The 72089-nt window shown below is 41.6% G+C and overlaps 2 protein-coding genes and 1 long non-coding RNA gene across 3 annotated transcripts; all 3 read left to right on the plus strand.

Annotated features, from left to right (window-relative positions):
• The first annotated feature begins 5498 nt into the window (after nucleotides 1–5498).
• Nucleotides 5499–7872, plus strand: LOC121641724. Its single transcript, XR_006010781.1, has 3 exons — nucleotides 5499–5509; nucleotides 6865–6869; nucleotides 7258–7872. It is a non-coding gene; the product is annotated as an uncharacterized LOC121641724 (long non-coding RNA).
• An 8591-nt stretch (nucleotides 7873–16463) lies between these two features.
• On the plus strand, nucleotides 16464–37258 carry LOC121641326 (gastrula zinc finger protein XlCGF8.2DB-like). The gene is made up of 3 exons (XM_041987397.1): nucleotides 16464–16706; nucleotides 19539–19591; nucleotides 36607–37258. Exons 1-3 carry the CDS (start codon nucleotides 16464–16466, stop codon nucleotides 37256–37258), a joined length of 948 nt encoding a protein of 315 aa, XP_041843331.1.
• Nucleotides 37259–60314: 23056 nt separating this feature from the next.
• Nucleotides 60315–64175, plus strand: LOC121641328 (zinc finger protein 235-like). Its single transcript, XM_041987408.1, has 3 exons — nucleotides 60315–60321; nucleotides 60790–61080; nucleotides 63250–64175. Exons 1-3 carry the CDS (start codon nucleotides 60315–60317, stop codon nucleotides 64155–64157), a joined length of 1206 nt encoding a protein of 401 aa, XP_041843342.1. The 3' UTR covers nucleotides 64158–64175.
• The last annotated feature ends 7914 nt before the right edge of the window (nucleotides 64176–72089 follow it).

The raw sequence follows: 72089 nt of genomic DNA on the forward strand, positions 1-72089 counted from the left end.
TTCAGACCATCATCTCTGTAAAAAGGAAAAGAACCGCGGTTTGGACCAGAAGAAACCACTGCCTCCATGCATTAAAGAAGAACAGGATGATTCCTGCATTAGTCAAGATCTTCATCAGCCTGTACTGAAGCAGGAATACAATATTGTTATGGTGACATATGAAGGAAGTGACCACAGTGAACCTGAGTGTCAAGACCAGGAAGAACACAGCAGAAGTCCCAGTAGTGGTGCAGACATTTCCCCCATGTCAGAGAGTCGATGCATCACTGATACGAGTGAAAAGTCTCTAAAGTGTGGCTTTTGTGGAAAAGTTTATAAGTCTAAGTCTAAACTAAAGGCACATTATAGAGTCCACACAGGTGAAAAACCATATTCTTGCAAAACATGTGGGAAAAGATTTTCCAGCTCCTCTGCTTTGTATAATCACATAAACACGCACACAGGTGAGAGGCCGTACTTCTGTAAAACCTGTGGGAAAGCTTTCAGAGTGAATGAAAAATTACTGATCCACATGAGAACCCACACGGGTGAGAGGCCATACTCTTGTAAAACATGCGGGAAAAGTTTCACACAAAATGGAAATTTGACCGTTCACATGAGAACCCACACAGGCGAGAGGCCATATCCTTGTGAAACATGTGGAAAACGTTTCAGTAATAATGGCGATTTGCTGCGTCACATATCGACCCACACTGGTGAGAGGCCGTATTCTTGCAAAACATGCGGGAAACGTTTCACTCAAAATGGTAGTTTGACTGCTCACATGAGAACCCACACAGGTGAGAGGCCGTACCTTTGTGAAACATGTGGGAAACGTTTCTGTCACAACAGGGACTTACTGATCCATATAACCACTCAACACGGATAAGAAGCTCTAGTCCTGAAATATCTGTGGAAAAAAATATCATGTCACCAAGACATACAAAAAAGAATAAATCTATGAGATCAGAATTGAAGCTTTGCAAAGCGTTTTTAGTTTTTCCTGCAACAGGGTACATTTATGATATCTCAGAGTTTATAGATGGTCATCTATTATTGATACTTGAGAAGAAAGGGATCAAATGCAGTTAGTATTAATATCAATTTCACAAAAATATCTTTTATCAGCAATCTGTGTCTCAAACCGCACACTTACATGAGTGCACTGGAAGGTAGTGTGTAGTGCTGATCCAAACTGAGCACTAACGTTTTAAACTTAACAGTAATGATGTACCAGCTCTTGACGGTGATTCTTAATTTACAGAATGAATTTACAACTCTTGATTTTACTTTGTTTACTCCTTACTTAACCCCACCTGTAAACTTTGTCGCATCCAGCACAGGATCCTCCTCGGGCTGCACATGAATTAGAACTTATGCTTATTTATTTTAAGGTATATGATCCTCCTACATGCTGCATAATAGCAGCGCCGCTCCGTTAATATACTTTTGTTTTAGGACAATCCGTCCAAGTTCTTCCAAAATCACGTTAACATACGTGTTTGCATGTCATCATACTTTTATGCTATTAAATGCCTTAATAGCCTTAATGCCTTAATAGAAGAATCGTGGCCTCCACTGTATTAATCTATCTCAGTAGATAACAATAGAAACCATCAGCACACGTTCATGTGTCTTTAAAAGGTCTCCGCCATACCTGTTAGTATAAAGTACAATTTAAAACACTAATAAAACAGCTTTTAAATAAACAAAGATATCTTAACTGAATTAAAGTACTTTACATAATACATGTGTTTTATTGGTGTTTACACTGATACGTTCACGTCTGCAACAGGAAACCGATTCTACTAGAAACCATCATTTAAAATATGAAATGCAGTAATGAAGACGCTAAAACAGGGATGCAGAAAACATTTTATTTAAACTTTTTATTAAAACATTTCTCTCTTGCCGTCTCCACAGCAGCGTCCTAATCCGCAGGTGGTAAATGCCTCAGTGCCACTGCTGGCTCGGTAGTTTGATGCCACAGTGACCTACGGTGAGCACACAATGGCAGGTTATATAAAAGCAAACATTATTATATATATGTACTTTATGGGTACTTTGCAGACTCTTATTTAAAGTGATGTACAATCAGCTACGGCTTAGTCAGCGTTACCATGGAAACGGGCCAGTTCTCTAAACCAGCTGTGTTTCCTAATCAGTTTTCAGATCAAGGACCATTTCGTTTACGCCAGAGACCCCGCAGTGCTTAATCTGGAGCTTCAACAATCATGAATAAACATACAAACATATTGAATTTCCCTTTGGGATTAATAAAGTATTTTTCATTCATTCATTTCATTTCATACAGAACCTATAGCATTAATCATTTTTAACACTTATAGCCCATCTACATCCGCGAAATCGGCTATAAAACTGCTAACATTTACGTTGCTAACTCTACTGCAGCCTCCAACAAATGATCAGATCCATAACTGTCATCAGGGATAGAAGAGATAAGAAGCATGCTGCAGTTTATATTAGAATTATGATCAAAGAACTTCATACTTACAACAGTAGAAAATACCCTCCGCCTGCATCGGTACCGCTGAGTCGGTGGCTGCCAGCTTTGAAAAGCTGGTTGAAAGTCCCTCCCCTTCCGCTACATCAGCAAGATGGCGTCCGTTTAGTGCGTGTAGTGTCCATCGTTTCGCACTAGATTTTTGGCCGAGTTTAGGGCAGCATCCGGGTACTTTCAGTGCACTGAGTTTTTCCTGAGATTTCTGTGTCAGCGCACTAAGCACTTAAATGTAGTGTTGGAAGTATAGAAGTGCGCAGACTGGGACACACCCTGTGCGTTTTAACATCAGCTCTGTTTTTCAGCTTTGTTTACATGGGGAAATGCAGTTTACCGAACAAGCTAGAAGGTATTTTCCCCACCTGCTCCTTGACACACTAGCAAACTAGACTGAATGAGAGGGCTGAACTTTACTGGGTTTGGTCTGGGTTTAATGGACCAGACACAAATCTTACAGGAATGTCTACAGCTGGAAAGTAAACTGAGGATGCTGCACTGATAATGCTGCAAGTGCTGCTAGCTTTAAGTTGAGACAGAGATTAATGCAAAACTTTGCACAAACATAAAGTAATATGAGGGTCAAGAAGAGAAGAGAAGTAATCTGGGGCGTTAACAGCTGTTTAACTGTTACACCACTGACTACTGCCATTTTTTCCTATGTCAGTGTAAGAAAGTAAATATAACCTTAGGTGCTGCTTATCTGTTTATTTTGTACCTCTTAACCCTTGATACTTAATTCCTGTCACTTGCATGTGATTTAGTAAAATTATGAAGTGTATATTGCTTTAATTGTGGCTTAGTGTTGTGTACTGATCTCGTGTGTCAGCAGACTATGTTAATGCCAGTAGTTTGGTGCCTTTCCTTGTTGCTGTTGTAAATATAAGAACATTGATGATTAGATGATTTACTTTAGATGGCTGTGCTGGGATGCAGACTTTCTTTTCATAAAAGTAAAATTTAAGCTAAGCTGAATAGACTCAGCCAAGTTTAAGTAATCCTACTAAGTTTTCACTCTTAAGGCCAATTTCCACCGGGTCCGTGTGCGCCACGTTACGGCTGCACCACGGTTTCATTCAGACCGCCGCGACACGTCAGCTCACATCGGGAGCGTGTCATACGCAACGCAAGTGCAGTCCATGTAGCTGGATCTGCAAGATCACGCGTAATTTCTCAAGGTTCATGTGCTGTGCAATGCAAGTCCACTGAACTTTTAACACATCCTTGAACCTAACTGAATTGGTAGTATGTATTAAAAAGAACGTATTAATATGTTAATACATCAGGGTAGGTTTACTCTCTGGATTAGGGTAGGTTTACTGTCTGGGTTAGGGTAGGTTTACTCTCTGGGTTAGGGTAGGTTAACTCTCTGGATTAGGATAGGTTTTCTCTGGGTTAGGGTAGGTTACTCTCTGGGTTAGGGCAGGTTACTCTGGGTTAGGGTAGGTTTACTATCTAGGTTAGGGTAGGTTTACTCTCTGGATGAGGCCAGGTTTCTCTGGGTTAGGGTAGGTTTACTGTCTGGGTTAGGGTAGGTTTACTATCTGGATTAGGGTAGGTTTACTGTCTGGGTTAGGGTAGGTTTACTCTCTGGATTAGGGTAGGTTTACTATCTGGATTAGGGTAGGTTACTCTCTGGGTTAGGGCAGGTTTACTATCTGGATTAGGGTAGGTTTACTATCTGGATAAGGCTAGGTTTCTCTGGGTTAGGATAGGTTTACTATCTGGGTTAGGGCAGGTTACTCTGGGTTAGGACAGGTTTACTCTCTGGATTAGGGTAGGTTTACTATCTGGGTTAGGGCAGGTTACTCTGGGTTAGGACAGGTTTACTCTCTGGATTAGGGTAGGTTTACTATCTGGGTTAGGGCAGGTTTACTGTCTGGGTTAGGATAGGTTTACTATCTGGGTTAGGGTAGGTTTACTCTCTGGGTTAGTGTAGGTTACTCTGGGTTAGGGCAGGTTTACTGTCTGGGTTAGGATAGGTTTACTATCTGGGTTAGGGTAGGTTTACTGTCTGGGTTAGTGTAGGTTACTCTGGGTTAGTGTAGGTTACTCTGGGTTAGGGCAGGTTTACTGTCTGGGTTAGGGTAGGTTTACTCTCTGGATTAGGGTAGGTTTACTATCTGGGTTAGGGTAGGTTACTCTCTGGGTTAGGGTAGGTTACTCTCTGGGTTAGGGCAGGTTTACTATCTGGATTAGGGTAGGTTTACTATCTGGATAAGGCTAGGTTTCTCTGGGTTAGGATAGGTTTACTATCTGGGTTAGGACAGGTTACTCTGGGTTAGGACAGGTTTACTCTCTGGATTAGGGTAGGTTTACTATCTGGGTTAGGGCAGGTTACTCGGGGTTAGGGCAGGTTTACTGTCTGGGTTAGGATAGGTTTACTATCTGGGTTAGGGTAGGTTTACTCTCTGGGTTAGGGTAGGTTTACTCTCTGGGTTAGTGTAGGTTACTCTGGGTTAGGGCAGGTTTACTGTCTGGGTTAGGATAGGTTTACTATCTGGGTTAGGGTAGGTTTACTCTCTGGGTTAGTGTAGGTTACTCTGGGTTAGGGCAGGTTTACTGTCTGGGTTAGGATAGGTTTACTATCTGGGTTAGGGTAGGTTTACTGTCTGGGTTAGTGTAGGTTACTCTGGGTTAGTGTAGGTTACTCTGGGTTAGGGCAGGTTTACTGTCTGGGTTAGGATAGGTTTACTATCTGGGTTAGGGTAGGTTTACTCTCTGGGTTAGGGTAGGTTACTCTGGGTTAGGGCAGGTTTACTGTCTGGGTTAGAATAGGTTTACTGTCTGGGTTAGGGCAGGTTTACTGTCTGGGTTAGGATAGGTTTACTATCTGGGTTAGGGTAGGTTACTCTGGGTTAGGGTAGGTTTACTCTTGTGAACTTGTGAAACACTCCTTTTTTACATGTGTTTTTTAAAATCAGCTTTTTCAAGTGAACAGGTATCCGTAAAACATAATGTCTGAACTATGTGTGAACAACCACTGTTATAAGTTAAAACAAATATTACGTTGTGTTTACTGAATGAGTGTGCTAATAGAGGAAGATGCTGTGGTGGTCAAACAACTGGATGCAGGTATCTAGTGCAGCTGGAACTGATCTTGGCTGAAATTAGAAAGTCACAAAAAGGACAAGAGCTGTCATTTCATCTTTCAGATGTGTTAGACACTTCCTTATACATTCGTACTGGCCTGTAGCTCTTTTTTTCTTTTCAAAGTGCACCAGATTGATGCTTTTAAATATAAAATGTCCTAAATTTTCTTCTGGGTTGCATGCCCCAATTTCCCCCCTAGAGTGGTTGTATTCTTCTCACCTCTTTCAGCCCCAACCCGTTTTCATGTCTTTTTCCAGTCCGGCCTTATCTGAACTCAACGCGTATGTATGGAGATGCTTCTGACATGCGCCACGCCCGCTGTGAGCCAAACCACAATGGCCTACAACAGCCGCGGTTAATTTCGAAGGCAGCGGTGCACACAGACCCAGTTTTGGCCTTTAGCTGTCTCTAACTTTTAACTTTTAGCTCTCACTGTGACTCAACAAATCACTTTAAAGTAGCACTGTGTAGCACAATGACCTTAACAATACGTGTTTCTGACTCATTGTGTTGCCACTCTAACAATTACTAATAAATATAAAATAATATTATATTCTTGTGATCACCGTTGCCCAGCACCATCCCAAGGCTAAGAAACTGTACTTGACAACTTTTTGTTTTTCTTTTACGGGAAGCTGTATAACTTTACAGCAGCATTTAGCTTCACGGCACACGCCAGCAACTGGGTATTGTTGTGGAATTTTTAGTTATCAAAGATCACACACTAAGTGAGAATCGAACAAAGTATTATTTATTAAGAGCTGATCAGCAATGAGAGTCCCACAGTCAAAGGAGTTTGTCTGCGTGAGTCTGGGGAGATACAAGTGAGCTTAGTTAATATACCAGGCATGAGCTGATAACATCACAGTAGGAGGTCATTGTTTTAAATTCCTCACATAGCTGTTAACAAATGTTACGGAGTGAAGGGTGCAAAGGAGGAAGCTCACTAAACTCTCAGCATCTGTTGAGGGGATGAGAAAGGGGGGAAGGTGTGAGAAGGAGTTCTTATCTAAATACACAGACATACAAAGTGTAACCTACAAACTATAAGGGTATATGAATAAATTTTCCATTACAATCCACCCCTTTGATTAAAATGCAACATATTAATCACACATAAAGAGAAAATTTACTCAAAGAACTTCAAACCACCATATGGAGAAATACAAGAATCACTAGTAAGCCAGTCCCAGAGATCAGTAAGGCATCATGGATCACAGACAAGTTAGCAGATGTATCAGGGACAAAGGTACAACACTGATCTCCAATCAGAGCACAAGTGCCCCCTGTGTAGCTAATAAAATCAAGAGCCATCCTGTTTTATAGAGACATTATTCTCAAAGCCTAAACTTAATTTTGCAGCAAACTAAAGCCAGAATCCACTAAAGAGGTTAAATTTCCCAAAGAGATTGATAGATCTTTCACAGCCCAAACCAGTTCCCCAATCCCCCACCAGGGCAAAGTCATCATAAATTCTTTCATCTGTGGAGAGAAGATACCGCGTTTAACACGATGGGGGTGTTAAAAGGGGTCAGGAAAAGGCCGCAATGTTTAAACACAACAACTCTTAAGCCCCACTCTGTAGAAAGAGAACAGCCAGGGAATAATCACAAGAATTTAAGGTGAACGAGTCAGAGTGTTTGGGGGAAGGTGAGGATATACATGAGACTAGAGTGTCTTAAAGAGAATAGTGTATCTGTCCCGTTTCGCTAAAAAAACAGTTCTGGATAAAACACATGTGGAGTTTGTATTGCTGGAAATTCAGTGTTGTCATGATGCTGAAGAGTGTGGTCGTCTCGGTGGTGCTTCCTCAAAGAGGGTGCTTCTGTCCCCTGCAGTCATCTGGCGGGTTGGGACGAAGCTAGGGCGCGTTGTGTTGGGCGAGGCCCGGTTGGATCCAGGCATCAGAGGAGGAAGGCGACAAGGATGAAGAGGATGACGCACGACCATCCCCTCACGGCAGCCTGGGTGTACTTCATGTTGTCACGTGGAGAATGGACTATCTCGCACGGGGCTGACCTCAGGGATTATTCTGCCCTGTGGTTGAGAGGTCAGCTGGAGCTCGGGTTGGTGTACCTTGGAACCTCCTACAGTGGGATGTGTGAATCCACGTGGACCTTTCAGCGACCTTCACTGCTGTATGAGTGACCAACAGGACCTGGAATGGACCCAGCCACCTTTCAAAACGCCAGTGCTTTCTTCTCGTCTCCCAGACCAAGATCCAGTCTCCCGGAACCAAGGAGTGGAGCAGATCTGATGCTGGCGTGGCAGGCCTTCCTTACCCACACTGTGTACCTGTGAAAGAACTTTCTGTTCAAAAGGAATCAGAGATGTTATTTAGAATATCACCTCCCTTTTGTCACATGGTCCACCCCATGTGACAACCTAGCAAACCATGGGAAGAAATGACAAGGAAGAATGATAAGAAAGGCAGGGTTGTCCATCAGTAGCGCGCACAATACCTGCAGAACCAGGGGTGCATGGTGGAATAGTCAATTTATCAAAAACTGATATACATCCCATCTGTGTAAATATGTCACATTATCCTAGATAAGAGTGAAATTGTACACAAAACATTAAAATTCTTGTATGCTTGAATCCTGAAGTTGCCTGTTCCGGCATCCCCCTGTAAAAACAATCCTCATCAGCATAAGCACATGTGTACATGGTGATATATTCCACTCCACCTGTAAAGGTTTATCCCAAAATGTCATGAGGGTCAAAGTCATTTTTTATTTTAAAATGCACATACACATATTTTACAAAAAGAGATGTAGAGTAGATGTCTCCTCCTCCTGTAAACAGATTATCAGTCCTGCTTTTCATGACAATAAATGTGTGTAGCTGTTAATGGCAGCAGAATTAACAGCGTTATAAAACAGCAATCATTCTTCTGTGGAAACAATCCTGGATAAGAACCTGCTGGAAGAAAAGTTCATTCAATATCAGTCCATCAGTGGTTTGTCGTCAGGTCAGAGTCAGAAAACTTTGTCAAAGTCACGTCAGTTGTTCTGCGCAGAAAGGCCAAATCAGAGCAGGTCAATTTTCCTGCATTCATGAGGATCCTTAAAGTTAATTTTGAAATTGTTTGGAAAACATTAATTGTTTTGGAGATTTTTATTATTAATGCTTTCAACTCCAAGATGATATGGACCTAAACCCAATTGGAATTTCTGTGAATAATGTGTCCATCATCAGCCAAATTTGCTCGAGCAGCACTTTCTTCTTTTAGTCTTTTACAAAACCCTTTTTCCATTATTATTATTTGTATAAGAGAATCAGTTTAAAATATCCGTGGATATCAGACCAATATGAAACAAGTTTTAATTTTTCTTCTGGTATCTCAATGGTCATCTTATAGTGCATTTTCCTGTTTTAATGCAGAGCTAACAATGACCTGAAAGTAATTTTATCTGCCTCAACATTTGTTGTTTTAGTGTTTAAGGTTTTCTTTGTTCTACTAAAAGTAATTTGCATACAGTTACATCTGATGACAGTTAATAGAGGAGCTCCTTAACGTAATTTAATTCATACATCAGCATTTTCTTTAGGTCTTAGGAAATTCCCTCTAAGCAATTTATTTATTGATTCATCTGTTTTCAGACAGATTTCAGATTTTTAGTTTGCTTGACTGAAAAATAAATCTATAATGTTTTCAGTTTGTATCTTTAAAACTGTTTCAGATTTAATTCTTGTTTAATATAGATTACAGATACAGTACCAAGAGTACTAAAACCCTAACCTAAGCCATTTGTGAAAGATAAAAATTTAAAATAATCAGGACCCAGAGACACATGAACGGTTTTGGTGCAAATCACGCACACACTTAAGGTTTTCAGGAAATCAGGGGACTTGCAGTTTGCATCACCACAGAGAACCAAGCAGGGAAACTGCCATTCAGTATTACAGAAATGTACATAAGGATCAGTATGTTGGCATTTCCACCTCTGGCAGGAAGGTTTTACTCACTCTCACTACTTCAGCTGTAGTAATGAGAGAGATACCATCTTATCTGATCCTGGGTCAACGGTTAGAAGGGTAATGTAGAGAAAATATAACTTCATGTGTCACTGAGTAACAATTAGAATGCATCTGAAGGGATAAAATAAACAAAACATTATTTTTATCCCGTTTTACTCATTTCTTTCTTTTATAAAACAATGAGCCGATCAGTGTTGGATAACTGAGGAAAGGTTGTTGCCACCAGCTCACTAAACATGTTCTGTTCTTTCTAAATTGTGAAACCAAACAAGACAGGGTTAGGAGCTCATCATTTCATGTTATGTGATGTCAGTAGTAAGCAAGTACTTCGTTGCAGTGAGCGTGCGTGTATTTGTGTATGTAAAGGTGTCTCTAGTTCCAGCTGTGAACTAGTCTTTTGTGTGTGAAATGTCTAGACGTGAAGCTTCTTCTGTTTACTCTTTAACACTTTCTTTCCATAAACGATGTAGATCTGCTTAACTTCAATAAAGATTTTGAATGAAATCATTAATTATTTGTGGTAAGAAATCAGAACAATCTCACCATCATTGTTTGTTTTAACTGGTCACATGACTGCTTCCATCCCCGAGTCAGCTCTGCCGTGGATCAGTCAGACGGCAAACCGCCTTTTGATTTTTATGGCCAATGACCCTTCTCACCACATGGATGTTCTCTCTCTGGTCAGTAGAACCGGATGGTTTTCCAACCTCGGGCCCCCAGCACCCACCTCTCTGTTCGCCCCTCAGAGCCCAGTGGCCACGCCACCTCGGAGCTGGACTACAGAGCTCACAGTCAGTTTCTTGTCCCAGTTTAGTCTTCTTGTTCTCTGAACAAAACGCATGATCAGGAGCGTTGTGGAGGATGGTGTCCTACCATCCAAAAACAGATGTTTACACGTCCATCAAACATCTGGTTTCAGTCTCTTTGAAACTAGGATATTGTTGGATATCAGATGTCTTTGTTTCTTCTCTTGAATCTTGTAGAGCATCAGGTGGTGTTGGTAGATATGGGCATCCGTATCAGTTCATAGGACATGGTGGTGATAGAAAGTTTATATATATATATACACATACATATATATATATCAGTGGGTCTCTGCTGACTTTTATCCCGGTGGAAGAACTGAGTCGGGTCAGGTATGCAGCCTGTGAGCTTCAGGAGAGGGTGTCTCCGACGGAGACGGAGGAAAGGGGAAAAGAAGAAAAAGAAAATAGGGTCAATATTTATCCTACAAAGATTATGCATGTGTCTGAGGAAAGTTGCAAGTGTTTTCTCTCAGAGATTTGACAAAGCTAAAAAATAAATCTTCAGTGTGTGTATCTAATTTCCTTTAAGGTAAAAATTGTTTATGTTTGACAAGTTTTAAAGAACACACAAATTAAGTAGAAAGAACACAATAAAATTAAAGCATTGTGATGAAGGTGTCCATAAGAAAGGACTGAAAGTCTTATAAAAATATTTTATAAATGCAAATACAAGTCAGCTGAGACTCAAAAACTATGGTTTTTCAAACAACCAGCTTTTACAACCCGAAGGTGTCCTTGTATGTATTAAGTATTCTGGAGCAGAGCAAAACATTTCCTCAGCCTGATCAGATCATTTTACATTATCTGGATCTTTTCCAGACGTAATTTTAGCATCTCCTTCTAATTTAGTTTTTACTGTAAAAAGTACCCATTTTATTTCTTCATGAGATTTCTCAATCCTACTTAAACTGTTAGACAGAGCTTCATTATTATCGGCAGCGTGTCCTCTCTCTCCGCTGCTTCGGAATGTGAGAGAATCTCCAACCACACACTTTAACACTTTAACTCTTTCGTTATCTTCTTTAGTTATTTTATGAGGTGCACCTATTTGACATTTTCATATATTTATTTTATTACTTATATATATCCTTAAATATTATTGTTTGGCCCTTTTATTTATTTATTTATTTTTCCCTTTGTTACATATTGGGGAGTCCCATTCACCCTCCTTCTCCTTACCAGCTGTGTTCCCTTATGCAACTAGGACGTCTCCAAGTTGGATTTTTCTCACTTCGAGTAGTCCACACTCAGGCACAAAAATTACTAAAAAGCCTCTTACTTCCACCACCGGACTTAACCTACCCTACCGCAGTAGAATAGTGACCTACCCTGCTTTCGCAGAATAGTGAAAACCTATCTTGTCTTCACAAGATAGTGGGATTCCTACCCTATTTTCATAAGATAGTGAGAGAAGGAGTGGTAAATGAGACTCCGATATGAAAACTTCTCACCGTGTGTGATTCTGGATGCTGCTCCACACGCAGACTTCGTTCTGGATATCAGTGGTGCCTGAACGGAGTCCCTCCACCATCCCCTGTCGGTTAAGGCTGACAAAGGGGCTGAAGTATCCTTCAGGATGCGCAATCACGGGTTCTGGTCCTCTGGTCAGTCACTCAAGATATCCTGTTCGTGACGCCAAGATTGTTGTGGAATTTTATTATCAAAGATCACACACTAAGTGAGAATCGAACAAAGTATTATTTATTAAGAGCTGATCAGCAATGAGAGTCCCACAGTCAAAGGAGTTTGTCTGCGTGAGTCTGGGGAGATACAAGTGAGCTTAGTTAATATACCAGGCATGAGCTGATAACATCACAGTAGGAGGTCATTGTTTTAAATTCCTCACATAGCTGTTAACAAATGTTACGGAGTGAAGGGTGCAAAGGAGGAAGCTCACTAAACTCTCAGCATCTGTTGAGGGGATGAGAAAGGGGGGAAGGTGTGAGAAGGAGTTCTTATCTAAATACACAGACATACAAAGTGTAACCTACAAACTATAAGGGTATATGAATAAATTTTCCATTACAGTATCAACACGCTGGCTGTTTTGGATGGCGGCTCATTCAGCAAATAAACACAAGCAGACATTATCAGAGGAAGAGAGAATTAGAAAAAGAGAAATGGATGGAGTAAGAAATCACAATGAAGTCTGACTTTTACTGTCCAGAGAGAAAACTGAGAAGAGACAGGATGCAAAATGGATGCTGAATTAGTTGTTGTTTCGGGGCGTCATAATTAGCTGGGTTTATATAACTTAAGTAAAGTTTATGTATGCAGCACTTTTCAGAGGTTAAAAGCCACAAAGTCCTTTACAGTTGTCAAAATTAAGAGCAAAGAATAAAAGCAAACAAAATATAGCATAAAACAAAAAGACCAAGCCCTTATCTAATTAAAAGCTACCCTATATTTAGCTGCTTTTAAAAAGTTTGGTTAGAATCTAAGGCAGTGTTTCACAGTCTGGGGGCCACAGGTTTAAAAACCCTTATAATGGGTCTGTGAAACCACCAACAGTCAGACCTCAGACAACTCCGGGATTAACTAAACCTGTCAGCCAGGTCAGCTGCACAGGATGGATTTCCATGGCAACGTTTTGTGAAACCAGATGCGGTTCAGCCAGGGTGATCCATTCCCTGGGTTTTCTGAAACGGCCTCCTGGTATTTGTCGTCTCCACATCCGTGTTCTTTCTTCAACACAGAAACAAACTTTTTGTTTTTAACCACCTCATTTTGGGTTATTTTGCACTTTGTACTTGACATTTTGTTCATATCCAGATTTTTTTTTCACGTCTTTGTTACATGAGAATTTTTCTTTTGCACCAAATAATATATGGAGGATGTACAATATGTTATGTTTTGAACTCTAAGATAATTACTTTTGTGAAATTTGTTTGATTTATAAACGACTTTCCATCACAAGCAGATTGATTTAGTGGTTATTGTATCTTTGTGAACCATTGTATGTGATTGTAATGTCATTAACCATCAGTGCCTGATGTTTTTATGATTGTTTTGTATCCTCTGTCGGGATGATGCTTTGCAAGGTAATCATGTATCATCTGCTGGAAGTTGATGTGTGATTTATACAGTTTGACATTTCATATTTAATACTAAAATTTGCAGCCGTGGAAAGTAATTGAGTTTATTTACTGTTGTACTCTGAAGTCTGAATGTTTAATGCTGAGGTTGCGTTTACATGGTAAACTTTTCAAATGAACAGGTCAGTTTGTTCATTTGGTTGATAATTAAAATAATTTCAGCACTATTCTCAGTATTATCCTGCTGGTGGAGCTGTCGGACCAAAGAAGAAGAAGAACTATGAAGGCAGAAGCTGGTTATGGAGCTGGATAATCCAGATGTAATATTATAACTTTTAGGATCGTAATCAGAGCTGAGAGTTACAGTCGTGTGCATGTACTGCATTAGAATTTAGGTTTTATCTCTCAGGACACATTGGGATTTACTACCAGGTCTTAAAATGAAGTAAAATCAAACCTCAGATGAACAACATGACAGATCTCATTATTTAATGAACTGAAATGTGTCCCTAACTTGTCATGTGTGCTGTCGTCTTGGTTTGATGATGAATGTGAACAGTAAGATGAAGAGAACTGTACAATGATAAATTTTTAGTAATGCTTGTCAGTAACATCAGTGCAGCACTGCTCTGAAATGGCAAGCGGAGGTGAAAGAAGAGAAGCTGCAGGTGCAGTCGCCTTCATTTATCAGCCGGCGTAGGAATGATGGGGCCTTGATAAATCCATCATCATTTACATGTTACACCCTTAATTATTCCTGGCTTAGAAGCCACGTCCAGTGAGGTCAAACCATGAAGACGTTCTGCCAAAACAAACTTTTCAAAGGTGGAGATGGAAAGCCTCACTTGTGAGGTGGAAAAGAATAAAGAGGTGATTTTTGGCAGCCTAAAAACCAGAGTCTAAGGAAGAAAACACTACAAGAGGATCACGGAGGCTGTTAATAGCCTCGCCGTTGTTGATCCGACTCCGGCAGAGGTGTATATATATATATATATATATATATATATATATATATATATGCCCATGATTAACGTTTTATTAGTTTTTAATTAGGATAACAGTCCATACCTGGTAACTGAAAGTCAGAATTCTTTAGTTTGCGCACTTGAAAATATAAACATGCTAAGAGATCAATTAAACCTTAAAACTGTGAATAAAACCTTTTCAAACTGCTATACGTCTGTGTTTACCTGCATTAGCTTAGGATTGTTGTGGTCAAGGTTCTGTTATATGAAGCCACTTTTTACAGCCTCCAGAAGAGAAAACTGCAGCCTCTAGCATTTCCACCTGTCTAGTAAAGAACTGCACGTTTTAGTGCACAGCATGGGAAACGTTGGCCTGATAAAATACAGTAGTTGTACAACGTTAAGGTCTAGACTTCTTGTTAGAAAAGGCGGATCGGCTCCTGTCTCCTCCGTAGAGCCCCAGTGGAGGCTGAGCTGGGCTCGGTTCTCTGGACATCCTCCTCACCAGAAGCCTCAGTTAGCATGGTATGCAGGACTGCACAGGACAGAACTATGTTGCAGACTTTCTCTGGAGAGTACAGCAGCGTTCCCCGGCTGAGACATCCACCTGCCCTTCCGCAACCCGTGCAGCCTCCACCATGCACATGTGTGTAGTAGACAAAACAGGAGTTGAATTTATTTTGTTATTTTATTCTGTATGACATAATTCTTTTAGAGGGGTGTATTTGTTTTCCTGTTTGAGATGTTAGTCCTGTCATTTTCACATAGCACCGCTCACATCTCAGTCATGAAACATATTGACTTGAGAGCTGAACGGTTGCTTTCGGTTCTTGACTCAAGCTGTTTTTCCCCACTCGGGTGTAAAACGGGCACTGTTGAACCTGCTGCTGTGTGGCAGGGTTTGTCAGCAGGGTGATGAGATGCTCCCAGAGAGAGTATAGGTATGAATTTGTTTGCAAACACAGATCTCTGTTTGTATTTATCATTATGTCTATTTGTAGTGTTTAAGGATTTGTGGTTCTGTTAACTTTGAGTTAATTTAATTGTCATGTGCGGGCTTAGGCTGTTTATCATATTTATTTTCCAAAATAATTTTTAAGTGCGTTGGTGTGCACTCCTAGCAGTATCAGTAAACTGTTTTACTTTATTCTTTGTGGAAATTCTATTTTAACATGCTTTTTAGCAAATTAGTTAATTCTGTGTACTTAATATGTGGCAGCTTATGCTTATGTAAAGAATTTAATGTTGTGTTCTGTGGTGGTGTTTTATTTTGACAAATAAGAACGGAAGTCTGGTGGTTGTTGGTTCGGCTTTGACAATGCCGGAAAGAAAAATAAAGGCAACGTGTCGTGCCAGTTCAGCAGTACCCTTTGTGTCATTATTTTATATATCATATCAGTATAGGCACATAAACAAAACCCTCGGTCACATTGGGGGCAGCTCCCGCGTAGTTTAACTTTTTACAGTGTTCATTTAGCATGAGTTGGAGACGCTGGCAGCTTGCAGGAGTCTTCCTCGTATCTCATCTAGATGGACAGTATGAAGTAGCTGTGAGGACACTGGTTGGGAGCACCAGAAGTGACTATGAACATGAGCTGGCAAGGATTTTTCCCAGACAACTGACAAAAGCTGCTTTTCTCCTGTGGGATGGTCCACCAGCAGCTGTCCAGACAGACTGATGCCATAAAGGAGAAATTACAGGAAACATTTGGACAGCAACATTTTCTGGACTGTTTTGGAGCAAACCAGGTGAGCATTTGGAAGTCAATGCAGCAGAGATCAAGCAAGCTGGTTCAAGATGCTTTCAAGGCTTTGGGAATGTAGCTCAGAAAGAGGAAACATTTAGAAGACTTCTTGCAGGGTTTGACCAAGTCCTGGGAGCCAAATGTCATCAACAGGTTGCTTGTGATTTGGAAGCCCTGGTAATTGCAGGCCTTTGTGAGACAACCAGAGAGACACTCAAACTAAATTGTGTAATCCCTCCATTCCACCAGCCTCCAGCAGGGGGTGGTGCAACAGCAATGGTGGGCTTTTACGATTGTACAAAGTTGTGGAAAAGCTCACTGAGGACATGAGAGAAATGAGAATGGAAATGAGACGTGTGGTGGGAGACCATCAACCCTGCAGCGGGAAGTTCATTGTCAGTGCACCAGCAGGGAGGCAGGCTGCCAGTCACGTCATCCACAGGTTGAGCACAGAGGTCGTTCACCTGTCCATGGCTGGCATGAAAGAGGAGTGGGAAAAGTTCCTCCAGGGAGATGGGGTGACTGGTCACCTGCAAAGCAGCAAGCCTTTTCCCCCAACTGGCGGAGTCCCAGTCCAACAAGAGGTCCATTCTTTAAGGAGTCCCAGAGGCGGAGAGTAGTTCTCCTCCTGTTCCCAAAGAGGGAGAACTCATCTAGATAGTTGTTAAAAGGGATGTAGCTGATGCTGCGGGCCAAACACCAGCTAGAGACAACACACGGGCCCACAAGAAATATGTCATTTTACACCAAAACGATGCACTGATCTAGGACAAGACTAAGCCGTGCTGTACTACAATCAGCTGATCATCAACAGCCGTCATGATTTCTAAAACAACATGAGAGTAGAGGGAGGAAGCAGCTGCTGGACAAACCCGGAGGCGACCACAGATCCTCTAGAGCAGAGACGTTGGTGCAAAATGTGTATATATGTATATATATATATATATATATATATATGTATATATATATATATATATATATTTCATCTTTGCAAAACATTTAAACTTTTACCCCAATAAGAAATAAGAAATCCTCTTCTAACTTGTGTTGTATATATGATTTTATGTTTAACTTCTATGTTTTCTACTCTATTCTGTTCTTTTCTATTCTATTCTACAGTCATTTAGCAGATGTTTTCCTCAAAGCGACGTACATCTGAGAGTAAGACCAAGACAAGCAAGAATTCAACCAGGAGGGACGTCATCATTAAGTGATAGTCAGACTGCTGTGAGTCCAGTTGGGTCATGTAGTGCTAGAGGCAGTGCTTTTTTTCCCTCTTCCCCTCCCTACAATAGTCCTTTGTTTAATTACAAGATCACGATTTCTTTACACAACATCATCTTGGGTGTAAGTCCACGCAGCTTCTTCAATACTGAGCTGAACTAAAGAGCTGGACAAATCTTTTTAACTCATTCCGATGAGTAAAAGAGTTAAGCTAAGTGTGGAAATGCTCCTTAAACAACTGAGTCTTTAGCTTGCTTTTAAAAGTGGATAAGGACTCTGCGGATCGGACGGAGTTTGGTAAATGGTTCCACCACCGGGGAACAACAGAGGAGAAGAGTCTAGCTACTGATGTGGCGCCACCTTGTGGTGGGAGCACTAGGCGTCTTTCACTGGCAGAGCGTAACTGTGGAGAGGGAGTGTAGCTCTGGATTAAGGAGTGGAGGTAGACCGGAGCCGTTTGGGTTTTTGTTTTGTAAGCCAGAAGCAGAGCTTTGAATCTGATGCGCTGCAACTGGAATCCAGTGGAGAGCGATTAGCAGCGGAGTGACATGAGCTCTTTTGGGCTGGTTGAAGACCAGACGTGCTGCTGCGTTCTGGATCATCTGCAGAGGTTTAACTGAGCATGCAGGCAGGCCAGCCAGTAAGGAGTTGTAGTAGTCAATGCATGAAATGACCAGAGCCTGGACCAGGAGCTGGGTCGTGTGTTCAGTCAGGTAGGGTCTGATCCTCCTGATGTTGTAGAGAGAAAATCGGTAAGATCGAGCAACCGAGGCAACATGGTCCTTAAAGGTCAGCTGGTTGTCTACCATGACACCAAGATTCCTGGTAGAAGATGTAGACACAAGCGTGATGGAGTCAAGCTGCACGCTTATCTGTGGCTGTAAGGAAGGATTGGCTGGACAGACAATAAGCTCGGTCTTGGACAGATTTAGGTTAAAGTGGCGATCCTTCATCCATGTGGAGATATCAACAAGGCATGCTGATATTTGCATTGAGACGTTTGTTGCTATGTTTGATTACTGGAAATTCTATCAATACAGTACATCTATTGTATCTGTCTGACATATTTTGTGCAAATGTCCCCACCCGGACTCCTCTGGCTGTCTAGATGTGGTAATGGAACGCACCCAAACGACTGCTGGGCACTGCACAAGCTCGGAGCTCGGAGAGTAGAGCACGTGAGAGTTTTGCCGGTTCTGTGCTACGTCTGTGACTTCTGTTAAGCGTGCGTGAATGAAGATGTAAGTGTTGCTTTATTTACCTTTGAAGCTTATCCTTGTTCACACAAAACGCTACTACTAATATGTGTAGTTCCATTTAAATGGTTTGCAGTAATTGAGATCTCATATAGCTTTGGGTCTGGCCCTTTAGTAGCTCTCATGTTTGTTTTGGGGTAACACTGTGTACATCTACTGAGTTGCTACGTTGCTGTGAACCCCCTTTGTAATCATAAAACACAAATTTCCGTGGGTTTCTGTTTATAGTACTGGTTACCACCCATGTCATGGTTAACAGAGACCTCTGATGGACAATTTGAGTATTTATTTATCTTACTGTTCTGTATTGTGTTGTAGAAAAATTACCAAGAGTCTGAATGAGTAAAAGTAATTAGAAGATTTATTACAGGAGAAGTAGAAAATACAGACAAATACTTTCAAGTTGAGAGTGGTCATCCAGACTCGCTTGAAGTCGGGAGAGACTCTACCTTGCTGCATCATTAACATCAGTTTTATTCAACCTGGTTCCAGCTGAAGGTCAGTCTCTCAAACTGATAATAGGAGAAGGGAGATTGAAAGACGCCATTCTCGCCCAATCAGGCTGTTATTTTCTAAACAACTGTTTTCTATCAGCTGCCTCTCGGTCTCACCTTTCCCCCACATCAGGAGTCCGAGAGAGTGGTCAGCCTGACCTCAAATTCAATGACCCAGCAGGAGAATAATAACGTCAATGTTCTATATCAGAAGAAAAACACACATCATGAAATGTAATTGAGAATAATAAATGAATAAATGCATTTTATAAGTAAAAGAATGATTACACTTGTGGTTATTGTATGAGTAAATATGATTGATTACCATATGCATTAAAATTACTTCCACAATTGTCAGTTGTTGTTATCTCTTATATATTCATAGTTACCCAGAATAACTGCATTTTGAACTAACTGGAAATGGTATCATTTGTCCTTTCAGTTAACCACACACACCTGGACCCACACAAAGAGATCTGCACACGAATGCACCCGTTGGATTCAATAAACAATTGTTGACTAAGCTTCCTGGAAGGCTGCAGTTTTTCTGACCAAATACTTAGTCCAGCCTTTTACAAGCCAGCATCCCAACATAAAAATATTTCACATATATTGTATGTCAACACATAAATTTTATATTATATTTAGTCCATTTCAGGGTCATGGGCGGCTGAACTCTATACCTTCAGAATTTGTTCAGATCAGTCTATTAGAAACTTGCAAACTCATCTGTTCACCTTGTATTTTTGTGCATGTTTTTTATTGTAACTGCAGGGATTAAAACTATAAAGACATTAATTTGCTCTTGTTGCATCTTATTCAGTAAAATCTAAAAACTGGAGCTTTGCTGCTGTTTCATGGCCTTCAGTCAGTTCTGCTTTTATTTGATGAGTTGTGTGAAGCAATGCAGAGACTCACATGTCAAACTGAAAAATGTGACATGATGTGTTTTTCCTAGAAAATGACACCTTCTGATACATTTCTTAAGTTGGGCCAAACATTTGTCCAAAACGGTAAAATCTGATGGAAACGGGAAGAAATAAACACGGGAAAGAGGAGTTTACCAAGAGAAATAGGATCTAGTCGCCTAAAAATGTAATAACATGTCTTACTTTCCACTTTATCAGCTCCAAATGTTCAACTGTTTAACACAAATTTCTAACCAGCCAATCACACGGCAGCATGTAGCCATGGAGACGTGGTGAAAACGACTTGCTGAAGTTCAACCTGAGCATCAGAATGAGGAAGAAAGAGGATTTAAGAGACTTTGAACATGTCATGGTTGTTGGTCTGAGTATTTACTGGGATTTCCACCCACAACCATCTCCAGGGTTTCCAGAGATGGTCTGAAGAAGAGAAAATATCCAGAGCAGCAGTTGTCTGGACCAGGATGCAGCAGAAGACACACCGGGTGCCTCCTGCCAGCTAAGAACAGGAAACTGAGGCTACAATTCACACACACTCACCAACACTGGACAATAGAAGATGGAGAAACGTTGCTGGTCTGATGAGTCTCCATTTCAGCTCCACATTTAGATGCTCGGCTCAGAATCTGCTGGAAACATCATGAAAACGTGGATCCATCCTGCCTTGGATCAACGCTTCAGGCTGCTGCTGGTGTGATGGCGGGGGGAGATTTTCTTGGTCCACTTTGGGCCCCTTAGTACCAACGTGGCCTGGTTTAACCAGCACAGCCTACCTGAGTATTGTTGCTGACCATGTCCATCCCTTTATGACCACAGTGGAGCATCTTCTGATGCTACTTCCAGCAGGATAATGCACCATGTCACAAAGCTCAGATCATCTCCACCTGCTTTCTACAACATGACGATGAGTTCACTGGACTCCAACGGCCTCCACAGCCACCAGATCTCAGTCCAGTAGAGCAGCTTTGGGATGTGGTGGAACGGGAGATTCTCATCATGGATGCAGCCGACAAACCTGCAGCAACTGTGTGATGCTGTCATGTTAATATGGAAAGTGTAAATCACTTTGAATTGTCTTGTACATGAAATGTGCTATACAAATAAATTTGCCTTGCCTTATTTATTTTCCCATAAAATGTATGTGCACACAGCATGGTGACATCACCGGTGATTGTGGGTGGCACTGTGGGTGTGTTATTTTTATTAATGGGTATGCTCACCTGTGTCTGGTTTGGGGCCTGAAGCATGGAGGCAGGGTGAGCTTGGGGAGAAATTTTCTATTAACCGTCATCGTTGTCATTGTATATACAATTAACATCATCAAAATGCACTGTTTTATACCCTTGCACATCTGGAACATCATCAAACAAAGTAAGTGGCTGTTTCATGAGATTGTGACATGGATGTAAAGCAATAAAGCATCGTGACATGTGAAGTGGTTTAACGTGACGCGTTTTGGATATAAATTTTCAATTATTAGCCTGCTGCGGCGTGTGGTTAAGGTTAAAGTTGGTGCGCCACAATAATTCCCTTGTCCGATATATCCTCTTACATGCTGGGTGTGGTGTTTTCCGGTTGTTGCCATGGTTCTTCTTCATTTTTTATTACATCACGTTTGGTCACGTGAGATGTCCGCCTCGGAGGACTAGATTCTAGATCGGTTGCAGGACAGCATTGTTATGTGTGTGTTGTTCTGGGATGAGATTATCGGAGCCACCACACACAGTACGATCAACAGTGTAAAATGCAGGTTTTTTATCTTCACGTGTGAGGTCTCAAACAGATAAAAAAAATCTCATAAGATAAAAAAAAATCCATATGTGTGCACCAGGCCTTAGAAGACAAGCAAAGTCTTGAAAACACTTTTATTGAAGCCTGACTTCATTATAATGCAGGTACAGTAAAGTCACACATTCAGATAGCTATCAGAAATGTGTTTTTCTAATAAAAGTGTTCAAGACTTTGCTTGTGTTCTAAGATGTACATGCAGAAAAATGTACACTATCGCCCCCCTGTGGTCACAGATTCTGATGAATCAGCGATTTTGGTGAAACACCTATCGTTGTAAAAGTGTTTTGGTAAACTTGTAAAAGTGTTGCAGTCGATGTAAATGTGTATTGCAAAAATGTAAAAGTGTTTCACTCGATGTAATATTGTTTTGCACTTCCTGGCCACCGTACAAATGGCTAAAATGCATTAAATACCAAATTCAGCTCACATTCTTGGTTAAAACAATTATTTATATTTTATTAAAGATAAAGCAACTAAAAACTTATTAGAAACCGGATGTTTGTTCAGATGAAGAGGACGACACTTAGTTTCAGCATAGAAGGTTTTATTTTTTGTATAATCAAGGTGAATATTTGTTGTTTTTCTTTCCTTCTGCCACCACCAAAAGGCTGCTTTGCTTTGGATAATTAAAATTAAGGTACAGTAAAGTCACACATTCAGATAGCTATCAGAAATGTGTTTTTTAATAAAAATGTTTAAGACTTTGCTTGTGTTCTAAGATGTCCATGCAGAGAAATGTACACTATCGCCCCTCTGTTGTAACAGATTCGGATGAATCAGTGATTTTGGTGAAACACCTATCTTTGTAAAAGAGATTTGGTAAACTTGTAAAAGTGTTGCAGTCGATGTAATATTGTTTTGCACTTCCTGGCCACCGTACAAATGGCTGAAATGCATTAAATACCAAATTCAGCTCACATTCTTGGTTAAAACAATTATTTATATTTTATTAAAGATAAAGCAACTGAAAACTTATTAGAAACCGGATGTTTGTTCAGTGTGAAAACAGTTTCACGTCCAAGTTATTTAAGATTTTTAGACAGCAAGCAAACTAAAATGACATTAATCCAACATAAACGATGGGAATGCCTAAAAAGAGCCTTTACGAGACAAATGTAAACTGAATTATTGCTTGTGTAACTGGTTATTGCTCGGGTATTTTTGGTTCCTACCCACCCTTGTTTCAGGAGGGAAGATAGAAAACGACGGAATTATTCTCTGAGAAAGTTTCAGAGAGAGCGCGAGTCATTAAGCTGTTCCAGTCATAGATAACATAATAAAGATCTTTATAAGAACTCCGACGTATCTGGATACTACTGTTGGTTTCTGTCCTCTGCTGACTCTGTTGTAGATAAATTCTTTATCAAAAGGGCTGCTGATATTAAGAGTCTGCAGACAGAGGTCTTAATGATCTTCCTTTATTCGGCCGAACAGGGGGACACCCCTTCAGGATCAAAAGACCACGTTCATTCTTCTGTTACATCTTAAATAGCCTGCCTGTCACTATTCCTGTACAGGCTCACGGCATACAGGCAGCCTTTTAGGGGACTGCTGACTAGCTGACATCATTTCGATATCATGTTATAATATCAAGGCTATTAATATTCTGCTTACCAAGGACAGTACACCTGTTGTTTTCCATTACAACTCTGATGCATTAATACTTCCACAACTCCAGCTCGCTGGGGAGAAACGACGGGGAGGAAGAAGGATCGGACAAAGACTCGTTTATCGAGGGGACCCTCGTGGGGAAGGAAGGTGAGAATTTACATACATTGTTGTGTTTAATTTAATCGGTAAACGGTCATATTACCGGGAATTGTGTGGTTGTGATGTTTGGTGCTTAGTGAGGTTAAAGTTGTTGGTGCAACGAAGTTGTGGCTCTGTGGGGTTAATCAGGCCCGTCGTCACGTCGCCTTAAGAATAAAGACGAATTTATACTCGCGTGTATGGCAAGCTAAAAGGGGTAAACCAGTCTATTGGTGCTTCTCTAATCAAACGCCGTTAAAAACACCGTTTTATGTGGCCCAAACAACGTAAAATACACGAGGCTGAAGTTAGCTTCCGATTCTACTGAATTTAGAGCAATCTAGACCACATTAGACAGCTCTTCATAAAAACTACAGCAGTTAGACTTCAAACGTGGACTGAAACATCCTAAACAACATCTAGATAAATTAAAACATAGTTTATGAAACCTTTATTTTATTTGTGAAAATGGAAATAATTCTCGTTAAGAAGAAAAACTACAACACTTAGTCTTTAAATCTTTTCGTTGTAAGCCGTGTGTAGATCCCTTAAAATGCAATATTTTGTGTTTCAGCTTTTCTGATCTTTTGTGGATGAACCTGAAATTGTTAAAATTGTGGGGAAAGGGTCAATAATGGATGGCATAATCCATATAATGGTATATAACAATGGTGGTGTATAACAAAAATACATTCTTATGCCTTCAAACAGGAAAATTAAATGTAATCATGTAAATCATGCAAATTGTATAAACTTTATTTGTGTGAAGTTCGTATTGGATATGCTGAGGAACAGAAACGCGTAATGAACCCAGTTTGTACTGGATCACCAGTCAGACGAGGCCCAGCTCGCCACGTCCTCACCCGGGATTTCTGTCCTGGATTTGATCGGGAAATCCTCAAATTCTGCGATTTTTGTGTAGAGTCATACTGAAAATGCATTTTTAACACAGATCAGTGGAAAATATTAGTATTTATTTTATGTAGTTTTTCTTTTTTATCATGACGCCTCTCCTGACCGACGTCACTGCTGTCAGTTGTTGATTCACCGTCCTCATTTATTTCTGTCTCCTCTTGTTATAAATCTGTTTACATAAAGCAGCTGATTTGTCTCTGTATGTACTGGCCCTGTTCAGTTTATTAATAACCCAATAATCAATATGCATCACCTTTGTGATTATCGTGTGTGTGTGTGTGTGTGTGTGGGGCAATCTTACCAGCAAAGCGAACCTGCAGCAGGTGGAAATAAAGAACCAGAACATGTCTCAGAGTTGGAGGTATCTTTGAAGAAATGTTTGTTCTGTTGAACTGTAGCTACCAAGACAACGTCAGAGACCACTGCTACTGGTGGGGTCCTCCTCCTGAAAACCCGTGGGTCTGGTGGTCTGAATGTCCTTTGAATGAAGCGTGCGCCCTCTGCAGGGACATTAATAAAAGGCCAAGTCATGGTAACCAAAGAGGAACTCTGTCTTTCTCCGTCCATCTCTTTAGACCAGCTTTCTCTTTCTCTCTTTAGACGCCCTCGGCCTGTATGGACGGGGCTCAGCTGATCCCAGTTTTACTGTTAGCCAACCAGAGGCAGTGGAGGTCGGGGTTCCTGAACCTGGGTAGGGAGGTTAATAAGGTATTAATTATTTTTAATATATACCATGTTCTTTTTCATTTAATTTCATGTTCAGTACGTATATAGTTGTGTTTCTTTAGTTAAACTGGCACTGATAGATTTATTGATTATTCAAGACAAAGTAGTGATATGATAAGGGTTTTTTTTTAATATATTTTATTTTTTATTGTTTTCGTACATACAAACAACACCAGTATATATCAGTAAACAAACAGAAACAATCAGAACAGGCACAGACTGTTAAGAGAAACCATCAATAAATAACAGTGTGGACTAAGAATAACTTGGCATTTGTAGATTTTTACATAGGGTGAAGTGAATTTTTATTTTGGTATTGTTATGAACTGTATCCCTTTGTTAAGATTAGATAGTAGGTTTACTTATATCAGCCTCAGAGGATAGCTACATTTCCCGTTCCATTACCTACACAAACAAAAAACACATACAGTATCAACACCTACATCAGTGTGATATGCAACACACAGCTTGGTTTATAGTCGTATCATTGTATGTATATTTCATTTTCATTATGAGGGTGTGCAAGTCTTCCATTTCTTCCAGTAGTCATTGAATTTATCTATGTTCAGGTTCAGGGAGAAGGTTATTCTTTCCATGTTATATATCTCGTTTACAATTCCAGTCCACTGGGTTTTAGTTGGAAGATCTTTAGACAGCCAATGTCTTGTTATTGCCTTTTTGCTGGCGACCAACAATATGTTGATCAGGTATCTGTCACTAGATTTAGTACAGGATGAGGTGTCTCCAAGATATACTGTGTGAAAGTCATGTTTGATCTTGTAACCCATTACTGAGTTGATGTCCTCTACCACTCCTAACCAGTATGGTTTAATAGCTGGGCAGTCCCAAAATATGTGAAAATGATTTGCTAGTGTTTCTCCACATTCTCTCCAGCATCGTCCCTCCCTCAGCCTGGCTGTCTGGAGTTGTTTTACTTTTGGTGTAATGAAAAATCCAATTACATTTTTCCACATAAATTCCCTCCATAGACCTGAGCTTGTGGTATTTAGTAAAGTTTTCAATATCTTCATCCAGCCTTCTTCTGAAATTGTTATTTTGGCTTCTTTCTCCCATTTAGATTTAACATAAGTTGTGGAGTTCTTGTTATAGGACTGTAGGCATCGGTAAAATCTAGAGACCAGTTTTCTGTTAATATTTGACTTGTATGCATCTATCAGTATGTTAACTAGACCTGAGTAACCGGTTCCTATTTTTATTGCACAATTAAAGTGGGCTCTGACCTGAAGATACCTGAAGAAATCCTGTTTTTCTAGATCATATTTGTCTTTCAGTGTTTGAAAACTATTCAGTTCTTCTACACTAGAAATCAGACAATATGTAGTTATACCTCTAAAGGTCCAAAACTTAAACCGTTCATCAATCTGTGATGGTTTAAAATCACTATCATATGGTATCCATCTGAGCAGTTTGATTTGGTTTTCCAGTTTTACGACATTCTTCAAACCAGATGTTAAAGGATGTTTTTGTCAAGCTGTTTAAGTGCTCTTTTTGTTGTGAGTACATATTCTTATCTCCTATTAATGTCTGTAGGGGTATGTTTAACTGGGATATTTCTAAGTTCTTCCATTTGGCACTGTAATATGGGTCGCACCAATATATTAGGTATCTTAGTTGTGCTGCCTTGTAATAATTCTCCATATTTGGCAAGGAGAGCCCTCCTTCTTCTTTAGGTAGTTGTAAGGTTTTATATCTAACCCTGGGTTTTGGACCTTTCCAAATAAATCCTGAAAACATCCTCCTCCATTCTGTAAATTGTTGTATGGGTATTGCTGAGGGTATAGACTGAAAGAGAAAAAGAAGTCGTGGTAGGATATTCATCTTAATTATGTCTATACGATTATGTAGGTTAAATGGCAACAAAGTCCATCTACTTAAGTCCTCCTTTATTCCTTTGGTTACTGGCAGGTAATTTAGAGTGTAGATATTAGACAGATCTTTTGGAATTTTAACACCCAGGTATTTAATAGTGCTATTGTCCCATCTTAAGTTAGAAAGGTTTGTAATGTGGCATGAAGGTGTATAATTGTATGAAATGAGTTGTGTTTTATCAATGTTTAGTTTATAGCCAGAGTATTGACCAAACGTTGTCAGACGGGACAATAATTTATTTAGGCTGAAGTCAGGCTGGAAAAGAGTAATCAATATGTCATCCGCGTAAAGGCATATTTTATATTCTGTTCCTCTTATCCAAATTCCTTTTATATCATTATCCTCCCTCAGTGATTGGGCAAGCGGTTCAATAAATAAGGCAAACAAGGTTGGACTTAGTGGGCATCCTTGTCTACAACCCCTCTCTAGTGTTACTGAGTTAGATAGGCTGCCGTTTACTTTTATTTGGGCTGTTGGTGCATAATATAAGTTTTTTAGAACCTGAATTATAGAGCTATTAAAACCAAATCGTTGTAATACTAAGTATAAATATTCCCATCTGACAGAATCAAATGCTTTTTCTGCATCAAGACTAAGAACAATGGCTTCATCTTCAGTCCTGGACATGTAATCCATTACATGTAAGGTTCGCTTTATATTATCTTGTGTTTGTCTGTTTTTGAGAAACCCGCTTTGGTCTTCATCTATGAGTTCTGGGATTATGTTTTCCAATCTCTTTGCTAGTATAGATGTAAATAGTCTATAGTCTAAGTTTAGAATTGATATAGGTCTATAGGAACCGCATTCAGATTTATCTTTACCGGGCTTGGGAATTACAGAGATTATGGCTTGCCTCCAAGATATTGGAGTTTCACCACCTTTAAGTACATAGTTAAAGCATTCCAGTAGCAGAGGTGACACTGCATGCTTAAATTCTTTGTACCACTCTGCTGGGTAACCGTCTGTCCCTGGCATCTTATTTGTTTTTAATTTGGAAATTGCAGTATCCAGTTCTTGCTTTGTTATTTCGTGCATCAGCCTCTTGTTTTGTTCTGAACCAATGGACGGCAGGTCCAGTGAATTCAGAAAGTTCACAATGTCCAGGGTACCGGCACCATCTGGTTGTGTGTATAGAGTTTTATAATAATTCACAAAAGAGTTTTGTATTTCTTGTAATTTGTGACATGTTTCACCAGTTTGTGCATCTTTAATTTTGTGAATGGATCTTTCATCCTGTTGTTTCTTAATCCTCCAAGATAATAGTTTCTTAGCTTTGGGACCATTATCATAATATCTTTGTTTAATAAATTTAGCTTTCATTTCTTCATGGGCATCATATATCTCATTTATTCTTTGCTTAGTTGTTTGTATCTGGTATAAGAGATGAGGGTCATCAGATTCCTGATGTTTAGTTTCTAGGTTTTTAAGTTTGCCTATTAGTTCTTGTAATTTCTGAAGTTTTTCTTTTTTTTTGGTAGAGGACCACGCAATGATTTTGCCCCTAATTACTGCCTTCGCTGCATCCCATAGAGTACTTGGGGACACCTCATTGTTATCATTGTATTCCAGATACACACCCATTTCCTTTTCAATGTATTTTATACACAACGGGTCATTCAACAGGCTTGTATTAAGCCTCCAGGTTGTGTTTTTGATTTCGGTGTCCAGATAGAGAGAGAGGTACACTCCGGCATGGTCTGAGATGTCTTTTACCCCTATTTCACATCCTTTAATTCTATGTCTGTCTCGGTTAAACGTGAAAAAATAATCTATCCTTGAGTAAACCTTATGGGGATGAGAGTAAAATGTAAACTTTCTTTCTTTTGGGTGAAGCTCCCTCCAGATGTCCATCATACCTGATTCAAACAAAAGTTTTTTGACTGTAGTTGTCTCTGGGTTTATTCTTTTAGATGTATTGGTAGAGTCTAGGCAGGGGTTTAACTGAATATTCCAGTCCCCCCCACTGATAAAGATTTCTGAACTCTCTTCTGTAATTATATTGAATAATTTCTTAATGAACACTACATCATTATCTGGTGGTCTGTACACATTGAAAAGGGTCACAAGCTTGTGGTCAATATATCCTGTTACTAAAATATACCGACCCTCTTTATCAGTTATCTGTTTAACAAGTTGAAATGTTACTCTATTTGAAATTAGTATTGCAACTCCCCTTGTTTCTCCATTTCTATAAGATGAGTAATAAGTGTTTTTAAAACCCAAAGCTTTTAATTTCTCATGTTCCTTATCGTCTAAGTGTGTCTCCTGCCAGAAAACGATATGATGTTTTTCTCTTTTCATCTTAGTAAGTAGTTTATTCCTTTTCATGGGATTTTGTAGACCGTTAACATTTAGGGTAATTACTTTGTCTTCTTCCTTCACCATCTTATCCCTAGAATCTTATACATACATACATTAGGTTTCTCTCTAGGCCTGAACATGTAGACTGGGAACATCTGTGCAAAACCAAAAATCAAAGCAACAGAAAAGACCTCCAACAGTGAAGTGTAAATATAACTTCTGAACAGGGAGGGGAATCCTTCTCCTGAAGGGCCCCTCCAGATGCTCACTAGCATCTTCATTTGTGTCTTATCAAAACACATAAATAATGGGTAAGAGCTAGTCCCTTCCCCCAGATAATGATCCTAAAATAGTGTAAATTATTATTAACTAAGGGCCCATTTTTCCCTGCAACTGCATAGAAATTGTTCATAATAGGGCAAAGATTGTATCCAAACGGCATGTAACAAAGGAAGACAATCTATCTATTTTACATACATATACTGAGTGTCTTAGATTTATTTAACCATAACTTTTGAGTGTCTGTATGAGTCCGTGCACACGCGCATGTGCTCGCAATTGTCTCTGGTAATCTACTCACGGGTGTGCTCTAGACCTTGTTACCACCGTGCGACAGTGAGTGTTGGAATCTCCGGAGTTTTTCTCTTGCTCTCTCGATATCCGTAGCCCGGTCCCTTCGCTTAGTTGATCCACGAGTCTCCCAGGAGTTCTCTTTGAGGCTTTTGCGGGGTGTTGTTGTTACGTCAATCTGGGATAAGTTGACAGGTGTGTCTGGGGCAACACATTCAGCCATCAGAATCCCCCTCCTCAGCATGTCGTCCCTCGCCTCCTTGGCGGTGTTGTATGTTGTGGGTCCTTCTTCGTAGAAAACACGAAGTTTCGCGGGTGGTGGTGTGTGAAAACGGAGTCCCTTTTCTTTTAGTACCTTCCTCAGAGGAGCGTATTCCTTACGTTTGTTTATAATTTCCACTGGGTAGTCATGATCAAAATAAATTTTTCTGCCTTTGAGATGTATTTCTTTCTTTTTCCATGCGGCAGTTAGGACTTGTTGTTTAGTTTTGTAAACGAGGAAGCAGGCAATCATAGATCTCGGGGCGGCCTGCGGTGGAGGTTTTGGTCCGAGAGATCTGTGGCAGCGTTGTATATTGAGGTCAATGTCAGGGAGTGACAGTTCTGTTTTAATGAGCTTCTCCAAAAACTCACAAGCGTTAGGTCCCTCTTCTCCCTCGGGGATCCCGAAGATTTTGAGGTTATTTCTGCGTGAGCGTGTTTCCAGGTCCACCAGCTTGGACTGAATGTGTTCTTGATCTTGCAGAGTTTGTAGAAGCACCTCCTTGGCACCGCTGTTCCACTCCTCTATCTCTGCCACTCTCTTCTCCACATCATCCATCCTCACTTCAGTGTTTTTCAGGCCGTCCCCGATCACACTCAATTTCTGGCTAACTTCTTCCTTAAAGTTTCTGATTTCTTCCTTCACATCTCGTCTCATTGTCTCACACAGCTCGTTTAGGTCTTTCTTCAAGTCTTTTTGTCCTGCTTTTATTTCCGCGTGGATAGCAACGATGCTAGCTTGCAGAGCATCCGTATGTGCATTAGCTTCGGCTGCCGTAGAAGTTTCACCGTTTTCTCCCGTCGCCATTTCTTCGTTTTTGTTGCCAAGTTGATTTTCTGTCGCCTTAGTTTTCCTTAGTTTGTATTTCCCCATAACATTTTACACAAGAAGATAGATAAATTCTTTTCCAACCGGGGAAACATAGAACCTCACTGAGAGCGTGGGAATTATGCTGCCACTTGCTTCGCCGCCATCCCGGAAGTCCGATAAGGGTTTTTTTATTTTATTTATTTATTTTTTTACTTCTATACCAGCATGGGTGGCGGGAGTGCAGCATTCTACCAGGTGGAACTTTCTTTAGGGCAGGGGTGTCCAACTCCGGTCCTCGAGGGCCGGTGTCCTGCAGGTTTTCATTTTTTCTCTGATCTAACACACCTGAATAAAATCAAATGGATCTAACAGCTTCTTGTCAACTTCTTCACAATAACCCATCAATTTCAGTCGGTGTGTTAGATCAGGGAAACGATGAAAACCTGCAGGATACCGGCCCTCGAGGACTGGAGTTTGACACCCCTGCTTTAGGGAGCCTGTATCAGACCTTTGAGACACAGCTAAGCTAAGCTTGAACGTTAGCCTGCCCCCGAGCAGGCTAGTTCTGCTGCATCAGTTACCATGGTTACTCAGCTGGCATTCAACTAAGCCACGTCGATGAAACGAAACTCTCTAATTAATGAGATAGACTTGTCAAGATAAGCCACACAATGACTGTAGAATATTGTAGAAGTCCGGCTTTCCCTTAATCCAGCTTCGTCAAATAACCCTGGTGAGATATGTAATAAAATTAGATCCAATTTTAAGAATTTGATCTTCACTAAAATCGTTGAGAATATAATTCCTAACTGGCTTCGGGAAACATTCTTTAAAGAGAAGAATCCTCAGTATTTTACATTTAACCTGGCAAAATTTAATTCCCTCAGTCTGTAGAGATCTCATAACTGGAGAAGTGTTTGAATATAACGTTTATTCCTTGACAAGAGATCGAATCGAGATTGGGACATGTTTCCCAATTTATTCAAAATGGTTTTTGGAACAGCCAATACTACACACAGTGCAAAACTTTTTGAGATCTAAATAATTCCCGACTGAGTCCATCAAATGATCCACCGACCAGATACCCATGGAGTACCACTCTTTCTCAAATAATGATTTCCTCTTGTAAAAAATGCATCTGTTATTCCATACGGGCTTGTTGTGTGGAGTAAAATTGTGTTTGTATAAAAGCTTCCAGTACAAAAACACTTATTAATGGAACGCTGCTAGTTTGACTGGTAGAGTGTTATAGCTAAAATCACATCATAGTTTTCTCCCCTCTTACTCCTTTTCCCCCTTTTTATTCCTGACCCTGAAGAAGTCATTTTTGCGACACTGTTTTGGATTAAAGAAGTTTCCATTCTTCATCTCTTTCTTTCCAGCTACCTGCCTCAGTCACGTACCTGTTGGCACTCAGATAGGTTTGCCCAAACCTGATTGTTCAGGTTGGATACGAACACTGTGTCTCCCTCTTCCACAGTCAGATGTACCTCTTTTGGAGAAATGGTAGTATCTGTCCGCGTACGGGGCTTTTTTCTGAAGACACTTAGTGTTGAACTTTGATGAGGTTGATGAAGTCTTCTACTCTCCTAAAATCCCCCCCAGTCAGCCGAGCAAACCTGTATGAAAAAGAATAAAGAACACATAGATCTCTGTTCGAAATATTCTTTTTTTCTTAACAAAGCGCTTAACATATGCGTTCCCTACATTAGCACATAGTCTATAGTGAGCTCTTTGTAGTAAGTCAAGACAATCAATTCACTGATGCAGTGTAATACTGTTCTTTGAATTCAAATTTTGTGTGTACTGGTATATTTTGTGTCTAAGCTCGTCTTTCTATCTCTGCCTGTCCCTTTCCATATTATTTGTCAGCGGCTGATCCAAGCTGGCTGCTTGAATTTCAGGGTACTGCTCTGAATTTCTCCAGCATTAGATACCGAGTTTCAGCGCATTCTTACATCAAGGATGAGTCTGTGTCGAGGTAAATCTGATTAAAATACAAACAAATCAGAACATTAAGTTTAAGTCATTTAGGAGATGCTTTTCATACCAAGAGACAAACAGTTGTATTTAAAATTGGATTCAAATACTATAGAACTACGTTGCAAAGCTCATCAGTAAAAATAGGTCATTACATTCTTCTGTAATCTGTACGAACGTCTTGTATCTTGCGTGGAAGTTCGTGCTTCTCTTAGAGAACCACCTTCGCCATCAAGCCCCTCTTCATCCACACAACAGTGGTTCAGACCTTAGCCACCCACTGACTCACTGAATTTAAGGAGTACAGACTTTGTGCTGCAAGATTACCCCTTATGCACACCTATGACCATTTATGTGTTTTTGCATTTTAATTTCTAGCATATTTAACATTTCCCCTCGCTGATTTTAAAGATGAGGGATGGGATGCAGAAAATTGCATTTTTTTCACGATCTTAATTTTATTTTTAGGCTATTGTAAACAACATTATGCTGTAACATGGCTCTGTGGGTAGAGTGGTCGTCTTGTAACCCAAGAGTTGCAGGTTCGATCCCGGCCCGTCGAGCTCATGTTGAGGTGTCCCTGAGCAAGACACCAAACCCCTACTTGCTCCTGATTGGTTATGGTTAGCGCCTTGCATGGCAGCTTCCGCCATCAATGTGTGAATGTGTGTGTGTGAATGTGACCTATATGTAAAGCGCTTTGGATAAAAGCGCTATATAAGTACAGACGATTTACCATTATCGTAATTACTCCCCATTTGGATCCTAAGCACAAAAATGTGTATATTGAATTGCATTACAGTGTGACAAAATGCACAATAGCGCAGGAAGCTTTCAAGTGGCAACTTTTACATATTATCCATTTCATGCGTATTTTTTTCCCGAACGTTCAAGCAGCTCCACATTTTTATTTTAAAATATGTAAAATGCACATCTACATGCATTCCCCTGCACTGCTTTGAAATGAACAAAACACAGGACCCTTTGCAGCTCATCAAAGTTATGTGTTGACGTGAAAACAATCCTCATCTTAGTTTACACAGCTGCATCTGCAGCACAGTTTATAAGAGCAAGTTGGAGAAAAGCATTTAATTTCCTATCTGACACCATGAAAAAACTGTTACACGGTAGCAGAGGCCCAGGACATCATGCAGTCCCAAACAGATGTGACTGAGCACACCGGTGGAATCTCAGATAAAATCACCGAGAGCAACACTCACTCCACCAAGTTGAGGTCTACCTTCCGGCGGCTGACTAGGCATCCACCAGCTCCAGTGACTCCACAAAAGGTGGTGAAGAAGCCACGGAAGACCGTCTTGGAGGTCTAAAAGTGGTAAAGTTCAGTGGTCACCCACAAATTCCAACTGCGGTCAAGCAGCCATCTCTAGCGTATCCGTGGTCAAACCAGCTGCCACCTTATTTTGTGGCGCTCGAGTGGAATCCTCCCGGTACAGGTGATCTTCAAACCAGGATGAGGACTTCTGCGTGGATAAGCAGTTAGTTCCATATAAAGGGCACGGCAGTTTTATGCAGTACATGCCAGTGAAACCAGCCAGGTGTGGCCTGAAAATGTGGGTAGCCTTTGACGTAAAAACATCTTACTGCCTGTGAGTTCGAACACCGGCCGATCAGCTGGTGCTCCGGCCCAGGAAATATAAAATAGACGGCTGCTGGGTTGTGCTGCAGAATACAGAAGGCCTGACAAGAGAAACAGTCACAAGTGGCAAGTTTTTCACTCCATTTGCTCCGACAGAGGAGCTGCTGAAAAACATTATTACCATGGTTGGCTCTAGCAGAAGAATTGTGCAAAGCAACTGCAACAACTGCAGAAAACCTCTTTGCAAGGAACATTACTTCAGTTTGCAGCTCCTGCCTCCCCTGAACTGTTCGTGTTATGTTGGTATTGTTGTTGTTATTGTTCAATTCATTTCTAGATTTTGTTTGTGGTCTATTTTCTGTTAGCCTTCATGGTGTTATAATGAATAGCTTGACTTGTTACAAGGACTGTAGGTGAAACTCTTTGTTACAGCACACACATAAAATTAGATGTTTGATATGTGTGAGGTCTGATGAGGGTTTAAAAAAAACAAAACAAAAATAATAAAATAATTCATTTATTATTTAGTATAACTTGATTTTATGCGCATATTTTTGTGCAGAAGGGTACAAAACAGGAGTATTTGACACTAAGCAAAAACTAATAATGCGTATAAATTAATTTCTAAGCTAATCTTTAACTTCCGCAAATTAAAAATTAATTAAAAATTCATTAATCATTGATATGGATGATTAGAATTGATCCTGGTTTGAAGAATAAAAAAGTAAAAAAGAAATATAAATGAAATATTTTATATAACTTTTTACATGCACATTTATGTGTGTTAGGGTGCAAAAGGGGATTTTTTTTCAAAGGGGTGCATAAGGGTTAAGTGTGTGGGCAACACAGCGCAGTTTACCTAATTGCAGGCGCTTTATAGTCACATCCATAATGGCAGCATTATCTGCAGTGATTGCTACTATTTTTTCAGAAACTCTGACAGAACACCACTGATTTTCTCTGCCACAACACAACCCATCTGTGCTTTGTACACAGCTTTTGTTTTTAGCACTTTTTGCTGCATTTTGCCCTCCACTATTTAGTGTGCTGTGCTACTCCAGCCATCACATGAGAGTGCAACAGATCAGATGTCAATGAGCCCTGTAATTTGTTGTAGAAACATTGCCAAGAGTCTGGAATGAGTGAAAGTATATAAAGTTTAGTACAGGAGAAGTATTGAATACAGAATTACTTGCAAGTTGAAAGCAGTCTTCTGAACCCTGAAGCAGGAAGACAATGCAGCCTAGGCAGAGTAGTCGAATCAGATCCACTGAGCTTTCAACACAGATCCCATTGAAGACAAATTGATGAAATAAAAGACCAGGAAGAGACAAAAGGTTTTATACCTTTCTGTTGACAACTGGAGGTCACCCTGACCAGATAAGGCTGAGACAAAGCAGAGCCTGTCTCCCCTCAGGCCTCAGAGCTTGGGCACATAAATCTGAAGACTGGCGTAAACTAAAGTCGTAAAAAACCTATGATATCTTTAAGGAGTTAAGTTATATCCCAGATGTGCGTCAGACAGTACCTAAGGAAAGATGAGGGTCACCATGTTCTGTCAATGGATCTACACATGGTCAGATGGAGAAATTAACAGAATTTTTTGTTTGTTTTTCAGTGTTATCTGCAGAAGCCTGCAACTGTTGGTGGTAGAAGAAGGGGTTCCCTGCAAATGTGGTCTTGACAAGCAGGACTTGGAGCATCTCTCCATAAAACAGGAACCTCAGGATCTGTGGCCCAATCAGGATAAGTGATGGAAGATGGAATGACGACAGGGCACATAGGGCAGGTGTAAACAGTGACGTGGAGTGTAACACTGCTAGAAAATCCCTCAGCTGCTCTGAATGTGGTGAAGAGTTTCACCACCAGCGTTCTCTCTAGAGACATTTAACAAAGAAAGCTTTATTTATTTAAACCATACAAGATGTTTTAAAGTAAAACTGTTAAATTTAATGTTTATGTCAACATCAAAAATCTGTGGTAAAATGACTGAATGTGGACAAAGATTTAGTCACAAGTCAAGCTTAAACCAACACATGAGAATCCACACAGGAGACAAACCATTTAGCTGTGATGAATGTGGACAAAGATTTAGTCACAAGTCAAGCTTAAACCAACACATGAGAATCCACACAGGAGACAAACCATTCAGCTGTGATGAATGTGGACAAAGATTTAGTCAAAAGACAAGCTTAAACCAACACATGAGAATCCACACAGGAGACAAACCATTCAGCTGTGATGAATGTGGACAAAGATTTAGTCAAAAGACAAGCTTCAACCGACACATGAGAATCCACACAGGAGACAAACCATTCAACTGTGATGAATGTGGACAAAGATTTAGTCACAAATCAAGCTTAAACCAACACATGAGAATCCACACAGGAGAAAAACCATTCAGCTGTGATGAATGTGGACAAAGACTTAGTCAACAGACACACTTAAACAGACACATGAGAATCCACACAGGAGACAAACCATTCAGCTGTGATGAATGTGGACAAAGATTTAGTCAAAAGACAAACTTAAACCAACACATGAGAATCCACACAGGACAGAGACCGTTTCCTTGTGAGGTTTGTGGTGAATTATTTAGATGGCGTGTCTCTTTAAAAGGACACATTTGTGTCCACACAAAATAGAAACGACGAAAGTGCAAAATTTTGCTACTAATCTGTAAACAACGTTGTTTACAGTGTAAATATGAGCTGGTTAGAGGAACTTCAAGGGGGTATTCTACGGTGGTGATACACTGTGGTGTCTCTTCAGTACCCACCACTGACCTTTACTTGAACATTACCTGGTCATGCCTAGGGCAAAATGTGCCTCATCAGATTTTGTTGTCTTTTTTTAGTAGTTAAAATCTGTTGTTCATTCATTCATTGCCCATTGGTACCTTCACAAATTTGTCCATATTTTGCTAGCAGCTAAGATCCTAATCTCGATGAGCTCGCAAGACAGGTGAAGAGTTGTTAAGATGCAAAAACACAAATTAATAACTTAGATCCTTACAAGCTGAATGATGAATGATGTTCAGGTTTAGGTGTTTCCACCTGACATCTGTGTTTATCTGGTGTTTGGACGTTCTGTCAAGAATTTAAAAACTACTGATGATTAAATGCTCCTGCAGCCATTTTACAAAGGGAAGGAAGAGGACCGAGTCTAGAAATATTCGGCTGCAACAACATCGCCTCTCGCCTGACTAACTTGGTTAGGCTCTAGGCCCACAAACTGGTATAGAACATGGATGGCAGTATGGGCGATATAATGTGTTGTTGTTCACCTGAGGGTTGTATTTACTTATAAGCCTGGTACACACATAACAATATTTGGGCTGTTTTTGTCCTGATTTTGCTTCTTCCCAACCTTGGACGGCAAACACCCGATCATCGTGTGATTTCCCTGTCCAGTCATAATATGGTCTGTGGTATGTTATGAGCCGATTTGTCCCGATAATCTGCTCTGATATGGGTCATAGCCACAGTTGGGAACATTGAACATGTTTCATATTTCAGTGCAGATTTCTGAAGAACACCGCCGACTCGTGCATTGTGACTGTGTGGGGGGTGACGTGGCACGGAATGTGGCCAATCAGAGCGAGCTGGCTGGGGAGCAAGGAAGTAAACAAAGTCCGTGTTCACGCCGTCTCCAGTCTGATATTTTTTTTAGTTCTGCCTTTTTCTGTTAACAATGGTCCCAAGACCTCCATCATTCCCCCGTCCTATATATCCCCTTCTTTCCCCTTTCTTTCCGATTGTTACCATGTTTCTTCTTCTTTGCTTTGTGCCAGTTGTTGCCATGCTTCTTTTTCTGCATTTTTTGCCGGTTGTTGCTATGGTTCTTCTTCTACATTTTTTGCTGGTTGTTGATGTGGTTCTTCTTCCACGTTTTTTGCCGGTTGTCGATTTGATTCTTCTACATTTTTGCCAGTTGTTGATGTGGTTCTTCTATGTTTTTTGCCGGTTGTTGATGTGGATCTTCTACATTTTTTGCCGGTTGTTGATGTGGTTCTTCTATGTTTTTTACCGGTTGTTGATGTGGATCTTCTACATTTTTTGCCGGTTTTTGCTATGGTTTTTCTTCTACGTTTGTTGCCAGTTGTTGGTATGGTTCTTCTATATTTTTTGCCAGTTGGTGATGTGGTTCTTCTACGTTTTTTGCCGGTTGTTGCTATGGTTCTTCTTCTACGTTTTTTGCCGGTCGTTGCTATGGTTCTTCTACATTTTTTGCCGGTCGTTGCTATGGTTCTTCTTCTACGTTTTTTGCCAGTTGCTGGTATGGTTCTTCTTCTACGTTTTTTGCCGGTTGTTGATGTGGTTCTTCTACGTTTTTTGCCGATTGTTGATATGATTCTTTTTCTACATTTTTTGCCGATTGTTGATATGGTTCTTCTTCTACATTTTTTGCCGGTTGTTGATGTGGTTCTTCTACGGTTTTTGCCGGTTGTTGATATGGTTCTTCTTTCCATTTTTTGCCGGTTGTGTGTGTGGTTCTTCTACGTTTTTTGCCGGTTGTTGATATGGTTCATCTTCTATGTTTCAATGTTTGACCAGCTCGGAGGACTAGATTGTAGATGAGTTGCTGGACTGCATCGTCATGTGTGTGTTCTGTGATTACATTTTCGGAGCACACAACGCAGTACGATCAAAACTGACTTTTTTATTTCCATTTGTGAGGTCTTGACCAGGTAAAAAAGATTTCCTATGATTTAAAAAATTATTGTGTGTACCAGGCTTTAGAGACCTATTTGAAGACTAGATATTTCTTCACTATATTCTGATACATAAAAATGTATTATTTAAGGGGGACATGTTTTTTTTCTTTCATGAATATAGATTATTTCTTGTAAAGACAAGGTTTTTTCACAAGGATCTTTCAGATAATTTGCTAACAAAATGCCTTATCTAAATACTTTCCACATTGTATGATTTTATCAGTGTAATTGTATATTATGAGATTACTGTAACCTGCTGCAAGAAGCAGACTTCTCCATTTAATCCTTCTGATAAGATTTATAACTTTAGGTGGTTAGTTCTTTTATTTAATTTTTTTTGGGGGGTTTTAAATATATCCAGAAACTCATTACTTTTTTTCTTTAACTGCTTAATCATTTAATTTTTTATAAGTTAATGGAAAACATAATACTTGGATGTCAGAATTTGACTGTAGTGTTTAGATTATTCTCCCTGTAATAGTAGAGTGTATTCATGTGTACGTGTATGTCCTACGTCATATATCTCAATAAAAGATCTCAGAATTTTCTGAGATCTGACTGACTGTTAATGGTCCCTGACTCGTCCTTATATGAGGGTAATCAAGACATTTAGGTCAAACGAGGGGCCTTTTGGATATGGGGCTCCCCTTGAATCTTAAATGTTCTTTTATTATTATTTTAAAATATGTTTTTCCTTATAACAGGATTGGAGAAGCATATGAAAATAGGTGGATAGAGGAGAATTAGAAAGAGAAAAGATGGAGAAAGGAAGAACAAAACTAAAGGTAGAAAACAAACTGCAATCAAAGCTAAACAGATAAACTAAACAGCCTGAAATGAAACAGTAAATATCCTGAAGGCTTCTAAAGCCCTGTTTCCATCATCTGGTCCGGACACATTTCCACAGAAACTGGGACGGGTACCCTAATATCCGACCCGACCCGTTTTACTTTTTCTTGCCCTTCCGTTGGGGTACCAATCCAACCGACCTGACACGAAAGGGTGGAGTTTTACACACTGCAATCTGTTGATCAGTTGAGGAAAACCTGGCAAAAACAACAAAGTAGGAATGGCTTCTTGTTTAGAGCAACATATTTTCTTTGTTGATTAAATCTCCATTTAAAATTGAATTACAAAGCACTGCTAAGAAGAAAAAACACAAACTGTTGGATGATCACCAATCTCCTCCTTTGTTTCTGTGTGGTGTTTTGATTCTATTCTAATTAAGGTGCTGCGATGGCTCAACGTAGCTTAAGGCATCTACAACTATCCAACTGATATTTCACCTCTTAGTAAAGGTTATGGTTGGCTTTGGAAATGCAGCGAGGTGAGTTTCCAAACATATCCACACCCTAACCAGTCCAACCTGACCAGGGCTTAATTTGAGCCGGATCCTGCCGGAACAGGATCCGGGAACTCTCTTATTTTGACAGGGTGTGTTCCGGCAACTGTTTGCTTGGATCCGGTATTTTCAGGCCTATTCTTCCGCCCCCCAAAAGTTCAAAGTCATGGGCATTTGTTTATTAAAAACACAAAAATATAATAAAATAGCACAAATAAATTGCAAATTAGTTTTTAATTTGGTGTGGCTCATTATTAAAATTATGGTTATTTTGTTTGTTAACTTCACAACAAAAAAGAGGTGTTTGATGGGTAATCACTTTACCTACTTGCTTCGTAAGGAGATTGTATAGTAGGCTTCTTCACGTAACAAACCCACCAGCGCCAGTTTGTCAAAATAACGACCAAAAATGTCGAAAAGACAGTCCGATTTACTTTCATTTTTCACAAAAAAGGCTTCACATAGTGCAACTAAACAAGCGAGGATTGAAGCACAAGAAGGCAGAGGAGACATCACTGAAGCAGGTGTGGGTGAGTGTGAAGCTAACCAGGCTAACCAGGCCACCGGATCGGGGCAGGAGCCCACAACCAGCCGAGGTGAACAGCCTGAGGAGGCACCTGGGGTTTCGGATGTGGAGTACAACAACGAGGAGGGTGAATTAAATAGGAATGAGTCAGATTCTGAACCGTCAAGTGAGGGATGCCCAACGATCTGGACAACTGCCCAGTTCAAGGCCAAGCAGACCTTCTATCCATGGCTTGTAATGCAAAAATCAGGTTTGGGTTGTTCTACATGCAAGGCTGTTGGGACTTTGGGGCCAGAGAAGACTGGTGGAATGAAACTGGCTAAAGAATGGGTGTCGTGTTTAATAACTTCATCTGCCAATGATATAACGAAGCAACAACGAGCACTTCGTAAAAAAGTATTTGAACACGCTAGGACCAGGAGTCACTTGGCAGCAAAAAACATACTTGAAAAAGCCAAAGAAGACACTATGGTACAGGCTATAGTCAGTGCTCAGTCTGAACAAATAGCCACTACGAGTCGGATCTTTCGCACTGCATATAAAGAGGCTAAACGCAACAGGTCAGTGCATGGTTTTGAAAGCGAAATTGATTGTCAGGAGTTAAACGGACTTGACATGGGTAGAGTACTACATTCTAATGTTGCGTGTGCGAACATACAAAAACACATTTCAGAAGAAATGAAAAGAAAACTCTTTGATCGTGTCGTGGAATGTGAGCCCAAACTTAGCCTCTTGCTGGACGAGTCCACAAGTTTAAATAAGAAAAGCACTCTTATTATTTACATCAGAACACAGCTACCAGATATGGACAAACCAAGCAACTTATTTACCGAACTGGTTGAACTTGATGATTTATCTGCAGAAGGCATTGTGCGCAACTTATTATCCGCACTTGAACGTGTGCACTTGACCAAAGAGTTTTTGTGTAAAACTCTCATTGGACTTGCATGTGATGGCGCGTCTGTTATGTTGGGACGGAGAAGTGGTGTTGCCAGCAGGCTTCAGGCTCTCTTCCCTCATATTACTGTGTGGCACTGCTCGGCCCACAGACTTGAGCTTGCGGTAAATGACGTTGTGAAAGAGATGGGGGCAGTCAATCATTTTAAAATGCTGATGGACAAGCTATATTCTCTTTATAACACGTCTAACAAGAACCGAATGGAACTGAGAGAGTGTGCATGCAGTGTAGACGTGCAACTGTGCAAAATCGGTCGCATATTAGACACAAGGTGGGTGGCCTCCAGTTTTAGGACAGTGGAAGCTGTTTGGAACAACTACCCAGCACTTCATAGACATTTTAAGGCGGCATCAGAAGATCCCTCCCGTGATAGCATAACAAAACAAACATATAATGGCCTTGCGCTGCGCTTAAGTTCCCGTGCTTTTGTGAACAATCTGGGTATGATGTGTGATGCGCTGCAAGAGTTATCTGAACTTTCACTTGAACTGCAAAAAAGAGATACTACAATAATCTCTTCTCATAAAGCTATTTGTCGTGCAGTCAGAGTTTTTGAAGCGATGGCGGAGCGACCAGGTCGCTTTTCTGACTTAAGCAAGAAGGGGATCGAGAGAGCAACTCTTTTCAAGGAGTTACACTTACAGAAGGAAAAGCCAGTGATAAATCACTAAATATGAAGCAGTTTTTTCAAAGTGTGGCCAAAAACTTGGAACAGCGCTTGTTGTCTCATGGAGGGCGCCTGCCCGACAAAAGCGGATATGATCAGTTTATTGAAGAGCTGAAGGTACTTTATCCGCAGTACTGGCCCGAAGACACAGATGTACTCTATGGGCAGACTGAAGTTGAGTCGCTCTGTCTGCGCTTTAACATCGACTGTCCCCGCGCAGTAATCCGTGCCCACAGAGAGTACATGGAGTCGGGAGGAAAAGATGTTAGAAATGAACTGAAAGAACTGTTTACAGCTGTGAACACCATCCCCACATCAAGCTCAGAATGTGAACGGGGATTTTCCCAGATGAATCTGATTTGCACCCCAAACCGATCTTCTCTACACACTACCACCATCTCTGATCTGCTCTTTCTCAATATTGTCGGACCTCCTTTGACCAAGTTCAACCCGGTCCCTTATGTGAGATCGTGGGTGGCTAAAGGACACAGGACTGCTACTGAGTCACGGAGCAAGGTGCGAAGCAGGGAGGAGAATGAGGAGGCGCACTTGGCTGCGGTGTGGGATATACTAAACAACTAGCAAGGTAAGAAATCAGCCTGCACTAAATGCACTTATAGAGCCACCTAACGCATTTAAAAGCAATGTATGAAAATGAATTTTTTGGTATTTTGACACTTGTGCGCCCAAGTTTTGTGTTGTGTGTGCGTTCCGGTATCAGTATTGGCCTCGGCTGAACCCTGGTCTGGTACCACTATTTGCGTTCCGGCACCGTTTGATTTACAAATTAAGCACTGAACCTGACCTACACCCATTGATAGAAATCAGCCTTACGAGAACACAACAGACAATCTATAGGGGCACCTGTGAGAAGAAAAACTGCAAAAACCAGGAACTGCAACGAACACAAGTATATGTGTGGGTGTCAGCATGTGTCTGTACGTAGGTGTGTGTACTAAGCATTAGGGCTGAGTTGTGTTGAGTGCTTATGTAAATGCAACCGCACTACCTCCAAGGATCAGAGGCAGACCGAGAGGGCCCAAGCCTCGGTCAACCAGCAGCCACCACAGAGCAGAACTGAGACAGACCACTGCAGCAATGGTGGACAGTTCCCCAACACCAGGGCCCAGGCTTCACCACCCAGCCCATGCTGGGGCAGCCCCAGGTCACAGAGTTTGCCCAGTGTGGGGTGTGCAGTAATATTACACTTTAACCATGTTGCAAGGTCTTCACATACCTGAAGCAAAAACTTCTGAAAAGGTGTGCAAAAACATAAAGCATGTAAATAATCATTGAGTGCAGGGGTGGCCAACGTCGGTCCTCAAGAGCCACAATCCAGCAGGTTTTCCATGCATCCCTGTACCAGCACACCTGACTCAAATTAAATGGATCCAACAGTCCATGAGAATTTACACAATGACTCATTAGTTTGAGTCAGGTGTGTCAGTGCAGGGTGCATGGAAAACCTGCAGGACTGTGGCTCTCGAGGACCGACGTTGGCCACCCCTGATTGAGTGTGTTATTAATGTGAGCAGATGTTTGATGATGTTAGACCCATCTTAAACACTCTTTGTCCTGGGGGATGCGCAGTCGGCTGCGTCTGGGTGGGAGGTGATGGGGGTGGCTGGGGATGGAGGTGGAGACCGGATTTGGGGCTCACTGCCCTCTGGTCTGCCAGGGATGTCTCCCACAGAGCATGGTGGGAGGGAGGGGGAGGTGCTGGGGAGTGCGATTGGGAAGTTCGTATGCTGTGTGTGTGTTTATACTTTTTTTGTTGTTGTTGTTTTTTTAACCTGTCCTGTCCAGCATCATAGCAAGCATAATGATAATCTGGTTGCTGTATCGGGCTTAACAAATTTGCTCTGCCAAGGGGAGGCCTATGGGTAAGGCTCCTCTTGATATTCTGATTTATTAGAAGAGGAGACAAAAACACCACAGACAGAAGGCAACGACCCTTCAATCCAAACTTTCAACCAGGCAACAAACTGTTACACCTGTACATGAACACACCAGAAAATTTCCTACGGCTTTTACTGAAAAACGGAGCTGCTAGTCATTAAGACGTCTTAAATAACAAAATCAAAAAGACATATCACAAAAGTAGCACAATAACCAGATACAAACTCACAGGGAAAAAAAGAAATTGTCTCTTAGTTTTTAAACTCACTGGACAACTCAGTGACTGTGTCAGCATGCCGATTATGAGGTTTAAGGAGTGATCAGTGATGAAGAGTGCTGAGTGAGATGGTGCAAATGCGACCACACCTCTACGGAGGCTAGAGGCAGACCAGGGAAACCCAGAGACCCGGGCCCTCAGCAGCAGCCCTGTAGCACTAACCCAAGCACCCACCCCGGGAACCAGGGCACCATAGATTCCCCCCACCTACTCCAATCTCCACCTCATGGTGGGATGGTGATAGTGCCAAGCATCACAAAGGCCAAAATCCTTCATATACTGTTTAACACTTTCTGTGGATTGCTAGACTTGATGACTTCCTGTGGTACTATGTTGGTCCGGTATAACCGAGTGAGGTGAAAAGGGAGTGAAAAAGGGACGGGTCTTCAACATTTGGACCATATATATTTGCAGTACATAAATTAACATTTTGAATAGATATTGTAACTATTATGAATCTTGCTTCTAGATCTGATTGTATTCTCAATGTCAACGTTTAACCTTCTGTTAATTAGAGTTGCTACTCCTCTCATCCTAGAATTATAACAAGCTGAGTACACATGTGGAAACTGGGCTGTCGAAAGATCCATCGCTGAGATTGACAAATGAGTCCAAGGATCAGAGGCAGACCAAGAGGGCCCACAGAGCAGAACTGAGACAGCTCACTGCAGTAATGGCAATGCTTCCAGACAGGAGGCGGCAAAGAGAGGCTGCAGCCAGAGCATCCCCCACCCCCCAACCTGTTCCACTTCTTCAAACCCATATCCCCAACTCCCACTCTCACCCCATATCCCCTGCTCCAGTGCAGGCCGCCCCACCCACTGAAAGGAGGACAGTTCCCCAGCACCAGGGCCCAGGCTTCACCGCCCAGCCCACGCCGGGGCAGCCCAGCCACCCAGTGAGGACCATGTGTGCTGAGTTCATTTCTATGTTGATATCACCCGGTTCACCGAGTAGGCCCAGTGTGGGGTGTGCAGTAATATTACACTTTAACCACGTTGAAAGGTCTTCACGCACCTGAAGCAAAAGCTTATAAAAAAAAAAAAAAAAGGCATGCAAGACCATAAAGCATGCAAATAATCATTGGGTGTGTTATTAATGCAATGTGAGCAGATGTTTGATGGTGCTAAACCCATCTTGAACACTCTGTCTTGTGTAGTAGCTTCTGCAGAGAATTTGTATTGTACAAGGCCTAAATTTGAGTTGTCAGTCATTTTGAAGGTATTTAAACACATTTGTGACTAAAAGTTTGGAGTGGAAGTTTGAACTTTTTATAAACTCGGTATCTGGGAAGTTTCCAAATTAATCTTCTGCACATCCACAAATCTTTCATGAAAATACTTAAAACAAAGTAATTTTCCCCTGCTTCACAGATGGATGTTCAACTGATGACCTAGGACCTTCTACTCTCAAAACTTGTTTGTTTTTCCAAGCTGACAAGCTAACACCCACAGGTCTAATATCTCAACCAGGGCAAAGACGAGATCATCTGGTGGGATCCCTCACCAGGACTTGTTTAACTTAACATTCTTGCGGGTAATAAACTTTTAAAGGTTTGGCACTTCAGCAGAAGAACACTGCAGAGGACAGACTTTCTTTATCTAAGATACAGTAGAGAACAAAGATTCTGTCAATATTTTAAATATTTTCATATGCTGTTGATAAGCTATTGGTATTTAGATATGCAGGTCATCGTTATGGTACAAGGTTGACTAGTTTGATTCCTTCATGATCTGAAATTTTCCTCACCATTCTTTATAGTTCATTTTAATGACATTTGCTTTGTTTGAATGATGATAATGTTTCTTTAGAATGTATATCAGTATTTTAACAATGACATTTAAGACTAACATTTGATAACGTACAGATGTATTAACAAATGTTTGATACTTTTACAAAGGAAATCAGAAAGGAAACACTGAACCAGCCCCCTAGGTCATCTGATCCCAGCACTGCAGAGGCTGCCCATTGGTTGAACACCTTCTTATGGGTGTGGACCATCCTCACACTTAAAAAAACTTACGACAAACGATTCAGATTCAGAGATGAGAACTAAAAAGTGTTCTACCGAGATGCTTCCAAAACCCTCCTGTGTGACGACTCTTGAGCAAGAATTCTCTTCAGAAATGGAAAGAAAGATGCGGCGGACGAATTACGGTTTTTGCCGTTATGTAAGCCGCATCACTATGGACCACATTAGACCTGCATTTTTTAATATGCATGAGGAGAGAAGATCCGCCCTACACATGCCTTTTGGTACTAGACTACATTTTGTTCTGTGGAGGCAAAAAGTTACTCTGTCAAGGATGAGGAGTCTGGTTCTGAAGTGAAAAATGATTACAAGTTTATTGAACACAGAATTAAAATACAAAGAATAGAATTGCAATTCGAGAGACTGTTCAGAGGTCTGACAGCACAGAGATCTGAAGAGAATCTGATAAGAAACACACATGCAGCATCTTTTAAGCAGAAGGATCACGTCACAGCACATCATATATCTTGTAAGATAAAAACAAAGAGACTGTTCCTCACACAGGATTAGACACTTCAGCAAACCTAATGAGCTTTTGCATTTATTGAGCACATAAACATGCCCTGCTGGGTCATCCTGAAGGTATCTGGCCACGCAGGTCAGTGTGAACTGTTCTAAGGAATGCATCCACTTTTACGATAGCAACAGGCTCCTCAGCATTAATCTCTGTTACCAAGAACTTAAACAATCTGTTTACCTTGAGAGTGATCAGTATAACACAATATTGAAGTGAATATATGAAATTTCCACAGCAGTTCTTTGTTTCTTTATATCTACTTAAACTCCAGTTTAGTTTTTGCATTCTCACTTTTTGTACTGATTTTTGATAACTGGTTAATTCAGGCTTTTTCGCTTCATTACCAGTTTACAAAGTTTCTTTTTTCTTTTTCATAATATTTAATTTATTTATTTTTGGCTCATCAAAGTTGCACTAGTGATATTTTTTGCCACATCTCAGCAGACCCTTTTCACTATTTCACCATCTCTTGACACCACCAATCCAGCAGCGTCTTGGGACGAGACTGAATGAGCAGCCAGAACCTTCAGACCCAAACCTGTGGACCACCACGTGTGACGAACCTTTTGGCTCCTTTGGAAGTTTAAGTCAGAACGAACGAATGACTCAAACCAGATGGAGGAAGGTTTAATGGGAATAAATGAAAATAGATCATTGACTTTAGGTACAATCATCATTTGTATGGTGGCAACCATACAAATTCAAACTTTTAACCCAACAAGAAATCCTTTTCTAACTCATGTTGTGTATATATGCTTTTATGTTTAATTTCTGTTTTCTACTCCATTCTGTTCTGTTCTACAGTCAGACGCTTTTCTCCAAAGCGACTTCGAGACGAGAGTAAGAACACCAGCAGAAACCAACCAGAAGGGACGTCATCATTAAGTGGTACTCAGACTGCTGGGAGTCCAGGTGGACGCAGGTGCTGTCATGTAACGCTAGAGGAGGACTTTCTTTTTTTTCCTTATGATTTCATCACACAACATCATCTTAAGCATAAGTGCACGCATCTTCTTCAGTACTGAGCTGAACCAAAGAGCTGGACAAATCTTTTTAACTCATTCCGATGAGTAAAAGAGTTAAGCTAAGTGTGGAAATGCTCCTTAAACAACTGAGTCTTTAGCTTGCTTTTAAAAGTGGATAAGGACTCTGTGGATCGGACGGAGTTTGGTAGATGGTTCCACCACCGGGGAGCAATAGAGGAGAAGAGTCTAGCTACTGATGTGGCGCCACCTTGTGGTGGGAGCACTAGGCGTCTTTCACTGGCAGAGTGTAACTGTGGAGAGGGAGTGTAGCTCTGGATTAAGGAGTGGAGGTAGACCGGAGCCGTTTGGGTTATTGTTTTGTAAGCCAGAAGCAGAGCTTTGAATCTGATGCGCTGCAACTGGAAGCCAGTGGAGAGCGATTAGCAGCGGAGTGACATGAGCTCTTTTGGGCTGGTTGAAGACCAGACGTGCTGCTGCGTTCTGGATCATCTGCAGAGGTTTAACTGAGCATGCAGGCAGGCCAGCCAGTAAGGAGTTGCAGTAGTCAATGCGTGAAATGACCAGAGCCTGGACCAGGAGCTGGGCCGTGTGTTCAGTCAGGTAGGGTCTGATCCTCCTGATGTTGTAGAGAGAAAATCGGCAAGATCGAGCAACCGAGGCGACGTGGTCCTTAAAGGTCAGCTGGTTGTCTACCATGACACCAAGATTCCTGGTAGAAGACGTAGGCACAAGCGTGATGGAGTCAAGCTGCACGCTTATCTGTGGCTGTAAGGAAGGATTGGCTGGACAGACAATAAGCTCGGTCTTGGACAGATTTATGTTAAAGTGGCGATCCTTCATCCATGTGGAGATTTCAACAAGGCATGCTGATATTTGCATTGAGATGTTTGTTGCTATGTTTGATTACTGGAAATTCTATCAATACAGCACATCTATTGTATCTGTCTGACATATTTTGTGCAAATGTCCCCACCCGGACTCCTCTGGCTGTCTAGATGTGGTAATGGAACGCACCCAAACGACTGCTGGGCACTGCACAAGCTCGGAGCTCGGAGAGTAGAGCACGTGAGAGTTTTGCCGGTTCTGCGCTACGTCTGTGACTTCTGTTAAGCGTGCGTGAATGAAGATGTAAGTGTTGCTTTATTTATCCTTTGAAGCTTATCCTTGTTCACACAAAACGCTACTACTAATATGTGTAGTTCCATTTAAATGGTTTGCAGTAATTGAGATCTCATATAGCTTTGGGTCTGGCCCTTTAGTAGCTCTCATGTTTGTTTTGGGGTAACACTGTGTACATCTACTGAGTTGCTACGTTGCTGTGAACCCCCTTTGTAATCATAAAACACATTTCCGTGGGTTTCTGTTTATAGTACTGGTTACCACCCATGTCATGGTTAACAGAGACCTCTGATGGACAATTTGAGTATTTATTTATCTTACTGTTCTGTATTGTGTTGTAGAAAAATGACCAAGAGTCTGAATGAGTAATAGTAATTAGGAGATTTATTACAGGAGAAGTAGAAAATACAGACAAATACTTGCAAGTTGAGAGTGGTCATGAGTGTGTGTGTAGTGGTGTATGTGTATGGAGGGGTATGAGAGTGTGTGTGTATGTGGGCACCGGTGTGTGTGTTTATAGGTATGTGCGTGACGTGTGTGTGTGGAGGTATGTGCACGTATTGAGGTGTTGGTATATAGAGGTGTGTGAGAGTGTGTGTGAGTGGCTGGGGAGAAAAAAAAAAAAAAAAAAAAAGGAGTGTGTGCGTTTGCAGGGGGTTAGGACGTGTCCTCTGGGGGGCGCCCTGGCTGGGTGTTGGGGACGGGGGCCTGGGGTTCCCTTCCTTCGCCTCGCCCCCCTCCCACTCAGAAAGAGGAAAGTGGCCCCTTGGGCTGGTGGCTGGCCCCTGGGGGGGTTCGTGGCGTGCCTGGGTTGGGGTGCCTGCTCTGGGCCTGTGACGCCCTTCGGGGCCGGCGGGGGACGGGGGCGCCCTAAGCCACTGGCGGGTCGTCTTCCAGGGGGGAGGCTTACCCCCCCTCTGGACCTACATCTCCTGACCCCTCCCCTCCCCACTCTTCACTACATACACAGGTAGGGCCGTGGGGGGTGTGCTTGTTGCGCTGGGCGGGGCAGGGGGGGTCATCATAGTGGCCCCGTTGCTTCGCCGAGCGGCAGCATGCCTCCCAGCTTTTAATTCCACTTAGTCACTGAGCACAAATAACATTTGCAACATACAAACACGTTTTGGGGGGTGGAACATGCGAGGTCAGGTGGGTGGGACTGCTCAGGTGGCCCCACCCCCTCCTCAATGCAGTTACTGCCCCCCAATTTTAACCCTCTTTTTTTTTTTTTTTTTTTTTTTTTTAATTGCAAACAGCACATAATATATTCCCTCACTAGTGGGGGAGGGAGGGGCGATGGGGTCTTCAAGCGCCCCTGTCTCCATGGATGGCCCGGGGGCGGGGCGGGCCGGGTGGCCTGTCGCGTTGGCCCGGGGCGTGGGCGGGCTGTCCCGGGGGGTTTGGCTGCTGGCCCTGGGGGGAAGGTGCTGTTTTGGGGGTGGGGAGTGGGGGACTGGGGCGGGGTGGGGGGGGTGGGGGCCTGGCTCGTGTCTCCTCGCCTCCTGGCTGGGGCTGTCCCCCCGCGGCGTGGGGTGGCGGGAGGATGGTGGTGGGGGGATGGTGTTTGTGTGTGTGTGTGTGTATGTGGGGGGGGGGGGGGGATGGGTGGTGGAGGGATGGTGTGTGTGTGTGGGAGGGTGGGGTGTGTGGAGGTGGATGTGTGGTGTGTGGGAGGGGGGGTGGTGTGGGTGTGGGAGGATGAATGGTGGAGGGATGATGTATGTGGGGGAGGATGGGGTATGTGTGGGAGAATGTATGGTGCAGGGAGGGGGAGTGTGTGGGAGGATGGATGGTGGAAGAATGGTGTGTGTGCAGGAGGATGGATGGTGTATGGGAGGGAGGATGGTGTGTGTGTGGGGGAGTGGTGTATGTTTGGGAGAGTGGGTGATGGAGGGGTGGTGTGTGTGTGTGTGGGAGGATGGGGTACGTGAAGGTGGATGTTTGGTGTAGGAGAGGGAGGACGGTGTATGTGTAGGAGAATGATGTATGTGTGGGAGGATGGGTAGTGGAAGGATGGTGTGTGTGTGTGGGAGGTGTGAAGGTGGAGGATGGTGTATGTGTGGGAGGATGAGTGGTGGAGGGATGATGTGTGTGTGGGAGGATGGGGTAGGTGTGGGAGAGTGTATGGTGGAAGGATGGTGAGTGTGTGGGAGGATGGATGGTGGGAGGATGGTGTGTGTGTGGAAGGATGGATGGTGGAAGGATGGTGTGTGTGTGTGGGAGGACAGAGTATGTAAGGGTTGGATGGTGTATGTGTGGGAGGATGAATGGAGGAGTGGAAGGAGAGTGTGTGTGTTTGTGTGTGTTGGTCTGGGGGGGGGGGCAGGACTGGTTCTCGGGGTGTGCGGCTGGGCGCTGGGGTGTGGGGCTGGCCTCTGGCGGTGGCCGTCTGGGCGGGCCGGGTCCCCCCGGGTGGCGTGCTGGCCCTTGGCCTGTGGGGGTGGGGGGTGTCCCTGCGCTCCTGGGCCCGGGCCCTCTGCCCCGTCTGTCCCGGGCGGCCGGTGCCCGGGGGGGGTCGGGGACTGCTGGCCTCGGCCTGCCGGGGCCGGTGCCCTGTGTCCGCGGGGCGGCTCCTGCTGGGGTCTCCTGCTGCTGCCTTCCTGGGCGGGCGAGTGGTCGTCTCTGTGGACCGGTCGGGATCTGTAGCCTACGGGGGGGCTGGTGGCCTGGGTCTCGGGACCGCTGGCCTGACTCTGGCCTCTGTTCAAGTGAGGTGGCATCTGCATGATCACTCTGCATGGTCACTCCTTCCTGAACGTCTCCACACAGTCTTTGCGTCGCCATGTGGCCGAGTTCTCCAGCATATCCACACACAGGTTTCTCTGCGCGTGTTCTTGAATACAGCAGTTTCACTTATATCTATTATCATATTTTCTTTTTTCTTTTTTTTTTATTATTTCTGTTCTTATTATTATTATTATTACTCTTACTCTTATTATTATTACTACTACTATTATTATTATTACTATTATTGTGATTATTATTATTGTTACTATTATCAACTAGTTGTGTAATGACCTACTGGCCAGGATGATCTTAGCTATATATGTTGCAAGTAGTATGGATTACATGGTTTTCTGTATAATGTTTTAAGTCCCCACCCGCACTCCCCACACCCTTTCTGTCCCTCTCTCTCCCCTCCCTCTTCTCTCTACTTTCTTTTCTATCTCTCTCTCTCTCTGTCCCCTCCGGTCGAGTCCAGCATTAAGAGTCTGATTTAATAAAGTTTTTCATGTCATCAAGAGGGACTTTATACATGTAGTATAAATCCCTGCTTGATAGAGTAAAATTGCCCAGCACCAGACAGCAGCCAGACAATCATTCTGTTTGCAACGATGCTGGACAAGACAGGTTAAAAAAAAAAAAAAAAAAAAAAAAAAAAAAAAGAGAGTGGTCATCCAGACTCACTTGAAGTCGGGAGAGACTCTACCTTGCTGCATCATTAACATCAGTTTTATTCAACCTGGTTCCAGCTGAAGGTCAGTCTCTCAAACTGATAATAGGAGAAGGGAGATTGAAAGGCGCCATTCTCGCCCAATCAGGCTGTTATTTTCTAAACAACTGTTTTCTATCAGCTGCCTCTCGGTCTCACCTTTCCCCCACATCAGGAGTCCAAGAGAGTGGTCAGCCTGACCTCAAATTCAATGACCCAGCAGGAGAATAATAACGTCAATGTTCTATATCAGAAGAAAAACACACATCATGAAATGTAATTGAGAATAATAAATGAATAAATGCATTTTATAAGTAAAAGAATGATTACACTTGTGGTTATTGTATGAGTAAATATGATTGATTACCATATGCATTAAAATTACTTCCACAATTGTCAGTTGTTGTTATCTCTTATATATTCATAGTTACCCAGAATAACTGCATTTTGAACTAACTGGAAATGGTATCATTTGTCCTTTCAGTTAACCACACACACCTGGACCCACACAAAGAGATCTGCACACGAATGCACCCGTTGGATTCAATAAACAATTGTTGACTAAGCTTCCTGGAAGGCTGCAGTTTTTCTGACCAAATACTTAGTCCAGCCTTTTACAAGCCAGCATCCCAACATAAAAATATTTCACATATATTGTATGTCAACACATAAATTTTATATTATATTTAGTCCATTTCGGGGTCATGGGCGGCTGAACTCTATACCTTCAGAATTTGTTCAGATCAGTCTATTAGAAACTTGCAAACTCATCTGTTCACCTTGTATTTTTGTGCATGTTTTTTATTGTAACTGCAGGGATTAAAACTATAAAGACATTAATTTGCTCTTGTTACATCTTATTCAATAAAATCTAAAAACTGGAGCTTTGCTGCTGTTTCATGGCCTTCAGTCAGTTCTGCTTTTATTTGATGAGTTGTGTGAAGCAATGCATTGTATATACAATTAACATCATCAAATTGCACTGTTTTATATCCTTGCACATCTGGAACATCATCAAACAAAGTAAGTGGCTGTTTCATGCGATTGTGACATGGATGTAAAGCAATAAAGCATCGTGACATGTGAAGTGGTTTAACGTGACGCGTTTTGGATATAAATTTTCAATTATTAGCCTGCTGCGGCGTGTGGTTAAGGTTAAAGTTGGTGCGCCACAATAATTCCCTTGTCCGATATATCCTCTTACATGCTGGGTGTGGTGTTTTCCGGTTGTTGCCATGGTTCTTCTTCATTTTTTATTACATCACGTTTGGTCACGTGAGATGTCCGCCTCGGAGGACTAGATTCTAGATCGGTTGCAGGACAGCATTGTTATGTGTGTGTTGTTCTGGGATGAGATTATCGGAGCCACCACACACAGTACCATCAACAGTGTAAAATGCAGGTTTTTTATCTTCACGTGTGAGGTCTCAAACAGAAAAAAAATCTCATAAGATAAAAAAAAAATCCATATGTGTGCACCAGGCCTTAGAAGACGAGCAAAGTCTTGAAAACACTTTTATTGAAGCCTGACTTCATTATAATGCAGGTACAGTAAAGTCACACATTCAGATAGCTATCAGAAATGTGTTTTTTTAATAAAAGTGTTCAAGACTTTGCTTGTGTTCTAAGATGTACATGCAGAAAAATGTACATTATCGCCCCCCTGTGGTCACAGATTCTGATGAATCAGCGATTTTGGTGAAACACCTATCGTTGTAAAAGTGTCTTGGTAAACTTGTAAAAGTGTTTCACGTCAATGTAAAGTTGCTTTGTTGGTGGTAGAAGTTTTTCTTCAATGTGTTCAGAACTTTGTAAAATGTTATGCACATGTAAGTTTGCATCAGTGATTGTAAAAGTGTTTTGGCATTGTACTTTTGTTTTGTAAATGTAAATATGGTTTCTATGATGTAAATGTGCATTGTTAATATGTAAAACTGTTGCAGTCGATGTAAATGTGTATTGCAAAAATGTAAAAGTGTTTCACTCGATTTAATATTGTTTTGCACTTCCCGGCCACTGTACAAATGGCTAAAATGCATTAAATACCAAATTCAGCTCACATTCTTGGTTAAAACAATTATTTATATTTTATTAAAGATAAAGCAACTGAAAACTTATTAGAAACCGGATGTTTGTTCAGTGTGAAAACAGTTTCACATCCAAGTTATTTAAGACTTTTAGACAGCAAGCAAACTAAAATGACATTAATCCGACATAAACGATGGGAAAGCCTAAAAAGAGCCTTTACGAGACATATGTAAACTGAATTATTGCTTGTGTAACCGTGGTTATTGCTCGGGTATTTTTGGTTCCTACCCACCCTTGTTTCAGGAGGGAAGATAGAAAACGACGGAATTATTTTTTGAGAATGTTTCAGAGAGAGCGCAAGTCATTAAGCTGTTCCAGTCATACTGGAACTTTATAAATCTGAAAGTAGAGGTACGCAGCATTTCCTTTATGTGCAGCAGACGCCGCCTGTATTTTACTTTGCTACGCTCAGTTTTATAAATAAGACCCCTGGACTACTCCCAGGTTTCTGGCTTGGTTGTTAGTTTTTAACGTTGCTGTTAGAAGCGAAGTACTGACTTTTAATCTTTCTTCCTTTGGCTCCAAAAAATATTATTTTGGTTTTGTCTTCATTTAACTGAAGGGAGTTCTCGCATGTGCTAGGATGAGTGGGAGTGTGCAAGATCATAGGAGAGTAGGTGGGGTGGGGAGGGAAGACATAACCCTGGGTGGGGGTGGTGCGCCATGGATTTGGGCTCTCCCGCTATTCTCGTTCCCCTCTGGGTGTCTGGTGTGTGGGTGTCTTCTGGGGTCGGTGGCGGCTCGTTGGCTGCAGTAGCTGCATGGCCTGGTCATGGGGGGCAGCTGCCTCTGGCCTGTCTTGCCTTGGGGGGCCTCCTGGAGAACAGGGATTCCTAGTGCTGCTTGCAGCTCACCATCCGGAGGGAGGTTCTCTTCCCTTCGGACTTACATCCCCGGACCCCTCTTCTTCCCCGCTCTCTCTATCTCTCTTACATATACACATAGACACACACACGTAGGGATTTGGGAGGCGTGCACGTCATGCGGGGTGGAGCTTGGGGCTTGCTGTCCTCTGGTCCGCCTGGGGTGTCCCCCATGGGGCATGGTGGGTGGGTTATGTGTGACGTGACTGTGTGATAGTGCTTGTGGGTACGACACAGGGGAGGGTGTGGGGTTATGTGGGGTACAGATTGGAGTAGGTGGAGGGTGGGGGTCGATGGCGCCCTGGTTCCCGGGGTGTGCGGCTGGAACATCGGGGTGTGTGCTGGCCTACGCCGGGTGGTTATCTGGGGGGCCTGGTCCTCCTAGGCATGGTGGGGCCCTCTGCCTTTGGGGGGGTGGGGCTGCCACATCTGGGCTCCTGGGGCCCTGGGCCCTTCGCTTGGGCTGCCCTCTTGGCCCACTGGGACCTGTGCCCCAAGGCAAGGCAAGGCAGTTTATTTGTATAGCACATTTCATGTACAGGACAATTCAAAGTGCTTTACATAAAACAAAGACATTACAGATATTTAGAAATAGTAAAAGGCATCAACACATAATCACAGTAAAATAATAAATTACATTAAAATGATTAAAAGCAAGATAAGTTAAAAAGTTTCCGTGCAGATTTCATGCATAGGCGCATGAGAAAAGAAATGTTTTTAACCTGGATTTAAAAAATGTCTAAGATGTCTAATGTCCAAGACCATGGGGGGCTCTTGCTGGGGCTCTCCTCTGCCGCCCTTTGGGTGGGGCCGGAGTCGTCTTCGTGGTGGGGTAGCTTGGGTTTGTGCTCCGGGGCTGCTGCTGAGGGCCCGGGTCTCTGGGCTGCCCTGGTCTGTCTCTGACCTTCGTAGAGGCGAGGTCGCATTTGCATGATCTCACTCACCACTCTTCATCACTGATCACTCCTCTTCCTCATGCTCTGCATGCTGACACAGTCACTGAGTTGTCCAGTGGGTTTTCATACTAAGAGATAATTCTTCTTTTTATTTTTCCTGTGAGTTAGTATCTGGTCACTGTTGTGCTACTTTCATGATATGTCTTTTTGACTTGGTTATTATTTAAAAATGATTTAAAAATGACTAGCAGCTCTGTTTTTTGTTTTTGTTTTGTAAAAGTTGTAGGAAAATTTCTGGTGTGTTCATGTACAGGTGTAACAGTTTGTTGTCTGGTGATGGTGTGGATTGAAGGGTCGTTTCCTTCTGTCTGTGATGTTTTTGTCTCCTTTCTTTTTGCATCTTTTTGCTGTTTTCCATCTTTTTCTGTCCCCTCCGGTCAGGTCCAGCAAGATTAAATAGATTCCGTGATTCAAAGTAAATTAATTAATTAATTAATTAATCAGATTATCAAGAGGAGCCTTACCCAGAAGCCTCCCCTTGGCAGAGCAAATTTGTTCAGCACGATACAGCAACCAGATTATCATTTTGCTGCTTTGATGCTTGACAGGACAGGTAAAAATAAAAAGACTCTGGATTGGACTGTAGTCTCCTGGTGAGATGGTTATGTAGATGTGTGTGTCATCAGCATAACTGTGGTAACATGTTTAGTTGTTTCCATAATGTGAGCGAGTGGCAGCATGTAGATGTTGAACAGCAGTTGTCTTCTAATGAGATGTTCTGGTGGACCGTGTCAAATGCAGCACTGAGATCCGGCAGTACCAGGACTGAAGTATTTCCACTATCTGTGCTCAGGCGAATGTCATTAAGGACCCTAACTAGAGCATATCAGTGCTGTGGTGTGGCTGAAAACGTGACTGGTAGACATCAGAACAGTTATTTAGTGGCAGGAAGTTTTTTAGCTGTTGAAATGGGTCAGTGACATGACATGCACATGTTCGTGTCTGAGTATATTATTTCTTTTTTAAAATTACTTTATCAATGTATTAAAGGCATCACTTCTACAAAACTATTGAGTTTTAATGCAGTTTCAGCACATTGTAATAGTATATAGTAAAGCATGACAGTTGCAACGAAGCACGGGTCGCTGTCACGACACATGACCGAGTTAAACTAAAACTGGAGACATGTTCGTCATTCTTAATTTCACAATGTTGTTATAAATGTACTAGGGCTGCAACTAAATACTATTCTGATAGACAATTAGTCATCAATTATTTAAATGATTAATCGACTAATTGGATTATGTATCTCATAATTATTAAATGGCTCTTATTTCACCTTCAGCTTTTAAATCTTTTAAAGCATGAGGTTGTTTAAATGATGTGCTAATTAAAAAGATGAGATGGACACTTCATTCAAAAATACATCTGTTATTAAACTTTGCTGACGATATTAACCTGAAACTGATAACAGAAAAAGTAAATACAAACCAAATATCCATTAAAAAAAATAACTGAAAGAATAGGAAGAGGCAAATTGGCAGCAGACAGAAAAACGGCGAACAAGCCTGAGTTTTTGTTTAAAAAAAAAGTGCGTTTAGTGCAGAACATTTAGTGCTTTGCGGCTCCTGTTACATTATACAACTATCTACATGACGGTATGTCATGTTTGACTCATCCTTAAGTCCAGCGTGCCTCCTCTTTAAATGTTCGAGCACTGCAGATGTACTTCCGTGGTAAGCAAGGTCCACTTTTATAAATCTCACATGTACCTAATTTATTTTGTAAGTTTAATTGAAGTGGTCCCAGACTTTTGACGTCCACTGCTGCTGTTTTGTTCCCTGTCTGCCGCCATATTTTTCCCCCAGCGGACTATAGCAGAGATAGGAAAGAAGATGATGTCTCACTCTGTAGGTTTTGTTTGTTTTTTTTTCTTTTTTTTTTTGCCAAAAATAGCCGACTATTCTTATTGTCGACGCCAACTAATCGTTGCAGCCCTAAAATGTATCTGTCGTCAAGCTCCACTCCATCCACCCTTGCAGTGCTGCCTGGCTGTAGCTACTGCTGTAGTTACTAGACATTTATACCGTGGTCTGGGTGAATACTCAGTTCTGGTTGGCTGGAGGGTGTCCATTAAAAAGTTATAATAGACACCTATAAAAGAAGTTCCGGCCAAATAGCCTTATTGTTGTAAATTATTGCGATGACTAAATGGTAGTTGGTAACCGTGGCAACAGAAACTCAGACGCCGGACTGCAGACACGCCAGATCATGTCTGTGACGGCACATTGTTGTAAAAGCAGGTGCAGGCTTATTGGGCTTCATCAGTCCAGGAGAGACGAGAATTCTGTCAACAACATTTTGTCGTCCCGCAACGTCCCAACCAGCAACGGTCAGAGTCCACAAACTTTAAACCAGCAGCGGTCAGAGTCCACAGACGTTAAACAAGCAGCGGTCAGGATCCACAAACATTAAACCAGCAGCGGTCAGAGTCCACAAACGTTAAACCGACAGCGGTCAGGATCCACAAACGTTAAACCAGCAGCGGTCAGAGTCCACAAACGTTAAACCAGCAGCGGTCAGAGTCCACAAACGTTAAACCAGCAGCGGTCAGAGTCCACAAACGTTAAACCAGCAGCGGTCAGAGTCCACAAACATTAAACCGGCAGTGGTCAGGATCCACAAATGTTAAACCGGCAGTGGTCAGAGTCCACAGACGTTAAACTCTGTCCTTCAAACGCCATGGACATGCCAGTATCTTTCAGATGTCGCGATCAACTGCAATGTTGCATTTAATTTTAGCTAGGTCGTCACCAGTCTTTCTTTCTTGATTACCTTATGTGGCGGGTGGTGTTGGTAAGGCAAAAAACAACAATAATTTCTATACAAAAACAGAAGAGGGTGACAACCCAACTGGGGAGTTAAACCCCCCAGTAAACCTAAAAAGGGTAGGTTCAAATAAAATGCACCTTGGCAGGTGGATTCCCATAAAAATGACATTTTATTTAAACAATTTCTTTTAAAACATTTAATAATAAAACATACAAACAACCCTATATGCCAGGGTTTAGATCTTACGGAGAGCCGATGAACTGGAGAAGATGGTGGAAATCCAAGCGGAGACAAAACAGCAACCTCTCACGTACAGTATAGCGTAGGACACGCTACTTCACGTCTCTAAAAAAAAGAGGAAAACACACGAATCATATAATGCAGATTAATGTCCCGCTCCGTTCGGCAAAACTCTGCCGATTATGATAATTTTGAAAAGGGCCATCAATCAGCCCATCTAATCAGCCAGCCGATAAATCAGTCGGGCTGGATTTGAGAAACACCGTATTAAACAACCAGTCTGATGTCATCATTATGTCCGAAGTAGAAATGCCAGGTCTGATGTTTAACCAGATTAACTCCATCCAGGTCAGGAGTTTGTGAGAAGAAATGGAGCCTTGAGGCAGAAGAGCGTGATGGAAATTTTATTCAGAACAGTATCAGTTCAGATGCTTACGTCCAAAACAGTTTGTATGGAAAGAAGCTCAGCATGTTTACAGATGACTGTGCAAAGACAACTTCCATTTTATGGAAGCAGGTTTCAAACTTATGAGTGGCTCCTTCTCAGCTAGAATCTTTGTGAATTATTTCCACGACAAGAACAAAATGAAGGAAAAAGTTTCTCATCTGGAACTTGCTCTGAAGAAAAACTGTATTAACACTTCATAACAAGTCCTCTACTTTTAGATTTTCTTCTCTCTTATATTCAGATTGCACCTTCCTCTATGCATCAGTAACCTTTTTCTCCTGAACCTTATAATACAAACTGTACTCTTGCTTTGTGTCTTCTTGTTTATCTCCCCAGACCTTCCTCAGCAACATGTTTACACCAAGGAAATTTTCTCGGATCAGCAGGAGAGGAATTCCAGTCGGGACCAAACAGAATCAAAGCCACATATTAAAGAAGAACTGGAGGATCTATGCATCAGTCAGGACCTAGAGCCACATGTACTGAAGCAGGAGTTCAACATCATCATGGTAACACATGAGAACAGTGATCACAGCGAACCAGAACCTGAGAGCCAAGACCTGGAGGAATCGGACAGAATTCACAGTAACGAAGCAGATGCCTCCTCCGTGTGTTATTCTGACACAGGTAAAAAGTCTGATAATCTGACCTGTGGAAAAAAAATGGTTATAAGTCAAATTCTAAACTGAAGTCACATTAGAGTCCACACAGATGAAACAGTCAGTCCACATGAGAGCTCACACAGGTGAGAGGCCATTTGCTTGAAAAGCTTGTAGGAAAATAATTGCTGAATTATACTCGGAGGAGTGAAACCATATATTTGTGAAGCGTGGGAAAGGTTTCAGTAACAGCCATGTTTTGCTGCAATGTACAACTCACGCAGACAAAGGGTGTGAAAAGTTCCAGCCTGGTAACATGGAAACTCACACATTAAATGGATAGGAACATAAGTTTAGTAACTCCAGCATTTTAAAGTGTAACAAGTACAAATTAAATATACTAATATGGAAGAATTCCTCAAATTTTCCAAGTACAAAACTTTAGTCCCACATTATACATGCCCTTGGACCAAGTGTTGGAGAGCACTCCTTCCGAGGACTCCTCGTTCTGCTGGGGGACTTCAATGCCCACGTGGATATGACAGTGAGACCTGGAGGGATGTGTTTGAGAGGAACGGCCCCCCTGATCTGAATCCAAGTGGCCTTTCCTTTCTGGACATCTGTGCTCGTCATGGATTGTCCATAACGAACACCTTGTTCAGGCTTAAGATGTCCACGTGTGCACTTGGCACCAGGACACTCTAGACCGCAGTTTGATGATCGACTTTGTAGTCACATCATTGGACTTGCAGCAGCATGTCTCAGACACTCGGGTGAGGAGGGGTCAATTTTTAACTAGGGCTGCCACAACCGCTTATTTTGATAACCGAGTAGTCACTGAATATTTTGGTGATTAGTCAACTAATTGGATCATATGTAATTTGTATGTTAACGCACCGGTATTCAGCTGCTCTTATATAACCAAAAGTAGTTTCCAGCTTGAAGTGTTTTCTCTAAGTGTTACGTGCTATCTAATAAGCCTGTACCCCAGCTCATTGTAGACATCAATGTTAGCAGCTAACTAGCCAATTAGCTTACCGAGACATGGCCAAGGTGGTGAGGGGGTCCAGTGTGTTTGCCTCAGGATTGGGTCGCTACTGTTTGCAGATGATGTGGTTCTGTTGACTTTATCGGGCTGTGATCTCCACTCGGCGATTCGCAGTCGAGTGTGAAGCGGTTGGGATGAGAATCAACACCTCAAAATCCGAGACCATGGTCCTCAGCCGGAAAAAGGGTGGAGTGTCATCTCCGGGTCAGGAATGAGGTCCTGCCCCAAGTAGAGACGTTTCTGGGGGTCTTGTTCACGAGTGAGGAAGGATGGAATGGGAGATTGACAGGTGGAACACTGTGGCGGACTCTGCGTTGGTCTGTTGTGGTGAAGAAGGAGCTGAGCTCTTGATTTACTGGTCGATGGGATGGGCACATGGGATTGGGAAAATGTAGCAGATAAACTAATGTTTTGACAACTTGGGCTCTTGGAAACATTCTGGTCCAGACCACTTGGTGACAGTAATGCCACCAATTCATTTTCCCTACCGCCAAAAAGCACAGAGATCAGGATTTACTGAACCGATCGCGGGGAAAAAAGAAAGATAAGAAATGTGGAGAAACAGGTAACTGGGGTGAAAGGGCAGATATCTTGCTCTAGGATTAACAGTAAACGTGTTTCTTATTACATCATGTCTGTGCTGGGAATGTTTATTCCTCCATAGGGGGGGCACTGTAGAAGAAGTTTGAGAACCACTGGCTTAACCCAACTAAAAGGTGGATTAACCCCAGAACCAAATATTCATAGTTTTAACTTCTTTAAAGTAGACAGTACTACTACAGTCATTTAGCAGACGCTTTTATCCAAAGCGACTTACATCTGAGAGGAAGAACACAAGCAAGGATTTAAACAAGATGGGACGTCATAAATAAATATCCGACTGGTGTGAGTCCAGTTGGACCCAGGTGCTGTCATGTAGTGCTAGAGGCAGTACATTTTATTTGTTTGTTTTTTGTAAGTCCCATGTTTAAATACAAGATCACGATTTCATCACAAAATATCATCTTGGGCATAAGTACACACAGAAATTCACTTTCTTTTTCATCATGCATGTATTTGCATATCTGTAGATTATATTTAGTAGGATGTGTTTTCTAATATTACAGAAATAATATTTTTCTTCATGTAATGTTTTTTTTGTCTTTCCAGATCTCCCAAAGCAGTATGTCTGCAAAAAGGAGGAGGTTCTTTCAGACCATCTTCTCTGTAAAAAGGAAAAGAACCGCGGTTTGGACCAGAAGAAACCACTGCCTCCATGCATTAAAGAAGAACAGGATGATTCCTGCACTAGTCAAGATCTGCATCAGCCTGTACTGAAGCAGGAATACAATATTGTTATGGTGACATATGAAGGAAGTGACCACAGTGAACCTGAGTGTCAAGACCAGGAAGAACACAGCAGAAGTCCCAGTAGTGGTGCAGACATTTCCCCCATGTCAGAGAGTCGATGCATCACTGATACGAGTGAAAAGTCTCTAAAGTGTGGCTTTTGTGGAAAAGTTTATAAGTCTAAGTCTAAACTAAAGGCACATTATAGAGTCCACACAGGTGAAAAACCATATTCTTGCAAAACATGTGGGAAAAGATTTTCCAGCTCCTCTGCTTTGTATAATCACATAAACACGCACACAGGTGAGAGGCCGTACTTCTGTAAAACCTGTGGGAAAGCTTTCAGAGTGAATGAAAAATTACTGATCCACATGAGAACCCACACGGGTGAGAGGCCATACTCTTGTAAAACATGCGGGAAAAGTTTCACACAAAATGGAAATTTGACCGTTCACATGAGAACCCACACAGGCGAGAGGCCATATCCCTGTGAAACATGTGGAAAACGTTTCAGTAATAATGGCGATTTGCTGCGTCACATATCGACCCACACTGGTGAGAGGCCGTATTCTTGCAAAACGTGCGGGAAACGTTTCACTCAAAATGGTAGTTTGACTGCTCACATGAGAACCCACACAGGTGAGAGGCCGTACCTTTGTGAAACATGTGGGAAACGTTTCTGTCACAACAGGGACTTACTGATCCACATAACCACTCAACACGGATAAGAAGCTCTAGTCCTGAAATATCTGTGAAAAAAAATATCATGTCACCAAGACATACAAAAAAGAATAAATCTATGAGATCAGAATTGAAGCTTTGCAAAGCGTTTTTAGTTTTTCCTGCAGCAGGGTACATTTATGATATCTCAGAGTTTATAGATGGTCATCTATTATTGATACTTGAGAAGAAAGGGATCAAATGCAGTTAGTATTAATATCAATTTCACAAAAATATCTTTTATCAGCAATCTGTGTCTCAAACCGCACACTTACATGAGTGCACTGGAAGGTAGTGTGTAGTGCTGATCCAAACTGAGCACTAACGTTTTAAACTTAACAGTAATGATGTACCAGCTCTTGACGGTGATTCTTAATTTACAGAATGAATTTACAACTCTTGATTTTACTTTGTTTACTCCTTACTTAACCCCACCTGTAAACTTTGTCACATCCAGCACAGGATCCTCCTCGGGCTGCACATGAATTAGAACTTATGCTTATTTATTTTAAGGTATATGATCCTCCTACATGCTGCCTAATAGCAGCGCCGCTCCGTTAATATACGTTTTTTTTAGGACAATCCGTCCAAGTTCTTCCAAAATCACGTTAACATACGTGTTTGCATGTCATCATACTTTTATGCTATTAAATACCTTTGAAAAGGCCTCATTAGTGAAACGAAGAATCGTGGCCTCCACTGTATTAATCTATCTCAGTAGATAACAATAGAAACCATCAGCACACGTTCATGTGTCTTTGCGTGTCTCCCCCATACCTGTTAGTATAAAGTACTATTTAAAACACTAATAAAACAGCTTTTAAGTAAGATATCTTAACTGAATTAAAGTACGTTACATAATACATGTTTTATTGGTGTTTACACTGATACGTTCACGTCTGCAACAGGAAACGATTCTACTAGAAACCATCATTTAAAATATGAAATATATTGAAGATGCTAAAACAGGGATGCAGAAAACATTTTATTTAAACTTTTTATTAAAACATTTCTCTCTTGCTGCCTCCTCGCCTCCACAGCAGCGTCCTAGTCCGCAGGTGGTAAATGCCTCAGTGCCACTGCTGGCTCGGTAGTTCGATGCCACAGTGACCTACGGTGAACACACAATGGTAGTTTATATAAAAACAAACATTATTATGTACTTTATGGGTACTTTGCAGACTCTTATTTAAAGTGATGTACAATCAGCTACGGCTTAGTCAGCGTTACCATGGAAACGGGCCGGTTCTCTAACCAGCTGTGTTTTCTAATCAGTTTTCAGATCAAGGACCATTTCGTTTACGCCAGAGACCCCGCAGTGCTTCATCTGGAGGTTCAACAATCATGAATAAACATACGGAACCTATAGCATTAATCATTTTTAACACTTATAGCCCATCTACATCCACGAAATCGGCTATAAAACTGCTAACATTTACGTTGCTAACTCTACTGCAGCCTCCAACAAATGATCAGATTCATAACTGTCATCAGGAATAGAAGAGATAAGAAGCATGCTGCAGTTTATATTAGAATTATGATCAAATAACTTCATACTTACAACAGTAGAAAATACCCTCCGCCTGCATCGGTACCGCTGAGTCGGTGGCTGCCAGCTTTGAAAAACTGGTTGAAAGTCCCTCCCCTTCCGCTATGTCAGCAAGATGGCGTCCGTTTAGTGCGTGTAGTGTCCATCGTTTCGCACTAGATTTTTGGCCGAGTTTAGGGCAGCATCCAGGTACTTTCAGTGCACTGAGTTTTTACTGAGATTTCTGTGTCAGCGCACTAAGCACTTAAATGTAGTGTTGGAAGTATAGAAGTGTGCGGACTGGGACACACCCTGTGCGTTTTAACATCAGCTCTGTTTTTCAGCTTTGTTTACATGGGGAAATGCAGTTTACCGAACAAGCTAGAAGGTATTTTCCCCACCTGCTCCTTGACACACTAGCAAACTAGACTGAATGAGAGGGCTGAACTTTACTGGGTTTGGTCTGGGTTCCATGGACCAGACACAAATCTTACAGGAATGTCTACAGCTGGAAAGTAAACTGAGGATGCTGCACTGATAATGCTGCAAGTGCTGCTAGCTTTAAGTTGAGACAGAGATTAATGCAAAACTTTGCACAAACATAAAGTAATATGAGGGTCAAGAAGAGAAGAGAAGTAATCTGGGGCGTTAACAGCTGTTTAACTGTTACACCACTGACTACTGCCATTTTTTCCTATGTCAGTGTAAGAAAGTAAATATAACCTTAGGTGCTGCTTATCTGTTTATTTTGTACCTCTTAACCCTTGATACTTAATTCCTGTCACTTGCATGTGATTTAGTAAAATTATGAAGTGTATATTGCTTTAATTGTGGCTTAGTGTTGTGTACTGATCTCGTGTGTCAGCAGACTATGTTAATGCCAGTAGTTTGGTGCCTTTCCTTGTTGCTGTTGTAAATATAAGAACATTGATGATTAGATGATTTACTTTAGATGGCTGTGCTGGGATGCAGACTTTCTTTTCATAAAAGTAAAATTTAAGCTAAGCTGAGTAGAGGGGATTAGGCTCAGCCAAGTTTAAGTAATCCTACTAAGTTTTCACTCTTAAGGCCAATTTCCACCGGGTCCGTGTGCGCCATGTTACGGCTGCACCACGGTTTCATTCAGACCGCCGCGACACGTCAGCTCACATCGGGAGTGTGTCATACGCAACGCAAGTGCAGTCCATGTAGCTGGATCTGCAAGATCATGTGTAATTTCTCAAGGTTCATGTGCTGTGCAATGCAAGTCCACTGAACTTTTAACACATCCTTGAACCTAACTGAATTGGTAGTATGCATTAAAAAGAACGTATTAATATGTTAATACATCAGGGTAGGTTTACTCTCTGGATTAGGGTAGGTTTACTGTCTGGGTTAGGGTAGGTTTACTCTCTGGGTTAGGGTAGGTTAACTCTCTGGATTAGGATAGGTTTTCTCTGGGTAAGGGTAGGGTAGGTTACTCTCTGGGTTAGGGCAGGTTACTCTGGGTTAGGGTAGGTTACTCTCTAGGTTAGGGTAGGTTTACTCTCTGGATGAGGCCAGGTTTCTCTGGGTTAGGGTAGGTTTACTGTCTGGGTTAGGGTAGGTTTACTATCTGGATTAGGGTAGGTTTACTGTCTGGGTTAGGGCAGGTTTACTATCTGGATTAGGGTAGGTTTACTATCTGGAGAAGGCTAGGTTTCTCTGGGTTAGGATAGGTTTACTATCTGGGTTAGGGCAGGTTACTCTGGGTTAGGACAGGTTTACTCTCTGGATTAGGGTAGGTTTACTATCTGGGTTAGGGCAGGTTACTCTGGGTTAGGGCAGGTTTACTGTCTGGGTTAGGATAGGTTTACTATCTGGGTTAGGGTAGGTTTACTCTCTGGGTTAGTGTAGGTTACTCTGGGTTAGGGCAGGTTTACTGTCTGGGTTAGGATAGGTTTACTATCTGGGTTAGGGTAGGTTTACTGTCTGGGTTAGTGTAGGTTACTCTGGGTTAGTGTAGGTTACTCTGGGTTAGGGCAGGTTTACTGTCTGGGTTAGGATAGGTTTACTATCTGGGTTAGGGTAGGTTTACTCTCTGGGTTAGTGTAGGTTACTCTGGGTTAGGGTAGGTTACTCTGGGTTAGGGTAGGTTTACTCTGGGTTAGTGTAGGTTACTCTGGGTTAGTGTAGGTTACTCTGGGTTAGGGTAGGTTTACTCTTGTGAACTTGTGAAACACTCCTTTTTTACATGTGTTTTTTAAAATCAGCTTTTTCAAGTGAACAGGTATCCGTAAAACATAATGTCTGAACTATGTGTGAACAACCACTGTTATAAGTTAAAACAAATATTACGTTGTGTTTCCAGAATGAGTGTGCTAATAGAGGTAGATGCTGTGGTGGTCAAACAACTGGATGCAGGTATCAAGTGCAGCTGGAACTGATCTTGGCTTAAATTAGAAAGTCAAAAAAAGGACAAGAGCTGTCATTTCATCTTTCAGATGTGTTAGACATTTCCTTATACATTCGTACTGGCCTGTAGCTCTTTTTTTCTTTTCAAAGTGCACCAGATTGATGCTTTTAAATATAAAATGTCCTAAATTTTCTTCTGGGTTGCATGCCCCAATTTCCCCCCTAGAGTGGTTGTATTCTTCTCACCTCTTTCAGCCCCAACCCGTTTTCATGTCTTTTTCCAGTCCGGCCTTATCTGAACTCAACGCGTATGTATGGAGATGCTTCTGACATGCGCCGCGCCCGCTGTGAGCCAAACCACAATGGCCTACAACAGCCACGGTTAATTTCGAAGGCAGCGGTGCACACAGACCCAGTTTTGGCCTTTAGCTGTCTCTAACTTTTAACTACATTAGCTCTCACTGTGACTCAACAAATCACTTTAAAGTAGCACTGTGTAGCACAATGACATTAACAATACGTGTTTCTGACTCATTGTGTTGCCACTCTAACAATTACTAATAAATATAAAATAATATTATATTCTTGTGATCACCGTTGCCCAGCACCATCCCAAGGCTAAGAAACTGTACTTGACAACTTTTTGTTTTTCTTTTACGGGAAGCTGGTATAACTTTACAACAGCATTTAGCTTCACGGCACACGCCAGCAACTGGGTATCAACACGCTGGCTGCTTTGGATGGCGGCTCATTCAGCAAATAAACACAAGCAGACATTATCAGAGGAAGAGAGAATTAGAAAAAGAGAAATGGATGGAGTAAGAAATCACAATGAAGTCTGACTTTTACTGTCCAGAGAGAAAACTGAGAAGAGACAGGATGCAAAATGGATGCTGAATTAGTTGTTGTTGTTTCGGGGCATCACAATTAGCTGGGTTTATATAACTTAAGTAAAGTTTATGTATGCAGCACTTTTCAGAGGTTAAAAGCCACAAAGTCCTTTACAGTTGTCAAAATTAAGAGCAAAGAATAAAAGCAAACAAAATATAGCATAAAACAAAAAGACCAAGCCCTTATCTAATTAAAAGCCACCCTATATTTAGCTGCTTTTAAAAAGTTTGGTTAGAATCTAAGGCAGTGTTTCACAGTCTGGGGGCCACAGGTTTAAAAACCCTTATAATGGGTCTGTGAAACCACCAACAGTCAGACCTCAGACAACTCCAGGATTAACTAAACCTGTTAGCCAGGTCAGCTGCACAGGATGGATTTCCATGGCAACGTTTTGTGAAACCAGATGTGGTTCAGCCAGGGTGATCCATTCCCTGGGTTTTCTGAAACGGCCTCCTGGTACTGGTCGTCTCCACATCCGTGTTCTTTCTTCAACACAGAAACAAACTTTTTGGTTTTAACCACCTCATTTTGGGTTATTTTGCACTTTGTACTTGACATTTTGTTCATATCCAGATTTTTTTTTTTCACGTCTTTATTACATGAGAATTTTTCTTTTGCACCAAATAATATATGGAGGATGTACAATATGTTATGTTTTGAACTCTAAGATAATTACTTTTGTGAAATTTGTTTGATTTATAAACGACTTTCCATCACAAGCAGATTGATTTAGTGGTTATTGTATCTTTGTGAACCATTGTATGTGATTGTAATGTCATTAACCATCAGTGCCTGATGTTTTTATGATTGTTTTGTATCCTCTGTCGGGATGATGCTTTGCAAGGTAATCATGTATCATCTGCTGGAAGTTGATGTGTGATTTATACACTTATTGTTTGACATTTCATATTTAATACTAAAATAAGTACTTGAGTTTATTTACTGTTGTACTCTGAAGTCTGAATGTTTAATGCTGAGGTTGCGTTTACATGGTAAACTTCTCAAATGAACAGGTCAGTTTGTTCATTTGGTTGATAATCCAAATAATTTCAGCGCTATTCTCAGTATTATCCTGCTGGTGGAGCTGTCGGACCAAAGAAGAAGAAGAACTATGAAGGCAGAAGCTGGTTATGGAGCTGGATAATCCAGATGTAATATTATAACTTTTAGGATCGTAATCTGAGCTGAGAGTTACAGTCGTGTGCATGTACTGCATTAGAATTTAGGTTTTATCTCTCAGGACACATTGGGATTTACTACCAGGTCTTAAAATGAAGTAAAATCAAACCTCAGATGAACAACATGACATATCATTATTTAATGAACTGAAATGTGTCCCTAACTTGTCATGTGTGCTGTCGTCTTGGTTTGATGATGAATGTGAACAGTAAGATGAAGAGGACTGTACAACGATAAATTATTAGTAATGCTTGTCAGTAACATCAGTGCAGAACTGCTCTGAAATGGCAAGCGGAGGTGAAAGAAGAGAAGCTGCAGGTGCAGTCGCCTTCATTTATCAGCCGGCGTAGGAATGATGGGGCCTTGATAAATCCATCATCATACATGTTACACCCTTAATTATTCCTGGCTTAGAAGCCACGTCCAGTGAGGTCAAACCATGAAGACGTTCTGCCAAAACAAACTTTTCAACGGTGGAGATGGAAAGCCTCACTTGCGAGGTGGAAAAGAATAAAGAGGTGATTTTTGGCAGCCTAAAAACCAGAGTCTAAGGAAGAAAACACTACAAGAGGATCACGGAGGCTGTTAATAGCCTCGCCGTTGTTGATCCGACTCCGGCAGAGCGCCCATGATTAACGTTTTATTAGTTTTTAATTAGGATAACAGTCCATACCTGGTAACTGAAAGTCAGAATTCTTTAGTTTGCGCACTTGAAAATATAAACATGCTAAGAGATCAATTAAACCTTAAAACTGTGAATAAAACCTTTTCAAACTGCTATACGTCTGTGTTTACCTGCATTAGCTTAGGATTGTTGTGGTCAAGGTTCTGTTATATGAAGCCACTTTTTACAGCTTCCAGAAGAGAAAACTGCTAGCTTCTAGCATTTCCACCTGTCTAGTAAAGAACTGCACGTTTTAGTGCACAGCATGGGAAACGTTGGCCTGATTAAATACAGTAGTTGTACAACGTTAAGGTCTAGACTTCTTGTTAGAAAAGGCAGGTCGGCTCCTGTCTCCTCCGTAGAGCCCCAGTGGAGGCTGAGCTGGGCTCGGTTCTCTGGACATGCTCCTCACCAGAAGCCTTAGTTAGCATGGTATGCAGGACTGCACAGGACAGAACTATGTTGCAGACTTTCTCTGGAGAGTACAGCAATTCTTTTAGAGGGGTGTATTTGTTTTCCTGTTTGAGATGTTAGTCCTGTCATTTTCACATAGCACCGCTCACATCTCAGTCATGAAACATATTGACTTGAGAGCTGAACGGTTGCTTTCGGTTCTTGACTCAAGCTGTTTTTCCCCACTCGGGTGTAAAACGTGCACTGTTGAACCTGCTGTGTGGCAGGGTTTGTCAGCAGGGTGATGAGATGCTCCCAGAGAGAGTATAGGTATGAGTTTGTTTGCAAACACAGATCTCTGTTTGTATTTATCATTATGTCTATTTGTAGTGTTTAAGGATTTGTGGTTCTGTTAACTTTGAGTTAATTTAATTGTCATGTGTGGGCTTAGGCTGTTTATCATATTTATTTTCCAAAATAATTTTTCCCAGACAACTGACAAAAGCTGCTTTTCTCCTGTGGGATGGTCCACCAGCAGCTGTCCAGACAGACTGATGCCATAAAGGAGAAATTACGGGAAACATTTGGACAGCAACATTTTCTGGACTGTTTTGGAGCAAACCAGGTGAGTATTTGGAAGTCAATGCAGCAGAGATCAAGCAAGCTGGTTCAAGATGCTTTCAAGGCTTTGGGAATGTAGCTCAGAAAGAGGAAAGATTTAGAAGACTTCTTGCAGGGCTTGACCAAGTCCTGGGAGCCAAATGTCATCAACAGGTTGCTAGTGATTTGTAAGCCCTGGTAATTGCAGGCCTTTGTGAGACAACCAGAGAGACACTCAAACTAAATTGTGTAATCCCTCCATTCCACCAGCCTCCAGCAGGGGGTGATGCAACAGCAATGGTGGACTTCATT

This window comes from Melanotaenia boesemani, chromosome 6 (genome assembly GCF_017639745.1).
Source record: "Melanotaenia boesemani isolate fMelBoe1 chromosome 6, fMelBoe1.pri, whole genome shotgun sequence".
In the NCBI taxonomy this organism is placed as follows: Eukaryota; Metazoa; Chordata; class Actinopteri; order Atheriniformes; family Melanotaeniidae; genus Melanotaenia; species Melanotaenia boesemani.

Bases quoted from the DNA above. Each gene is read 5' to 3' on its own strand.
- LOC121641326 (XM_041987397.1), top strand. From the start codon at position 16,464: ATGGAAATGAGACGTGTGGTGGGAGACCATCAACCCTGCAGCGGGAAG. The intron at 16,707-19,538 runs GTCCATTCTTTA...TTGTCCTTTCAG, and splicing joins GAGTCCCAGTCCAACAAGAG to TTAACCACACACACCTGGAC. The intron at 19,592-36,606 runs TTGGATTCAATA...TAAAATGACTGA, and splicing joins TCTGCACACGAATGCACCCG to ATGTGGACAAAGATTTAGTC.
- LOC121641328 (XM_041987408.1), top strand. The intron at 61,081-63,249 runs GTAAAAAGTCTG...TTGTCTTTCCAG, and splicing joins CGTGTGTTATTCTGACACAG to ATCTCCCAAAGCAGTATGTC.